Genomic DNA, 71,730 nt, shown 5'->3' on the forward strand with positions numbered 1-71,730 from the left:
CAAGAGGCTTTTTAGTTCCTCTTCGCTTTCTGCCATAAGGGTGGTGTCATCTGCATATCTGAGGTTATTGATATTTCTCCCGGCAATCTTGATTCCAGCTTGTGCTTCTTCCAGCCCAGCGTTTCTCATGATGTACTCTCCATGTAAGTTAAATAAGCATGGTGACAATACATAGCCTTGGCATACTCCTTTTCATATTTGGAACCAGTCTGTTGGTCCATGTCCAGTTCTAACTGTTGCTTCCTGACCTGCATACAGGTTTCTCAAGAGGCAGGTCAGGTGGTCTGGTATTCCCATCTCTTTCAGAATTTTCCACAATTTATTGTGATCCACACAGTCAAAGGCTTTGGTATAGTCAATAAAGCAGAAATAGATGTTTTTCTGGAACTCTCTTGCTTTTATGATGATCCAGCGGATATTGGCAATTTGATCTCTGGTTCCTCTGCCTTTTCTAAAACCAGCTTGAACATCTGGAAGTTCATGGTTCACGTATTGCTGAAGCCTGGCTTGTAGAATTATGAGCATTACTTTACTAGCGTGTGAGATGAGTGCAATTGTGTGGTAGTTTGAGCATTCTTTGGTATTGCCTTTCTTAGGGATTGGAATGAAAACTGACCTTTTCCAGTCCTGTGGCCACTGCTGAGTTTTCCAAATTTGCTGGCATATTGAGTGCAGCAGTCATCTTTCACAGCGTCATCTTTCAGGATTTGAAATAGCTCAACTGGAATTCCATCACCTCCACTAACTTTGTTCGTAGTGATGCTTTCTAAGGCCCACTTGACTTCACACTCTAGAATGTCTGGCTCTAGGTGAGTGATCACACCATCGTGATTATCTGGGTTGTGAAGATCATTTTTGCACAGTTCTGTGTATTCTTGCCACCTCTTCTTAATATCTTCTGCTTCTGTTAGGTCCATACCATTTCTGTCCTTTATTGTGACCATCTTTGCATGAAATGTTCCCTTGGTATCTCTAACTTTCTTGAAGAGATCTCTAGTCTTCCCCATTCTGTTGTTTTCCTCTATTTCTTTCCATTGATTGCTGAGGAAGGCTTTCTTATCTCTCCTGGCTATTCTTTGGAACTCTGCATTCAAATGGGAATATCTTCCCTTTTCTCCTTTGCTTTTTCCTTCTCTTTTTTTCGCAGCTGTTTGTAAAGCCTCCTCAGACAACCATTTTGCCTTTTTGCATTACTTTTCATAGGATATCCCCCTATGAATTGATAACTGGAAGGCACATGCATTGGGACTTCCCTGTAGCTCAAACAGTAGAGAACCTGCCTGCAATGCAGGACACCTGGGTTTGATCCCTGGGTCGGGAATATCCTCTGGAGAAGGGAATGGCAATCCACTCCGGTATTCTTGCCTGGAGTCCCATGGACAGAGGAGCCTGGCGGGTTACAGTCCATCGATCCTAAAAAGTTGAATATGACTGAGTGACTAACACACACAGGCATATGCATTTGAAATGTCACCTCCAATTCTAGACTCATCCCTGCCATATGCAGATATGGCAAAATATTGTGAGGGACTCTTGTGCTATATACCCAGTCCTGTCACCAACAGATTAAGGCCACACTCCCACAACATCTTTCTAAACAATTTCTTCATTATTTTCAATCAGAGGATTTTATCTACTGAAAGAGATATCAGAGAGAAATTGTTCTTGAACCTCATAGGAAGGGACCTTATCAAAATACTGTTAACAACAAATATAGCAGCAAAACTATAGGAAATCAATTACTGGGTTCACAATTCACAACTAAAGCTATTTAGAATTCCATGTAATTAGAGGGCTATTTCAGTACAAGATCTCAAACCGAGGATTCTCAGAGATCCTTCAGAAATCACTGATCTTCAGAAGTAGATAGCTAGCCTAAGACTTTTGGAACAAACAGATGATCACAGATAGTGGACAGCCTCTAGCCAACATGTTGGACCAAAACTTCTGTCCAATTCTTTTTTTTTTTAATCTGCTTGCTTTTAATTCTTATTATTTTCTATAGATCGCTTATTGTCATTCACCTATAAAGAGCCTTTTTCTCTTTTCTTCCTGACATTATAATTGTTAGGTCAGAAGAGACTCATTCTAAAATGATAAATAGGTCAGGTGATACATGTCAATTCATTCAATGGAAGGAATTCTTTCTCAATGCTTGCATATATCAAATTGTCACATTGTAAACTTTAAATATCTTACAATTTTATTTGTCAATTATATCTCAATGAAGTTAAAAAGAAAAGGAAATACTCATTCAACTGCCATTTTCAGATGATCCCAAGAGGGAGCCACAAGCTGTTCTCAGTCTTACTGCTGAATATACCAACAATCACCAGATTCCCATGATAAAGCCCTCTGAGCAATTCCAATTTCATCAAATAAGGCCACAGATGATCACAGTCAATGGCATTTCTACCTGCACCCACTTGAACAATTGATTCCAAAGAAGTCAACCAGTGACTCTGCTAGTGTCCTTCACACAACTGAAGGGACCAAGCATGCACTCTCTCCCAGAAAAAGACCCTGAGTTAATAAAATCTATTATTCAGACCCTAGATAATTCTAAATTTGAACTCAACAGTCTTTGGCAGGGTGGTGAGCCAAATCTGAAAGAGACTAGTAGAAATCCAAACATGTTATGTAAGGCCTTGGTTCCAACCTCATGTCATAAACAGCACTTTCCTCCTGGATCTCCGCATACCTCTCCTGGATACTACTTCCTCTGTGATCAGGATGCCTGGTCTTGTTTGCCTCAGACTAACACCTCGTGATCAGTAGGAATAGTATTCCAAGACTTGTCTGTAATTCTATAAATCACCAAGACTGGAAATTCCAACTTAGATATGAAGCCAAGATGACACCATTCTGGATTATTAATACTTGGGTGAGTTACTGGCTCATTTTTATTTGAATAATCAGAACAGTGTTCCCATCAGTGGGAATCAAACAAACAGAAAAACTTTAAGAAACCTACTACTGGGGGAAGGGATAAATTAGGAGGTTGGGATTAAAAAATCCGCACTACTATACATAAATAAAATAGGTAATCAACCAGGACCTATCGTATAGCCTGGAAACTATATTCAATACTCTGTAAGCCACCTCATGCAAAGAGCTGACTCATTGGAAAAGACCCTGATGCTGGGAGGGATTGGAGGCAGGAGGAGGAGGGGACGACAGAGGATGAGATGGCTGGATGGCATCACCGACTTGATGGGCATGAGTTTGAGTAAACTCTGGGAGCTGGTGATGGACAGGGAGGCCTGGCGTGCTGCGATTCATGGGGTCGCAAGGGGTCAGACACGACTGAGTGACTGAACTGAACTGAACTGAATAACCTATATGGGGAAAGAATCTGAAAAACAACAGATATATGTGTAGGTATAACTGAATAACTTTGCTATACACCTAAAACTTTCACAACATTATAAACTAACTACACTTTAATATAAAATCTTTAAAAATAATAAGCCTATTACTAACTCTAGCAGCTGCTGTTAATGACACTAACCTTTGCCCTAGATGGATTAAAGGTCAGTCTCAACTCACTGGCATGAGGAGAGACGGACAATCACATTGCTTAAGATTTCTTGTTGGCTAGTCATGGTGATGCCTGGGCCAGTGCTAATACTTCCTGTTGTACTTGTCAGTGAAATAGGAGAATTTAACAGGCCTTCCATTGACTTTAAAGAAAACCTATTTGGATGTCTAAGATTGAGCTTCATGACCTATGGAGTATATCTCTTGGCCTGGGTTGGACAGCTGGACTTTCTAGTTTTGAAGCACCTCAGAGAGACTATTAATTTCCTTTGTTTTAGTGATAGTGATCATTATGCTGGTCTGCTGTAGAGTCTTAAATGCTTATGTGCAGCCCCTCTCTCATCAGATGGTCACCATGATGATCATCTACAAAAACAGAAAGATCAAGAAGATCTTGCAATACAGTTGACTATGAAGATAACAGAACTGATCCTGAGCAATGAAGATCTGGAATTCTTGTTTTTCACAAGTTGACCAACCTCTTGGAAGTGAGAGAATGAACATAAAGAGGGACTGAGAGACCAAAATACATGAACAGACAACAGCCAGACTATATTTGACATAAACTTCCGATCCACAATCAGCAGCAATAAATCCAGGAAACCTACTCTACATTGTAAACCAGTCCAGGAAGCCAAACAATAATATTCCATCTAGGGCAAAGGTAGTGTCATTAACAGCAGCTGCTAGAGTTAGCAAAACAGGTGGTCTATTGGCCTCAAAGAGCTGTGACTAGATACTAAATCAAGCTTCCTAATTTTTGTCTCTGCTTCCCCATATTAGGACTTGCTGGAAAAAACCAAATATGCATTTCTAACTGTAGGTTGTCCTACTTCTAGTTAGCCCACTTCCAGCTCCATGCCAGCAGCCTCCAATTAGGGCACATCTGAAAACTTCTTTTTTCCACCATAAAGGTTTCCCACTTCCCTGCTTTTGAGTCTTTGACAAATAAAAGGGATAGTGGCTGATTTCTGACTACAGTAAACTGAATAAATTGGCTCTTCTTGTTCCCATCTGAGCGGTTTTGTTCATTTCCAGATGATCTTTAAAATTGCAAAGAAGTGGGTATGTAGAGGGTGAGGGTTTTGTTTTATAAGGAAGGTTTGTAAAATCTCGAGGACAGCCCCCCCAAACACACACACACACACACTCATTAATATTCCAGAGTTCCTTGTCAAATGCAGAAAGTAAGGAAGCAGAGAATAATTAGAAGAAAAAAAGACGGAAAAGTGGAGGCAGGCAAAGAGGTGACCAGTGATTGGAAAGAGAGGGCAGTGAGGAGAAAAGAAGGAAGAAAGACCCAAAGATTTATTTGAAGTCAGTGCTGCCCCTGACCTCACCCACCCTGGTTCCCTCTACAATCCAGATGCCCAATTTCCCTCAGAGGGAAATTGGCTATCCTCACCAAGATAACATCTTTTAACTCATTTTCTTCCATCCAGAAATTTCACATGCGATTCTAAGACTGAGATGAAAGATGAGTTTTTTTGTTTGCTGGTTTGGCTTGTTTGCTTTTAACTGCGCTGGATCTGCATTACTGTGTGCAGGCTCTCTCGTTGCAGCCCACGGGCTTCTCTTGTGGCAGCACAAGAACTTCTCGTTGTGGCGCACAAGCTTCTCTAGTTGTGGAGCACTGCTTCTAGAGCATGTGGGCTCAGGAGATGAAAGACCAACTTTTAGCGATTAATTATGTGGCGAATGGAAAGGATGGGGTGGAGGCTAAGCTGAGATAATGAGCAGCACTTCTCCCAGCTCTAGCTCTTCCTGCTACAGAGCTCCATCCGGCTGCAGGATCCTCTTCCCAGAAACTCCGTATTTAGGCCGTGCATGCTGTTCAATCGCTCAGTCGACTCTGACTCCTTGAGACTCCACAGACTGTCTGAAGCTGACCTACGAGTGGTGACGGATCGTAAGCAGAACTGGGCAAGAGGCTGCAGGGAAGGAGGCAGAGTCAGGATCTCCAGCTGAAGCTTCCTTCGTCTGGGGACTCTTCCTTTCCCATCCCTCCCTTTGTCTTCAGACACTGAAAGTGTTTAAACATAAATGTTTAAGAACTGATTCTCAAACAATCAGGTGAGAAGAGGTTTGTTAGGTCTGAGGATATTTAGGGGCACGGGAGGGGCACGGATGCAACTTTCTCAAAGCTATGCTCTATCTCCAGGTCTCAGCCTCCCTCCCTGGGCTTCCTCCCCTGCTCATTTCTTCTACATCTCTGTGCAGAAGCTCCCTGCTTCATCTATTCTTTTATCTTCCTCCATAAGAATCCAAAACCATTTAGAAACCATACTGAGCATATACTTTAAGCCTTATTTCCAAACATAGAATACAGTTTTTATCTTCTTATTAAAGAACCTCATTTGACGAGGGTGGATATAGGTGGACTTTTTTGGGACAGAGGAATGAAGTTCCTGACATCCTGAAATCTCTCCAAGCAGACTGTTGAAAAGCCTGAGTGTGGAATGCAAACTAGTACAGCCGCTATGGAAAACAGTGTGGAGATTTCTGAAAATCTGGAAATAGAACTGCCATATGACCCAGCAATACCACTTCTGGGCATACACACTGAGGAAACCAGATCTGAAAGAGACACATGCACCCCAATGTTCATCGCAGCACTGTTTATAATAGCCAGGACATGGAAGCAACCTAGATGCCCATCAGCAGATGAATGGATAAGGAAGCTGTGGTACATATACACCATGGAATATTACTCAGCCGTTAAAAAGAATTCATTTGAACCAGTCCTAATGAGATGGATGAAACTGGAGCCCCTTATACAGAGTGAAGTAAGCCAGAAAGATAAAGAACATTACAGCATACTAACACATATATATTGAATTTAGAAAGATGGTAACGATAACCCTATACGCAAAACAGAAAAAGAAACACAGAAATACAGAACAGACTTTTGGACTCTGTAGGAGAAGGTGACAGTGGGATGTTTCAAAAGAACAGCATCTATACTATCTATGGTGAAACAGGTCACCAGCCCAGGTGGGATGCATGAGACAAGTGCTCGGGCCTGGTGCACTGGGAAGACCCAGAGGAATCGGGTGGAGAGGGAGGTGGGAGGGGGGATCGGGATGGGGAATACGTGTAAATCTATGGCTGATTCATATCAATGTATGACAAAACCCACTGAAATGTTGTGAAGTAATTAGCCTCCAACTAATAAAAACAAAAAATAAAAAAAAAAATTTTTTTTTAAATTAAAAAAAAAAAAAAGAAAAGCCTGAGTGTGAAGGGGATGGTGTTGGGAAGGACATCAAGCTGTAGGCAAATGAGAAAAAAGAGGATGGTGTCTTGAGTCCCAGAAGATATGAACATAACTGACACACTCAAGCCCTTGGGATTCCAAGCTTGGGGATCCTGTCACCAAGCATGACTGAGCTATCCATCTCCCTGGTCTGCATTCTCCTGAGGGGTGATGAGAGGACCAACTTGAGTGGTCAAGGAAGGCTCCAAGACTACATCACTACTAGTTGATCCTAGGCCTGGATGGGAAAGTGAAAGGAAGGGCACATTTGTCCCCTTCACAGAATGCTTGGAAATTAACCCCTGAAATTCCCTTAAATTCAGAGGCAGCCCAGGAAGGTTAGAACTATTTTACCACACCACTGGGCTCCAGGCCCCAAGGAACCCTTAGAGAGGCTGTGGCCAGGCTCACCTACACCTCCCACACTCTTCTCTCAGGTAGGGCACTTGACCCTCTCCCAAGTTATACAGTTTTCCTGGCTCCTCTTCAGGAGTGGGGCTCTGGATTCTGGGTCCTCTGAAGCCAGCTCCATGGAAACAGAGGTCACTGTGGATAGAGGAAATTTGGGAATCCCCTAGGAGTCAAAGAGCCCAAGTGGCCCATCAAGCCTGTCACAAAGCTATGCTTTTATCAACCTTTACTGAGCAGCCCCTTCCCCAGGGAAACATTGTTCAGTCTTCTCCTGATTTCCACCTCCTGCTGACACCCCAACACTTTACCTCTCAAGACAAATCAGCTGCAAACAGGTAAAAAGCTTTTGAGGCTGTGCAGGTCCCTCTTGATGATCCCCATGTTACAAGACTTCCCATGTCTCTTCCTGTCCATCCCACCCTCATACACCCAGCAGCAAAAACCAGGAAAGAAAGGGGTTCCCAGAATTCCCTGGTGGACCAATGGTTAGGACTCTGTCCTTTCACTGCCAAGAGTCAAGGTTCCATTCTTGGTCTAGGAAGTAAGATCCCACAAGACACGAGGTGCAGTCAAAAGATAAAAGGGGGAAGGGGTTCCAACACCTGAGCACAGGCTGCACTTTCCCAGAGGGTGGCTCTGACTCCCTTGTGACCCGCCAGGTGCAGTCCATGGTCTGGACTTAGGTGCTCACAGGGCTGGGCCTCCGTCTCCTGCTTTCCACCTCCCAGCCTCTCCACTTTATCACTGTTTCCTCAGCCCAAGGACACACACATTCTCCACATGTCCTTTCCCACTCCAGTTCCCAGCCCTGGTCTTTCTTAAAGCAAGGTCAAACATTGCCTAGGGTGCCTGAGGAAAGAAAGACTTGGGTGTCTGCAGTTTCTGATTGGAGGAGCCTTAGTTAACTAATTAGTGTGGGTTGTTCAGTGGTCTCTCCATTTCAATCATTTTAGGAGACCACCCCCGCCCCTGACCCTTCCTCCTGCTTCGAGCAAGCCCCAACGCCCTCACCCCTCACATCAGGGATAGCCACTTGTGCCAGCTCTTCTCACCAGAAGAAGGCTCATTACAGGGGCATTAATTGTTGACCAAGACGCCTGTGTGAAAGAAAACAGCTGGTAAGAGAGGAGGGCATGGCACCTGAAGGATCTAGGAACATAGGATCTGCAGTCTCCCCCAGAGCCATACACTTGTCTTCTTCCTAAGAGGGGCTGAGCAACTAAATCACGGACTTTTATTTAAGACTCAAGTGCTGAGAATTCTCCCCAACAGAAGCAGCCTCTAGAGTTGTAATACAAACTAGACCTTGAGAAGAATTCCAACAGAGGTGAGGGTAGAGTTATCAGAAAGCAACAGGAAGAATGGGGTGGATTGAGGGGGAATCAGGGAAGGTTCCAGGGCAGAGAGTTCCCTGGGGCACACTTTTAAGCATAAATAGGGTTCCCACCCCATCATGAAGAGTAGAGGAAGGGCAATTCAGAAAGAGATACTAGACACATTCGGCAAAGCACCATGTGTTAAGAAAAGGGCAAATTTCTCCATGTGGCCAAGAGGAGGCAGGAGATGGATGGCACAGAAATAAAATGCAGGCCAGGGCAGAAGTCTGTTGACGCCATGGAAAACACTTCAACTCGTAAAAGATATAGACAGTTACCTTGAACTCAAGGAAGAACTGAACACGAGCAATACACACCTGAGTAGACTGAGGGCCAGAGCTGTCCCAAGGTCGGACGGATGCATCTTGGCAGCTGGAGCGTCAGCTCAGCCCCAGTCTCAGGCTCCCAGCGCAGGGCCCTCACTACACTGAGCGGCCTGGTGTGCTGCTGGGGAGGAACCCGTTCTCGGAATGGACTCCAAAAGACCTGCAATTTCTCATTGTGAAATAATCCCCTTCTTCTAGCCTTCCAGCTCTTCCTGCTGTGCCCTGTGGTGGGAGATATTGTTCAGGTGGGGGCTCTTGTCAAGAGACAAACCACGTGGATGGGGAAGTCATGCCGGCATCTAAGGTGAAGAAAGTCAGCTTTATCGAGTTTAGGGGATAAGTCTCACCTTTACTTAAGTGGGGTCTATCATGGGGTCACTAAGTTCACTGTCTTGACCTGTTGGCTGACCTGCTTTGAACTCTGAACTAAACAGTCCTGATGCCTTCCCTCGTTGCAATCGGATCCAGCCTGTTTTCATTCCCTGACCTGAGTGTTTCACTTCTCCAGAAGGGCTAATTCTTAATCTCCCTTGTTTTCCCGGTTCTGCCCCAAATTCAACTGTTTTTATGTTTTATGTAATTCTATTTCTCATAAGGAAGCTAGAAAGGGAGACATCAGCAGGGCTCTGGGTATTTTCTATGAATAGGAGACGGTATCTCCCACTTGGCATACACGTGTATGAGGAAAATATGTGATCACGGAACTCCAACTCCCTCTACCAGCTGGGCCAGCAGAATCCCCTCGCTGGACCCTGCGGTGACTGGCTAGGTCGTGTGATCTCTCTGGTCCTTAGTATTATTTTCTGAGAAATGGAAGTGTGTAGAAAGATGATCTCTAATATTTCCCTCAGTTAAAAATTGTTTTGTTTCTTTGTAAGTATTTCTTATTTTTAAAATCTGCTTATATTTCCCAGGAAGAAAGACAATGTAAGATCTCAATATCAAATCTATTTTCTTAAGACTTTTATGTTTTTCACAGCACCAAAGTTGCTTTTATGAATCTATTCGCCAATTGCATTCAGTTCTACTTGGTTTGCTCTCTGGTAAAGAATCCGCCTGCCAAGTCAGGAGATGCAGGTTTGATCCCTGGTCAGGAAGATACCCTGGAGAAAGAAATGGCAACCGCCTCCAATATTCCCACAAGGGAAATCCCATGGACAGAGTAGCCTGGCGAGCTACTGTCTGTGGGGTCACAAAAGTGTTGGACATGACTTAGCAACTAAACAACTGATTGTGGAACGAATGATTCACACACATTAGTCCAGAAATACAGATATACACAGACAGAGGGGAAAGTTCTCACCTACACCGCCGCCCCCCATCCTTACCCTACTGAATACCCATCACAGATCAGTAAGAAATGGATTGTGTATTTTCACACAATACACAAATTCCTATCTTTCTATGAAAAAATTAAATGCCTTCAGTATATTCAGAGATATAAGGGGAGTACAGAGAAAGCATTCTCCTGTGCTTGCCAATTAATTCCCAAATGTCTTCAGCTCAAAGCAATCCTCATGCCACTGTGACACTTTCTGGAACTCTTTAGGCATACACAATTATTTAAAGAAAAATCTGACCCAGTTTTCTCATTTAGGAATGAGAGTCCCTAATGTAGAGGACCAGAAACTAGAAGGAAACTTGCGGTGGTAGATTGAAACTTGAACAATGACTAGTCATAATTTTCAATGCTGATATAAAATAGAGATGTAAATCTGTGTGTGAATTTACATTCATAAAGTCTCTCTATCTGTTCATTCAAAGATTCTGGGAATAGCAACACCCCAAGAGTGACAAGCATGCTTAGCTTTTAGCAAGAACTTGGCTTTTAAATACCGTGTACTATCCTTAAAAGAACCTTGGAGAAAGGGCTTCCTGAAGAAATGGCTGGCCCCAGGGCTAGGACAGAGAGCACAAAAGAGGAGACTAGAATATTTTGTGCCAAAAAGCAAGGAAGTACCCAAAGAATGATGGGGACATGTCAAAAGGACACAGAAGTCAGTTTAAGGGGCTCCAAATGGCCAAATCTGTGACAATTTTAGCATCAAGATAAATAATGAAAATAATTTTTAATATAAACTACTAAGAAAGTGAGAAACCATGAGGCTACACTTGTACAATAAATAAATGAATAAGTTGAAAGTTTGATGAAGAACAGGATATTGACATAGTTTCAAAGTACTGTCTCCCCCAATACTTATTAATCACAAAAGGGAAAATAGTCACTATATCTAGAAGCCTGGAAGACACTACCTTAATAAATGCTCAAAGTGAATCACATATTTAACAAGGCAAATGTCTAAACGTCATGTGCCACCTAATAAGGTATAATAATATACAATACTAATAACAAGGCAACAATTCCCTGACACTTCTATCAAAGACACACACATTGAATTTAGTCATGAGGATACACTAGACAAACCCTCATAGAGAGGTACAGCTTCAAAATAACTATCAAAATCATCAGAGTCAAGAAAAGACTGAGGCATCGCTCCAAGTTGAATAAAAATAGACACAACAAATAAAAGCAGCAAATTATTCTCAATGGAAATTTTTTGCTCTGAAGGACACTATTGAGGAAATTGGCAAAATGTGACTGTGCCTCTGAAGATTAGAGGTAGTCATGAATCAAGGATCATTTCCTGATTTTGATGGCTATTTGATGATTGTGATGAAGTAGGAGAATGCCCTTGTTTATACAAAATACACATTGTTATATTTGGCAAGTGAAAGGGAGAGGAAGGAGGTGAGGTGAAGGTGAAGTGAAAGTCGCTCAGTCATGTCTGACTCTATCAGACTGTGTAGCCCATGGAATTCTCCAGGCCAGAATACTGGAATGGGTAGCCTTTCCCTTCTCCAGGGGATCTTCCCAACCCAGGAGTCAAACCCAGGTCTCCTGCATTGTGGGTGAGTTCTTTACCAGCTAAGCCACAAGAGAAGTCCAAGAAGACTGGAGTGGGTAGCCTATCCCTTCTCCAGGGGATCTTCCCAACCCAGGAATCGAACTGGCTTCTCCTACACTGTAGGTGAATTCCTTACCAACTGAGCTATGAGGGAAACCCAGGAAGGAGGTGGTGGGCATCCATCTTCATTTGTCTCAATTAGTTCAAGAAAAAACAGCTCATGGAACTTTCCTTTCAACTTTTGTGTAAATTCAAATTTTTTTCAAAATTTAAAAGGAAAAAATATATCACAGTGGAAAAGTCCTGACAGATTTTACAGACTTTGCTCTGGGTGTTTTCAAATTATGCTACTTCACAGGAAGTGATTGCAATAAGCAGGCCAGGGTGAAAACAAGAGAAAGTGAATTTAATGCATGGAAAGCATAAAAATATGACTACAACAATAACAAAAACTCATCTATGCATCACAAACTGCTTGGATTATTTATAAGATTTTGAGCAATGAGAATCTCAGAGTTCAAGTTTTCAGCACAGAGAGGTGAGGAGATAAAGAACATTTGCATGACAGGGAACCAGATGATCACTAAAGTGAAAGGAGGACCTGGGTTACTCTTGTGCAAACAGACCTCCCTAACTCTATTTGCTCTGTGTACTGAGCCTGCCTTTATGTATTTGAGTCTTTCCATGTGTTTCCCCCAAGCTGAGTTATAAAATTTAAGGCCATTCTTCAGCCAGTGATACTTTTCATTTAAGAAGTCCAGATCCAGTGGCAGAGCTGTGCCCTGCACAGGAACCTGGAATTAGATTTGCTACAAGAGAAGCAGCTGTGGTGTGTCCCTGGGGACATGTGGATTGGCAATTGATGAAACAAAGAGGCTCATTGCATAAGTGGGCCCTGTGCCAGTCTGTGGGTTTCTTCAGGTCTTAGACTCAGAACCCTCGTGCTTCTGCTGGCCCCACCCACAGGGACTGCTCTATATCTCCAATCCCAAGGATGGGGGTAGACCAGCTGCCCCTGAGCCCCAGGACTACCAGCTGGATCAGTTTATGTAGGAGTCACAGCAGAGATACTGGGTAAGACAAGGAGCCCTAGAGCTGAAGTTAGTGCCCAGGACACAGAACAGACTTTGGGGAGCAGAGGGAAAAGGAGCTAGAACCACAGTGACAGCCGGGGGCCTGCTGGGTGAGCAAGGAGGGAGTGTGTTATTAGTTGCCGGGATGCAGAAGATCCCCCTCTTTTCACAGGAAGTATGGTTCCTGTACAGTAGGATTCCTGGCTGGCTTTCTCTTTTTTTTTTAATTTACTTTTATTGGAGTATAGTTGCTTTATAATGTTGTACTAGTTTCCACTGTACAGCAAAATGAATCAGCCATACATATACATATATTTTGTATATGTACAAAATGATGCTGAAATTGAAGCTCCAATATTTTGGCCACCTGATGCAAAGAACTGACTCATTGGAAAAGACTCTGATGCTGGGAAAGATTCAAGGCAGGAGGAGAAGGGGACCACAGAGGATGAGATGGTTGGATGGCATCACTGATTCAATGGACATGAGTTTGAGCAAGCTCTGGGAGATGGTGAAGGGAAGCCTGGAGTGCTGCAGTCCATGGAGTCACAAAGAGTTGGACATGATTGAGCAACTGAACTGAACTGACCCTCAATGCAATGCTGCAATGTTACAGGATGGTATGCAAAGGATGAAGTACTTTTCTCCACAGAATGCTTGCTCACATAGCTCATATTTGTACCATCAAAAATGTAACCTTTCCTACATTACTCGGAATGAATTGTCATAATAGCTCAAAATGCCTGTAACCTCCTGCAATCTCATAGGACATGCACTGCATTCATTATACGAACTGCCCAATGGTCAGACACAGACACAGTCTGTGGTCACCTCATCCTGTGGTCACACAATCTTCATCGTTGCACGTGATCACAGGACAATACCACATCGTTCTAGCTCACTTGCATGAGATCATCTAAACTTTGGGTCGGCACTATGGGCCATGCTCATTGGCCAAGGCCCACAGTTACAACCATGGTCCAGCCCTATCATCCACCCTGCCTATCAGCATCAGTCCTTGTGGCACAAGCCCCCAGCCTCCTTTAAGTCTGGCTCAGTTGGGTGATTCATGTTGATACATGACAGAAACCAACACAATATTGTAAATCAATTATCCTTCAATTAAAAAAAAATTTTTTTTTAATGAAGCTCCCTGCATGCATGCTAAGTCACTTCAGTTCTGCCCAACTTTTTATGACCCTATGGACTGTAGCCCACCAGGCTCCTCTGTCCTTGGGATTTTCCATCAAGAATACTGGACTCGGCTGCCATGCCTTCCTCTCGGGGATTGAACCCACATTTCTTACAGTCTCCTGCACTGGCAGGCAAGTTCTTTACCACGAGCACTGCCTGGTGAAACTCCTGGTGCATACACAATAAACTTTACAGAACTACCCACGAGGCTGTGTGTCTGCTTGTACCCTTCTTTAATGTGGTTACATTCTGCTCTAGAAGCTTATCCCCTCCTTCTTGTCTGAGATTTGTGGGAAATAGAGAGATATGAGAATACTGTGGCTCATTCACATTTGGGTCAGGAAGGGGCACAGGCTCTAGAATCTGGAAATGTAGACTGACAGAAAAGGGGACAGATAATGACAGCTCCTTCTCTCCCTCCATCACAGAGCTGCACTCAGGAATCAGTGAGGAACAGGAAGGGAAAACTCTTCCCACACTGTGGTCAGGAGCAGCATTCAAGTGATTGCTTAAGAGACAGTTCTAATCTTTTGCAGGACTTCTCTCAGAATAGAACAGAGGTGGCTTGTCATCAAATTTGTACGTCTGTCCTTGAGTCTGGGGCTCCTGACTTCCTTTCTATCAGCTACTTTTCCAGGCCTAGACATATAGCAATTTCCATTCCTTCCACCCTCCATATGGTCATTCATTCTTGTTCTTGGCAATCCTACACACAGCAGCTGCACTTAAGCATCTTTTCCAGAGAAACCACTGAAGGATTTACTCCTCCGGGTAGATCTGTTGACTCAAGCTATGGCATAGAGATCCTAGGTTTGGAAATTTTCAGGGCTCAACAGAAACCACTGACTTCAGCCTGAAAAAGAGTGGCATGATATGATCTCATTCTTCCAACAGCCTAGGAGTAATAGAAGGAGGGCTTGAAATACTGCAAGGCTGGAGTCACACTGGCCATGAGACAATGAACCTTCCTTGTCTCGGCAGACTGCATGTCTCTTCCCAGTCATGGACACAGCATCTCCAACAGTTAACTCAGCTGCCCCATCACTCTCTGCCTTGTGTCATCATCCCCTCTCCCATCACTCATTCTTGATGACAGGAAGCCATGCAAAGTAACCTTCTAGGTTATTCCATCTGTATCCCAGGTCAGAAAAAAGCAATCTTTACCACCACAATGATGGCTCTTCCCAGAATCAGAACCAGAGGGGTGTATAGGAGATGATAAATGACAATTCTCATTTCAGGTAGACACTTAGGCGAGGTGTTTTATCAGACTTGTTAAAATCTTGTGGCTATAGCCAGCTCCACTCTTTGAGTGTGAGGATTCAAGCTTCCTCATTGCTGAAGATGTTTAGGCAGGTGTACTTGCTCCATAGGTATCCACTCACTTGGAATATGTAAGTGAAAAGGCATGAACCTGATTCATTTCCTGATCCAAGGCTGCTCCCCAGCCCACACCCAAATAAAAGCACCACAGGCCAAGCCAGTTCTTAAGACGTTCGTGGTGAGAGGAGGCCCTCAGAGATCTGAAGCCCAGTGGAGGGAAGCTGTGTCCCGCTGAGCCAGCATTGCAACAGGAGGACTCATTGACGAGGTGAGGCCTACGGGGGAACATGGGTGAGGAGAGAGGACAGGGAAGGGATGGGTTCTGGTCAGATAAGAGTGCCCTCAGGTGAGTGACAAGGTGGGCAAAGGAGCGACTCAGTGTGGAGCAATGAGGACACACAGCGGGGAGAGGAGAGAGATGCTGGGGGCTGAGGGCACAAAATGGGGCTTTGGAGGAGATGGGGATGGAGTCGTGGATGGGATGAAACACAGAGAAATCAATAGGGACACAGGGACTCGGGGACACAGAGGGGTTGATGTGAGGGAGAAGAGAAGGAGCGAGGAATGGGAGGCATGGGGCAGAATGAATGAAAGAGGACAAGGATACAAGGTGAGGGGGACAGGAAGTGTGGTCACAGCAGTTGTAGGCACACAGAGAGGAGAGGAGGGAAAAGACACAGGGGGAGGGAAGAAGGAAACAGCAGGGCAGGAAGATGCCGATCAGTTAGAAGAAGCAGGTGTTCAAGGTAAGACTCCTAAAACATCATGAAGCCACATCAGTACTGGCTGATCCCAGGCCCAGCTGAGAAGGTGAAAGGAAGTGTACATTGGTCCCCTTCACAGAATGCTTGGAAATTAACCCCTGAAATCCCCTTAAATTCAGAGGCAGCCCAGGAAGGTTAGAACTATTTTACCACACCACTGGGCTCCAGGCCTCAAGGAACCCTTTGAGAGGCAGTGGCCAGGCTCACCTACACCTCCCACACTCTTCTCTCAGGTAGGGCACTTGCCCCTCTCCCAAGTTATACAGTTTTCCTGGCTCCTCTTCAGGAGTGGGGCTCTGGATTCTGGGTCCTCTGAAGCCAGCTCCATGGAGACAGAGGTCACTGTGGATGGAGGAAATTTGGGAATCCCCTAGGAGTCAAAGAGCCCAAGTGGCCTGTCAAGCCTGTCACAAAGCTATGCTTTTATCAACCTTTACTGAGCAGCCCCTTCCCCAGGGAAACATTGTTCATTCTTCTCCTAATTTCCACCTCCTGCTGACACCCCAACACTTTACCTCTCAAGACAAATCAACTGCAAAAGGATAAAAAGCTTTTGAGGCTGTTCAGGTCCCTCTTGATGATCCCCATGTTACAAGACTTCCCATGTCTCTTCCTGTCCATCCCACCCTCATACACCCAGCAGCACAAACCAGGAAAGAAAGGGGTTCCCAGAATTCCCTGGTGGACCAATGGTTAGGACTCTGTCCTTTCACTGCCAAGAGTCAAGGTTCCATTCTTGGTCTAGGAAGTAAGATCCCACAAGACACGAGGTGCAGTCAAAAGATAAAAGGGGGAAGGGGTTCCAACACCTGAGCACAGGCTGCACTTTCCCAGAGGGTGGCTCTGACTCCCTTGTGACCCGCCAGGTGCAGTCCATGGTCTGGACTTAGGTGCTCACAGGTCTGGGCCTCCATCTCCCGCTTTCCACCTCCCAGCCTCTCCACGTTATCACTGTTTCCTCAGCCCAAGGACACACACATTCTCCACATGTCCTTTCTCACTCCAGTTCCCAGTACTGGGTCCTCTTAAAGTGAGGTCAGACATAGCTAGGGTACCTGAGAAAAGAAGACTTCGGTGTCTGCTGTTCCTGACTGGAGAAGACCTAATTACCTAATCAGCCTGGGTTGTTCAGTGGTCTCTGGGCTTCAAGTATTTTAGGAGACCCAACCCCTACCACCACCCCCTAGAGCAAGCCCCAGTGACCCCACCCTCACATCAGGGATAGCCACTTGTGCCAGCTCTTCTGGTAGCTTATCACAGGGGCATTAATGGTTGACCAGAAAGCCTGTGTGAAAGGTAACAGCTGGTAAGAGAGGAGGACAAGGCACCTGAAAGATCTAGGAATGTCAAATCTGCACTCTCCCCCAGAGCCAGATACCTGTCTTCTCCTGAAAAGAGCTAAGCAAGTAAATCATGAACTATGATTAAGACCCAAGTGCTGAGAATTCTCCCCAACAGACACAACCTCGAGAGTCATAATATAAACCAGACCCTGAGAAGAACTCCAGGAGAGGTGAGGGTGGAGTTATTATGAAGCAACAAGAGGAAAGGGGTGGAGTCAGGGTGAATCAGGGAAGGTTCCAGAGCAAAGATTTTCCCTGGGGAGAGTTTTAAGCATAAATAGGGTCCCCCTTCCAATTAGGGGTAGAGGATAGGCAATTCAGAGAGAAAAAGTCCAGAGACATTACACACATATGACAGAGCACTATATGTTTAGAACATTGCAAGTTTCTCTGTGGCACTGGGGATAACACAGAAATAAAATGTAGGCCATGGGAGACATCTCTTGAATACCATGCAAAACACTTCTATTTATAAAAAATATATATATAGACAGTTACCTTGAACTCATGGATGGACAAGACACAAGCAATGGAAAGAACCTTCCTGCTGGCATCCCATTGTACACCTGAGGGGAATGAGGGTCACGGTGGACCCAAGGTCAGACAGTTGCGTCTTGGCACGGAAGCAGAAGCCAGTGTGAGGTCCCCAACTCCCCAGGGCAGAGTTCTCACTACACAGTGTTGCCTGGTGTACTGTGCATGGGAAACTGACCCTGGGGATGGACCGCCAAAGGGCTACAGTTTCTCATTGTGAAATAATCCCCTTCTTCCTCGAGCCTCGGATTTCCCCCTTTACCTCTTCCTTCTGTGCCCTGTGGCGGGAGAAGGCTTTGCTGCTCACCCCGCCTGTTGAGTTAGGGGCCTGGGGACTCATACTGGGGTAACATCAGGGGCTCTTATATCAGAGCAGCTAGAGTGAGGAGCAAGGAGGCAGGGTGGGGAGACAGGGCAACCTGTTTAGGAGGAAGGCTGCTAGTCCAAACAGTACCCTCCCTCTCATTAAAAGGCATCCCATGCTGGTTCCACCAAGGAAGCAAGGTCTCAAAAAAAGTCATTTGCTTAGAAATTTCTTGAGTCACACATCTTCCATCTTCTGCTTTCTTCCTGGGGTTAATCACTAGGACAGTTCCAACCAGTACAACACTGCTTCTTTCTCCACAGGTGGGGATATAGTCAAGAGACAAGGCACATGGGTGGGGAAGTCAAGGCAGGCATCTAAGATGAAGAGAGTCAGCCTTATGGAGTTTAGGAGACAAGTCTCACATCTACTTAAGTGGAGTCTTTTAAGGAGTCATTAGGTTACGCCTCTTGACCTACTGGCTGATCTGCTTTGAGCTTTGCATTTAACGGTCTCAAGGCCTTCCCTCACTGCAATCTGATCTGGCTTGTGTTCTTGCTTCCTGACTATGAATTTCACTCTCCAGAAAGGCTAATCCTTAATCCCCCTCTGCTTTCTTGGTTCTGCTGCAACCTCAACTTTTACCAATGTGTGTGAATTTATGTATACACAGTTCCTCGATGTGGTCATTCAAAGAGTCTGATAATAGCAATATCCCAAGAGTGACAAGTATGCTTAGCTTTTAGCAAGAACTTGGCTTTTATTTAAATACCATATACTATCCTTAAAAGAGCCTTGGAGAAATGGCTCCCTGAAGAAATGGCTACCCTCAGGGCTGGGACAGAAGAGGAGACTAGAAGATCTTTAGCCAGAATGCAAGGAAATACCCAAGGAATGATGGGAACGTCAAAAGGACACAGAAGTCAGTTTAAGGGGCTTCCAATGGCAAAATCTGTGACAATTTGAGCATAAAGATAATAATGAAAATAAGAGATTATATAAACAACTAAAAAAATGAGAACCCATGAGGCTACACTGATAAACAAATGAATAAGTTGATAGCTTGATAAAGAACAGGATATTGGCATAGTTTCAAAATAGAGTAAGTCTCCTACATAAGAAGGAGTTCTACTCTGAGAGCATGTTTGTAAGTCCTCTTTTTCATTAGTCCAAAAAAGTTAGCTGAGGGAGGCAACTGACACAACCTGCTATGTAGTACTATAGTATAATAGTTTTATAATACTTCTATAATATAGTTTTATGATAGTTTTATAACACTTTTCACACAAATTAATATAAAAATTAAAAAATTTTAACCTTACAGTACAGTACCTTGAAAAGTAGAGTAGTACAGTACAACAGTTGGCATATGGGGCTGGCATCGAGTGAACAGACGAGAGTTCCTGACCAGAGGAGGGAGAGAAGGCGCGAGATGGTTCAGCTGAAGGGTCATCAGCAACAGGAGATGGAGGGCGGGCTGCAGTTTCACTCATACTTGACATCGATGGCACAGGTTCTGGTTCCTTGCTTATTCAATTCTGCCTGTTGTTCAGCCATTCAGTCGTGTCCGACTCTGTGCAACCCCATGGACCGCAGCACGCCAGGCTTCCCTGCCCTTCACCGTCTCCTGGAGCTTGCTCAAACTCATGTCCTTTGAGTTGGTGATGCCATCCAACCATCTCGTCTTCTGTCATCCTTTTCTCCTCCTGCCTTCAATCTTTCCCAGCATCAGGGTCTTTTCTAGTGAGTTAGCTTTTCGCATCAGGTGGCTGAAGTATTGCAGCTTCAGTTCTCCCTAGCCTCTTGTAAAAATGATCCAGTGATGTCTGGGTAGTAGCCTTTCTACTCTCATTTTAAATGACACAGTAGCACTGGATTGCATTCTGAACAGTTTCTGCAAGCTTTTTATGTCTTTCTATGTTCTGGTCCTGTGGCTCAAAAACTAACAGTGCCTCCTCAAGTAAAGAAAATCCCCTTGCCATTTCTTGTGTCATGAATCTCATCAGTTCTTAGTTACTTCTTCCTGTTGTATCTCTTTGTCCTTTCTCTGGGCCTCCAATTCCATTAGGTCTTCATCAGTAACCTCTTGTGTTGCACAGTTAAGGAGTTCAGTGAAACTGTCCCCTTGTGCATCTAAATCCAGCTTCTCACTGAGGGTCACTAAGTCACTGAAGACCTCTTTGGACTTCTCATCCACCTTCTCAAATCCACGAATTGTGAACAAACTGTAGGCAAAGGTGCTTCCAAATCCCGTTCTCAGTGACATTGAAACCTCATGCCAGGCAACGTCAAAAATTTTTATGGCCTTGTAGATATTATAGTCCTTCCAAAATTGGCACAAGATTGTTCATGATTTGTCACTTGCCTTTACTTCCTGATGAAAAATATGACATAAATAACATTTCCTGAAAGTCAGTATAACTCCCTAGTCTTTAGGTTGGATGAGCAATGTAGTATTCAGTGGCAGATGCACTTCTTTGATGTTGAGATGAAAGTCAGCCATGAATAGGGGGTTTCTGGGAGCACTGCTGAGCAGCAAATGAATGTTGAATGGGATATCCTTCTCCAAGCAATATTTCTCTACCTCTAGGATAAAGTGATAGAAAAACCAGTCCCAGAAAATTGTTTGCATAACCCACACTTTGGGATTACTCTCACATACAACAGAAAGAGTACCCTTGGCTATGTTCTTACGGGCTCTTGGGTTCTCTGCATGATAAACTAAGAAGGATTCAGCTTCATATACCTGGGAGCATTGCCACCAAACAACAGAGCTAGCCTATCCTTTGCTGCTTTATACCCTGGCATCCAACTTCTCCTCCTTACTGATGTAACTTTGTCTGGCATCCTCTTTCAGTACAGTCCCAGCTGTGTAGTTTGTAATGGTTGAAAACTTTCCAAAACTCAATTTTTCAGTTTATTTTTAAAAAGTGATGCACAGTTAATTAAAATAGGTGCTCCTCTCAAACAGTGTGTTTGCTCAGAAGAGGAAAGTGAGTGTTTGGATGCATTGTTGGATGCCAGCAGAGGCCCCACATCCTGCTACTTCTCTTTGTTCTGTTAAAAACCAAAATTCAACTGAGTAAATTTGAAGACTTAATTGGTTTTGTTGAATCATTGATGAAAGGGGCAGCATCTCATCTAGTAAATAAGAGAGGTGCTCCAAGGAGCCTGCAGTGGAAGGGTTTTATAGGCAGAAACTGGACGAAGCAAGAAAGTTATTAGTAAAAAAAAGAGAAAGGATTGTTTCAGTCAAGGTTCCCCTGCTGTTTGATTTCAGAGTTTCCTCATAAGAAGAACTGACTTACATAATAACCACCTCACATAGTTCTGGTGAGGGTTAAATATATGAGCTTTTCATAGAATGCAAGGTAACACTGATTATTATAATTATTATGATGATGCCAAGTGCATTTGTTTTACTGGTAGGCAGCATGTCTTTAGCTAATGCCTAAAATACCGGGAGACTGAAAACGTAGAGGTGGGTAAATGACAAGAGAAGGTTGGTAATTTTTAACAAGATGACAGCGTCGTAGATACAACACCAGTGAAAGTGGTTGCTGGGGGTCTGTGAAACGGCTGGCCGCCTGCTGCTACCTCATTATGGTCTTTACAGACCGGGACCTGGGGACTGGAGTCGACAAAGAGAGGGATGCGGGGGACCCAAGTCTCGAGTGAAACAAGGGTGCTTTATTTGGAACAGCCTGTGCGTATATACTTTGATACAAGGAAGCTTTAAGCAGCAAAAATAAAGTTGAGCAAAAACAGAACCAGGTGAATAACAGTGGTCACAGGGCCAGAAGACAATCCACATCCTGAGTAGTAGGGATGTGACTGAATAGTTTACAGTAAGGTAAAATGTCACTGAAGGGAATCCACGCATGCGCTCTGTCTCGTGACCTCAGTCCTGAGAACCGCGTGCAGCTCTGCTCATTCCTATTTTCCAGGAACTGATAATGAACAGAGGGCCCTTGAGAAACAGCACACAAAGGAAGAAAACAACATATAGGATTCCTTAAAGTTGAACATCCCCTGACACTACCTGATATTTGAAACCATAGGATCTGAAAGTGATCCCGGTGCCCTTGAGTCCACTTTCTATGCAGGCAACATAGCCATTTTGTGAGCGGATGCAAGGCAGTGTTGCATTGATGGTGGAGTTAGACAATTTTACAACAAAATATCGGGTGCTCACAGTTAGTCATTTGTGGACAGGTAAAGAAGAAAGGAAACAGAAGCCCAGGATAAGGATATTTCTGAAGGTTAAGAGCTGGGAAGTTGAGGTCAGGTGCAGGGTGCTAACAGCTGTCACATAACCTTCTCTGGAAGTGCTTTCCCGGTTCTATAAAACCTACTTAGCACCTGTTCATGAGACCAAATTCTGTGGGTAAGGAGAAAGTACAGTGGAGCTGCATCCTCCTGGGGGACCCCGTCTTCTCTGCAGGCTTCTACAAGGCAGTTCTTGGAGCTGGCCCAAGAAACATCTTTGGGATCCAGATCATTGCATGGGAACAATGAAACCTCGGTCCTGTCTCAGGCAGGGGTAAGAACCAGGGATGTCAGAAAGCCAACTTGGGGACAAAAGGCCATATTTATCAAATTTTGCCTCCTAGAACAAATCTCTAATCCATTCAGGTGAGTTAATATTCGACCCAGTTGGGCCCAAGGAAGAGGCGAATGACTCTCCATGTTTTGTCCAAGAGTAGTGTCCTTGGTCTGTGTGTCTCTGACGGGACTGAGGATTTTCAGTTCTAGTCTATCCACCCTGTCCTTCTGATCACTGTATGATCAGAACCGGAGGGGCCTCCAGGTTCACTCAGCTGGAACCCATCTCCAGGAACAAACAGTTGGAATTCCTTTGCAGTTGGAAGGAAACTTCTAGATTTTTGTAAGATTCTTCCATCTGGGTAATCTATTGTTTTATATATGTTTGTTTGTTTATATGCTATTTCTAGCTGTCCATCCATCTCAATGAACCTATTCCCCCACCCTTTAAAGCCTGTGGGCCCAAGCTCATGAATTCAGAAGAAAATGAATTAGGTTCCAAAGTCTAAAATGAAAACAGATTTCTTTAGGGGATATTCTATATGCAGATAAAAGCAAACTAGTGCAGCTGGGAGCAAGCGGAGGTTTAGGAGAGATTCCTAAATTGTGATAAAATCCCCAAAGAAGGAGAGACAGGTGCTGAAGGGCATCTGGATGCCCCCACCCCACCCCAGACACAGACAGTGTATGTGGCTTAATAAGGGAAAAACAGAAGTATATTTTTAGCTCTGTTTTCTTTTTTTCCTTTTTAATATTTATTATTTATTTGGCTACACTGGGTCTTAGCTGAGGCATGGGAGATCTTCCATCCTTGTTTTTAGCTGCAGCATGGCAGATCTTTTTTTTTTTTTTTTTTAGTTGCTGTTATGTAGGATCGTTAGCTGTAGCATGAGGGATCTACTTCCCTGACCAGGGATGGAACCCAGCCCCTGCATTGGGAGCTTGGAGTCTTAGCCACTGGACCATCAGGGAAGTCCTAGCACTGTTTTCTTATAACATGCATGCATGTGTTCTCAGTCTTATCTCCTTCCCTGCTATTTACTTTCCTTAAGAAAGTTTGGGGAAATTCCATGTCAGTCCAAGTGTTTAGGACTTTTTGCTTTTCACCGCCAAGGGTGTGGGTTCATTCCTTTGTCAGAGAACCAAGATCCCACAAATCATACAGTGCAAACAAAAAAAGGAAGAGAGAAGTTCTTGGATGCTCCAAGAAGTAAGTGGAACACATCCAAAGTTCAAAGGAAGGTACACTGACTGTAGTTACTCATAATCCAATGTCAAGGTAATTTTTTGGTGCATAAAGTTTGATGGATCTGTTGAGTACAAAATATTGCCTGTGGGGAGAGGAAGAGAATATTAATTTTTATAAAGATCAAGGGGTTGGTTTGAGACACAGGTAAAGTTAGTCTAAAGAACATTTGGAACAAATTCCACTGACAATTAAGTGCTTGGGTCTAGAAGGACCTGACGATTATGTGCTTGGGTCTAGAAGGATCTGTCTAAATGAGTCTGACAGTCCTTGACGAAATGTGAGGCCCTGCACTTTTGGCCTACGCAGATTCTGTACCATAAATATTCTGTCCTTATTTGGTTTTTTCCCACAAATATTCTGTACCACAAATATTCTTTCTCTTATTTGTCTTTTCCCAATTCCCTTTTACCTTTCTTTTTGGGAAATTTAAAATTGCAAACATTTTTGTGGAAGGTATGAGTGAGGGAGCAGATGTTAAATAGAGGTGGCCATGGTGCATGTTTGCTAGGGTTTGGTTTCTGGATGTTTCAGGGAGTCATGATTAGAACACATTCATGCTAGGTCGCTCAGTCGTGTCAGGCACTTTGCAACCCCAGGGACTGTAGCCCCTCCGGCTTCTCTACCCGTGGGATTCTCCAGGCAAGAATACTGGAATGGGTTGCCTTGCCCTCCTCCAGGGGATCTTCCCAACCCAGGAATCTAACCTGTTTCCTGAGGCTACTAATTGCAGGCAGATTCTTTACCACTGAGCTTCTGGGGAAGCCCCCAAGTTTGCAATAAGCCTGAGCAAAATTTAGCTGAGTTGTTACAGGATGAATATGCAAATTTTGTACATCAGAAATAAATATATTCCTTTACCTCCCCAGACCAGAACATAAGGACCTTCAACCTCCCAACAAACAAGTGCCTTTTTAGGGTGCCAACCCTGAGGTAGGGTCAGAGCCTTAACTAGAGGTGGAGAGGCCTGGGCTTACACCCTGAGCCTTACAGGATGATGCACACCAGTGAGACTTGGCTCAGATCACCCTGACATCTCTTTCTTTTTGCCTTGTGACACCAACTAAGCCCATACAAACTTATCTTTCCAATTCCATGCTCACTGGACTTTTGCTAGTGAAACTAGAATGGCTCTGTTATGCCTAATGAGAGCCATGGAATTTCAAACTTTTATAGCTCGCAACTCTCATTTCATAGATAAGTTTAGACCTGGAGAGGAAAATGACATCAGTCATTAAAACAGTTATTACTGAGGGTCTGCTATGAGGCAGGCAGTATGATTCAAGGTGAATACTATATGTCTAAAGCATAGAGTGTTTGGACAGAGACTGTGGCCAGGCCTGCCAGCGCACACCCCTTTCTGTGATCAGCAGTATCCCCTGTACAATACTGACTCCTACAAGGACCCACCGTTTCCTCCAAGCGAGAGAGACAACATTCCTATCCACCGCTGCCACCTAATGACTCTTTTGGGTACGACCAGCTCAGGTTCTGCTAGATTTTTGAAATCTGGGATTCTGGCCTCTGTTCACAGTGTGACCATTAAGGATACTTCCACCCTTGACAGCCTGCCATTCTACAACTGCTTTTGATGTTAAAAGGCAATATTTTGTCCATTGCAGAGCAGGGGACTTAACTGATTACAATTCAAGAAAAGTGTCTTCCCCAAAAGTAGGAAGGAAATACGCACTCAGGAGACTGAAAGCGCCGTGTAAATGTAAAGAGCTTGGCGCGTGGGGGGCGTGGCAGCCCAGCGGCTGTGCTGGGGCAGTGGCCCTGTAGGACGGCTTGTTATTCTTTTAGGCGTGACTCTCCCAGTCGTCTACCACTTTCTTGCCAACCTCCCCAAATTATTTTCGCTGATTCTATTACAAATGATAACTCTTACGTGCTTAATGGAAACCTTTTCAGGGACTATTTCAATATTGAGGAATGACCAAAGAATTTCTTAGTGTATAATCTGATAATTCTTTGGCAATATACCGAATTTGTCTATAGTCATGATAAACAGATAAAGATCAATGCCAGATGCTGATTAGAAAGGGCAGTCATTTCACTCAGCCTGTCACATGGCTTCCCATGTAAACTGCAGAACCCCAAATGCTCTTATATTTCTAGAGTCACATTGTACTCCCAGGATTGTTTAGCATCATGACAGGCTTAGTGCTACAACCGGTGGCCTCTTTAAGGGCTACAAAAACATTTAATATGAAAATATGTTTACTGACTTACACACAAGAAAAGCACAATGTAAAAATTAATAATTAATTTAATGTCCATGACACTATACCATTTATCTTTCAATTTAGGATTCATAAAGATTATAGTATATCTAAAAATAAATTTAAGGTCAAACTTTCATCCCATTATAAGAATTTTGCAGCATGTGTGATTGCTAAGAAGTCATGAAAAAGTGAAAGTGAAAGTCTCACAGTCATGTCCAACTCTTTGGGACCCCATAAACTGTAGCCTGCCGATATCCTCTGTCCATGGAATTCTCCAGGCAAGAATACTGGAATGGGTTGCCATTTCCTTCTCCAGGGGATCTTCCCAACCCAGGAATCAAACCCAGGTCTCCTACACTGCAGGCAGATTCTTTACTAACCGAGCCACCAGGGAAGCCTACTTCTTGGGGAATTAGGTCCGCTTCGCTTCCTTTCACCTCAGGGTCAAACTGCTCTCACTACTCTTCTCGCAGTCAGCTGATGGACTGACTTGTTCGGGAATCCTGTCTTCACCAGTCCTCTCTGATAGCCCTTCCCTGGGCTCAAGGTTCCCTGAAAGTCCTTCTTCTTAGCTCTCAGAGTATATCTTACTGTCTCTTCTCAGTAAATTGGCACTCCCATCCTTTCCCCATGGGTGCTGCATCCTGGATTAGCGAGGCACTGGATGTGTCTTAATGGTCTTTGTGTTCTAGGACCTAGCACAGTGCCTGGTACCCAATAGGGGCTTATGTAGTGCTTGTTATTAAATTAGTTAATAAATGAATTAAAAAATGTGAGTGGATTTTGAACTGCAACAACTGACAGAAAGGTAAATTCTTAGAGATCCTCAGGGATAGGAATCGGTGGTTGTACTTGGAAGTTGTATTCAGGAAACGTTTTTATAGATGTTACAAAGGAATCAATTGAGAAGACATACGAGACTACTGAGGAAAGGAAAAGAAAAAAACATATCTAGTGACAGAGGATACATGATTCATGATGCCCTGCCAGAGAGAAAAATCCTTGTCCTTTTAGCCTAATTTGGCAATTCTATTCTGTGCTGCTATTACATCTCCTTTTGTCCTTGGCAGGAGCCCTTGTTGAAAGAGATGATGATGGTCCTGAGCCCCCTGTTTTGGGTCTTCATGCTGGGACTGAGTCTGACCCCACTGACTCTGGCTAAGGATGACCGCAGATACAGACACTTCCTGACCCAGCACTATGATCGTAGCCCAAAGGGCCGGGATAACAAATACTGTGAAACGATGATGGAGAGACGAAACCTGACCAAACCCTGCAAAGGCATCAACACCTTTGTTCATGGCAACAAGAATGACATCAAGGACATCTGTAAAGATAAGAATGGAAAACCTTACAGAGGCAATCTCAGAATAAGCAAGTCTGCCTTCCAGGTCACCATTTGCAAGCATAAAGGAGGGTCCACCCGGCCTCCATGCTATTACAAAGCCACCAAAGCCTACAGAGTCATCGTTATCGGCTGTGAAAAGGGCTGGCCCGTCCACTTTGATGAGTCCTTTGTCCCTCCACGCAAGCAGTCCGGAGCTGGCGCTGCTCTTCCTTCATAGCATTTCCCCCTTACACCGCGGCAACATTCGTTGCTAGGAATCCTGAAAATGACCTGCTGACCTTTTCTTTTCTGCTTTAGAATATATTTCATTAATAAATATGTCTCTGAGTCTTCTCACTGATTTTTGGTCTATTGATCTTTCCCCATTTTCCCTGTTCAATTGAAAGGGTTGGATGGGAAAGCAATGCTTTTTTCCTTGTCAGTCAGTTCCTGATCAGGTGTTCAAGGAGTGGACTTTACTTTTCTGTGAAGGTAAAAATGTTAAATTCATCTTACAGAGATTGTTGGGAAAATTCCAAGGCTTAAGGCCCCTAAGCAGAATTTTTAGGAGAGGCAAATTGTTTTTGCTGTCACCTAATAAGCCAATATTACTTTTACAAACGTTAAGCCTTAGGAAGAAGAATTTAGTACTAAATACCAACAGATTAATTACACTTTCTTTCTTTCTCTCTCTCTCTGTTACACACACACACAGACACACACACACACAGGCAAACACACCCACCCACACTTTGGTAATCCTGCATAAATAAAAAAACACAATCAGGATAGCCACCTCTTACCTTAAGTAGGAAGTAATTTGATATTGTTTTGACTGGAACACTCCCAGGATATTCTCTGGTTATTTTATATAAAGATAAAAGACTGATTACTACATTATTTTCTCTTTAATGTTTTACTTTATTAACTGATATCTAGCAACGCTGAGGTCTTGGGAAGGTCATACAAAGATTTCAAGCTTTTCCTTTGTTCTTCAACTTGATATGTTTTCAAGTAAATACAAGCTTAAGTTAACAGACAGTCTCTGTAAAATATGTTAATTAACCCATGAGTTCAAAGTTACCTAATTTCATCAACAGATGCCTGGATATCTTACTTAGAAAGTAGTTAATAAACTACAGTTATGCATTGCTAGTTCTTCCATTTTATGAATAACTATCACAGTCACTATTCCCCATGGTTGCCTCCCCTGCTGCCTACATAACCTGAAATGGACCAATTTGAATAAAGTATTCAATTTATGGAGGAAGGGATGAAAGAGTAGGTTACTGGTTCATCTACTTAAAAATTGGAAACTTTGTCATTTCTCTCCAAAGTAGGAAGAAGGATTTTCCAAACCTCTTTATTGGAAAATTTGTCTTACTATAAAAATCAAAAAAATCCTTAGGAAGCAAAATATTAACAATGTTTGATAGACTATCTGATTTTTTTTTTCTGGTTCTCCGATCAGTGATGAAAGTGAAGTCGCTCAGTAGTGTCTGACTCTTTGCAACCCCATGGACTATAGTCCGCCAGGCTCCTCCTCCATCCATGGAATTTTCCAGGCAAGAATACTGGAATGGGTTGTCATTTCCCACTACCGGGGATCATCCCAACCCAAGGATCAAACTCACATTGCTTGGATCGAGCTCAGGTCTCCCACATTGCAGGCAGACTCTTTACCCTCTGAGCCACCAGGGAATCCCAATCAGTGGTAGTGTGTATTAATTGTTCAGTCATATCTGACTCTTTGCCACCCTGTGGATTATAGCTGGCCAGGCTCCTCTCTCCATGGGATTTTCCAGGCAAGACTATTGGAAAGTGATAGTCACTCACTCGTGCCCGACTCTGTGACCCCATGGACTGCAGCCCACCCGGTTCCACTGTCTATGGGATTTTCCAGGCAAGAATACTGGAATGGGTTGCCATTTCCTACTAGAGGGGATCATCCCAATCCAGGGATCAAACCCACATCTCTTGCCTCTCCTGCATTGGCGGGAGGATTCTTTACCACTAGTGTCACCTGAGAAGACTGCAATTCAGTGTAGTTGTTATTTTATCAGATTGAAGGGAACAAAGGAAACCATGAAAAATGGGAATCCAAAAATGATCATTGCTGACACCTACTAAACACTTAGGCTAGGCATCGTGATAAGCCCTTTATGTTGATTTTATCATTTCTTCTTCACAACGTTCCTTTGAGGAGAAGGACCCTATGGACCTTGCCCCTACACCATGTCCTCTGCCTGCCTTTTGTCTGTGGAAAACTTTAGTCAAAGAATAAGTTTAACGAGAGAAACGAGAAAAGTGGAAACAAAGGGAAACAGTCCAAGGAGACTAAATAATAATGTAGTCAAGGACCTTTAGTTCTTTCTCAAGGGCTATAGATAATATTCTGAGCCATAGCCTGTGAGCTGTCTTACAGATACTAAAACACCAGGTGGAGAAGTAAACATCATAATGACCAGACTGTTCCAAGGACATGAGCTGCCACAGTTCCGAGAACTGGCCACAAGGAAATGGAAACAAATAGATGATGGAACTGAAGACTAGCTGTACCTAAAACAACCAACATGTCACTAGTCAGACCACCGATGACCAATCTGAAGACGACTATCAGAGATGACTTTGCTGTTCCTGCATGTAGTCCCCCACCCCGACTTGTGTCTGTAAAATCTCTTGCCCCACTGGTTGTGGGGATACGGGAAGTCAGCCTTTGGATGGATGTCCACCACCCTCTCCCCACAGTTGCAGGCATCTGAAATAAAGCAAACTTTCCTTTCCACCAACCTGGCCTGCTTATTGCCTCTTAAGCGGTGAGCAGCTGGACTCCCCACAACTCTTTCGGTAACATTGAAATGAAAGTAAAAGTCCCTTAGTCATGTCCAACTCTTTGCGACCCCATGGACTATTCAGTCCATGGAATTCTCTAGGCCAGAATATTGGAGTGGGTAGCTTTTGCAGCCCCATGGACTTATACAGTCCATGAAATTCTCTAGGCCAGAATATTGGAGTGGGTAGCCTTTCTCCAGGGGATCTTCTCAACCCACGGATTGAATCCAGGCCTCCCGCATTACAGGCGGATTCTTTACCAGCTGAGCCACAAGGGAAGCCTGGTAGCACTTTCATTAGTTTATTCTACTTCTAAGGAAACACACTGAGAGAAGTTAAGCAATTTCCCCAAGATCATACAGTTAGTGTGCTAAAACTAGGTCTTTCGGATCTCACCATATCAAAAGAAGTTCTTACTGAGATTAAACATGTCAGCAGAGCAAGCCATTGGTGCAAGCTCTAACCTAAAAGTATGTGTTGGGGGCATTTGGGGACCATTTCATTTTCTGTTGTAGGCAGAAGCTTGAGAGGCACCCATTGATGTCGACTTTGAACTCTGTTCATAATATTTTTCCATGTCTTACTAAGTCAGTTGGTTACTGTGCCTGAGGCCACTCATGCTCTTGTATAAAAAGTAAAATCTTCTCTGTAGCTAGTCGTGTTGCTAACCCATGTTGTTCGTCACAAAGAAGCAGAATGAGAGAAAGGAGACAGAATTGTGCACAGCTAGTTTTGGGACAGACAACACAAAGTACATTGTGGGGATGAAGCTCTTGCCCAAGTGCTAAGTGTATCTTCAGAAGTTGAATCCAGTGGTCCTGGAGTGAGGAGTAAATTGAGCATCATTTCTTCCTGCCACCCTGCTTCCCACAACTCCTTCACTTCCCTCTCCTCCTAACTCCATATCGCGTATCTGAAGCAGCAGACACAGCAATGTGACTTAGAGCTTTGGGTCTTTCTGTGCACAGGCAAAATGTGGTTGTGAACTGAGAAGGTGGCATTTAAATGAATGATAGTTATGTTTAATCCTGATCATTATTGTTAAGGATAGGCTGTAGGTGGAATAAGATGCAAGTCCCTCATCAGCGTTATAATCACACACAGTGTGATCCACCATCATGAAGCAGCATCTTTGAAAACAAAGGACAGTAGTAACATACGTATCAAACTAGGAACTCAGCTGGTCCTAACCCTTAGACTGCACGTGTAGAAAATGGGCCCATCTGATGCTCCAAAAATTGTCCTTGCTGCTTTGGGTTGCTCACTTCCTGTTGAATCTGGGATGATTTTTCTTGCCCCTTGGTCTTCTCTAGGCATCTCCAAGGCAGTGATGGCTCTCCAGCGGACCCAGGTCTTTCTTCTGTTCTTGCTGCTGAGCCTGCTGGGGCTGGGGCTGGTACAGCCCTCCTATGGCCAGGATCGCATGTACCAACGATTCCTGCGGCAACATGTGGACCCTGATGAGACAGCAGGCAGTGACGGCTACTGCAACCTGATGATGCAAAGACGGAAGATGACTTCACATCAGTGCAAGCGCTTCAACACTTTCATTCATGAAGATCTTTGGAACATCCGCAGTATCTGCACCGCCAACATTCAGTGCAAGAACGGCCAGATGAACTGCCATGAGGGTGTAGTGAGGGTCACAGACTGCAGGGAGACAGGGAGTTCCAGGGCTCCCAACTGCAGATACCGGGCCAAGGCCAGCACCACAAGTCAGCATTTGAAGTTTGACTCCTTTGCTCCAGGCTATTCTCAGAGTAAACCCAAGTGTTCCAGATGAAAAGATACAGGACTGGTTCTTTTAGTAAGGCCATCTAATCCCCTCCCCCCAACTACTGCCAATCAGTTGGAGCACTGTACCTCCCACTGACTGTTATTCCTTCCATCTTTCCTTCACTGCTGCAGACTTCTTGGCTCTAAGGAAAGGGGAAAGACACACACTCTCTGCTCTGCACATCCATAAACTGATCCCCACTACGACCAGTGACAGGAGTGTTGGATCTAAATAGGGTGAGTTATGGTTAGAAGGGCTGGTGCTGAGGATGTTTAGAGGGAAAGGCCCAGGAATGCTGGAAGAGGAAATTAAGATGGTGGGATTAAGAATAGACAGTGACCCAACTTGTGAGAACTAATGACCTGGATTCAATCTTGCTGATACAGTTTTTATAGCCTCTCCCCACTCTTCCTAAGTGTAATATCACCATCCCTTGGTATCCATGGAGTATTGGTCCAGGATCCTCCATGCCCAGGATACCAAAATGCAAGCATGCTCAAGTGCCTTGTATAAAATGGCACAGTGTTTGCATCTAAACTATATACTTTTCTCTACATCACTTTTAATACCTAAACAAGGTAAATTTTATGTAAATAGCTGTAGATACAATGTAAGTGCTATGGAAATAATTGACAGCACAAAGCAAATTCAAGTGTTACTTTTTAGAACTTTCTGGGGGAAAAAAAATTTTTTTTGGAGTATTTTTAATCCATGTCTGTGGTTGGTGGAATCCCTGGGTGCAGAGCAGGTGGATTCAGAGGGTTAACTGTACACTGAAGTACCTTGAATCCTGGTCTTCTCATCTTGTTTAGGCCTTTTAAGCCAGGGATAGGGTATCACAAAAGAGAAGGTACCTACCCCTTGTGCTATATTTGGCACAGTACTTGACATTCTGAAAAATGCTGTCAATAAATGTATCTCATTAGACTCTCACAGGTCTGAGGGATGAATTATTAGGCCCGTTTTGAGGCATCATGCTCAGAGAGTTGAGAATTAGGATAGAGGTTCCACATCATTAGGCATACTCCTCATGGTAAATGAGAACAGGGAGCTAGTTTAAAGGGGAAACTTTTTCAAGCAACTCTCTGTCCTAATTTGAATAAAATAGCTCTTGTGAAGGCAGCTTCAATCTTGATATTTGAATGATTGAAACAATATTTCAAAACTGGAGCTCCTTATAACATTCTTAATGACAAATCAAGATCAATTATAATGACAATAATTAGGAAAATGTCTTCTGAGCAGTGGTGTGTGTAGTCAGAAGTGAAAATATGTTTCACAGGTTTTGGGGAAGTGTCAGAAGGAAGACAAGATTCTAGAAAGCACCATCTTGCAGAATCAGTATAGTTGCAGCCTAGGATTTCAGGGAACCAAAGCCTCCTGCTTGGAAAATATTCTTCAAGTCTCTATTCATATTCTGCATCCCCTTTAAAGGGACGTGCGTGCTCAGTTGCTTCGGTCATGTCCGAGTCTCTGTGACCCCATGGACTGTAGCCCACCAGGCTCTTCTGTCCAGGATTCTCCAGACAAGAATTCTGGAGTGGGTTGCCGTGCCCTCCTCCAGGGGATCTTCCTGACCCAGGAATCAAATCTTGGTCTCCTGTGTCTCCTGCACTGCAGGTAGATTCTTAACAGCTGAGCCACCAAGGAAGCCCCTTTCGAGCCCTTGCTCGAAGGGACAACCCTTCCCTTCTTTGAGATTGCAACCCTTTGCAATTCACAGACATAATGCTTAAAATCCCCTTTTCGTTAAGATACACACTCTTTTGAGAATTGAAGTGGATGCAAAACAGCTAGCTAGAGTGAGATTGATTCCTCAGTTCAGATGAAAGAGAGGGCAGACAGGAGGTATTTGGAAATGCCAAAATAAACTTCAATTTTTTACAACTTTGCTCTTGTCTCAGACAGGCTATAGCATATTTTCATTTCTTATAAACTTTATTATCTCATGAGACTTACCTTCCAGCCTGGAAACCAAATGGTAAAATTGGGTCCAAGTGCCTACAGTGACAGAGAGAAGAATTTTAAGGTGGAGCTCAGCTCTCGGGGCAGTGCTGAGACAATGCTTTCCTCTCTCTTTCCCGTGCCTCCGCAGGTGGTCCTGGTGACTGAGATGGCATCCACTCTAAAGGTCCTAGGCTCTCTGTGGGCTCTGCTGTTCCCTCTATCTGGGCTTCTTGTACACAGCCAGAACCTTTCCTGGAGGGAATTTATGAAACAGCACCACCTGAGCACAAACTGGGAATTCAGCAAGTACAAATGCAACGATCTGATGAGGGAAAGAGGCATTCCAAAAGACAAGAAATATCACATCTTCATCTATACCTTATGGCACAAAATTGAGCGTATATGCCTGAGGAACTGGAGAGACCGCTACAGAAATGTATATATATGGGCCCCAGATCCCTTCAAGACACTCAAGTGCATCCGGAAGAACAGCAAAAGCAGTTACAAAGATTACAAGAGCTACAGCTACATTGAATTCCATTGCAGCATGAATGGGTTTGTTGATGTTGTAGAGGACATGAGGTTCCTAGAGGATATCGACAACTAGAAAGTCCAACCAGACCCACAGCTTTCAGTGTTCAGTGCTTCCAAGTGGTGGCCCCACCTACATCAAGAGCCCTTACATTTATGGGCCAATATTTCCAACTACTTAGAGTTGGTTCACATGGTTTCTTGCTCTCATAACTTCACCTGTGTTGTCTCTCTGCCTGAAATACCCTTCTGCTCTCATTTATTTGATTTCCTTCTACATGTTTGTTTGTTTGTTTTTAAAGATTCAGCACATATGGCATCTTTCTGACTAATCTGGGAAATTTTCCTGATATTGATTCTCCTTATACCTTTGCAAGCTGAATGATCTTTCCATCCCTAAATAAATTATATCATTTCAATGTGTGTGAAATTTATTTATGTGTGCAGAGTATGTGTTGTGTGATTAGTACAGGTATTCTAAGTGTGTGTTATATAGCTTTTGCTTGAATGTGATTTGTGCTTTATGTAGGTGTGTATTATATGTGTGTGTCTAAAGCATATACTAGTTTTTCTTGTGTGTGTGATGAAACTATAATTGTTTATGTGCTAAGCTGGGGAGATTTTGTAAGCATTGATGGTGGGGAAATGCTAAGATCCACCCAGATTGGTTGATGTGACCAGAGCTGATTAGGTATAAAATATGTAGCATGTTCCTGACACATGGCAGTTGCTCAGCCATCACTCTTTTCTTCCTTCCTCATCCTTTGACTTGATATTTTAACTTTGACAAAATAAACATGACAAATGCCTACCAATCCTCTCTCTTCCTGGCTTTTGTTAAGAATATCTCTAAGGAGGCTATTGCATTTCAGATGAGTTAAACTGTTACATCTCTTGATGAATAGTACATTAAATAGATGATATGAGCAAAATGAGTTTATCTGATAAACAACCATTTCACATGGCAGAGATATAGGGTAGGGCTTTGTTGTTGTTTAGTACTTAAGTCTTATCTGGCTCTTTTGAGACTCCATGGACTTAAGTCTTATCTGGCTCTTTTGAGACTCCATGGACTGTAGCCCATCAGCCTCCTCTGTCCATGGGATTTCCCAAGCAAGAATACTGAAGTGGGTTGCCATTTCCTTCTTCGGAGGTTCTTCCTAGCCCAGGGATCAGAGTTGCGTCTCCTGAATCCGCACTGGCAGGCCAGTTCTTTACCACTGAGTCACCAAGGAAGCTCCAGGGTAGGCAAAGAAGACTTTAAAAGTGGGGCTTAAGACTTACATTTTGTTGGAGGAAAGAAGAAGTAGATTGGAGAAGGAAATGTTAAAGACACAAGTAAATAGTGTTCACCGAAGTTGTTTGCTAAATTGAGGATAGAGAAACAGAGTAAGAAATGTTCATGTCATATAATTTTGCCTGGAGCAGGTATTTGAAGGAGACATACTGAACATTAAAGGACCTTGTGTTCTTCAATCTCCTGCATCACTGAGTGACTCAAGCCCTGAAACTAATAGGGACAGAGTAATGGGACAAAGTAGATGATTAAATAGTTAACTCCACTAGAGGATTGTAAGTAAAGAAAAAAGTATGGGAGATCCCTGTAAATTAATGATTACTCAAGAAAGCAGATTTGCTTAACCACAAAACGGAACAGACTTGCTTAGAAACAAAATCCACACAGCAGAGGCATGAAACATGTCTCCAAACAATAAAACAATGGTGGCATGAGACCAAGTATTCTTGCCTGGAGAGTCCCATAGACAGAGGACCCTGGCTGGCTATAGCCCAGGGAGTCTCAAAGAGTTGGACACTACTGAAGCAACTTAGTATGCACCCACGCTGATTCCGAATAAACCTATCTTTGCTGGAGAAATATCTGGCAGTCTATTTGTTTCAGGGCAACATAGTACAATAGCCTTGTGTTGTTGCTTAGACTTTCCCATATCCACTTCCCCTATTTGGATAGATGCATATTCATTTACTGTGGATGATGACTGCAATCATGAAATGAAAAGATGCTCACTCCTTGAAAGGAAAGTTATGATATAACCTAGGCAATTAAAAAGCAGAGACATCACTTTGTCAACAAAGGTCCATATAGTCAAAGCTATGGGTTTTTTTGTTGTGTTTTTTTTTTTTCCAAAGCTATGGTTTTTCCAGTAGTCATGTACAGAGGTGAGAGTCGGATCATAAAGAAGTGAGAGGGTAACAGGCAGGAAGGCCTGGGGTCTCCAAACGGAGGAAAGAGGCTGCAAGTGCCAGACATTTTTATCTCTCTTAAGCGGCAGGAGGAAACAAACCAGCGATATTTTTTCTTCTCTATACAAATTTGAAAAGAGGTTTCTCTTAAAATGCTGTGTTGCCATGACACCTGGTTCCACCTGAAGCTAACTACTCTCAAACCTTGAGTTAACCAATACATTTCTTTTTCTTATGGAAATGCTGTCTTAAGCTATGACTCTATCTTCAAGTTGGTTCCGCCAAATGGCCCAACCTACTTACTCAGGCATTGTTCCCCTAATCTATGTAAACAAAACTATTTGTTGGTAATCTGCCCTTCTACAAGATTCAAGTCAATTGTTTTATGGCCAGGGATGAATTATCTGGTGCCATTCTAAGTCTTATGACATTCCTTTCTTTTCATTAACAGATTGTGAGTGACTATATAATATTAATGTATCCTGCCTGAGGACAGTCTTTGGATTAAACCCTCTGGCTAATTCTGTTATCTTAAAACATAAATTATGGGAGTAGATCTGGTCTTTACAAGGATGTATCCTGCCTGAGGACAATCTTTGGATTAAACCTTCTGGCCAACTCTGTTATCTTAAAATGTAAATTATGGGAGTAGGTCTGGTGAGGTCTTTACAACCTCCAGACATTCTTTGGATTCATTGGAAAGCATATAACTCCATTGCTAACACTAGCAAAGGGGGTACTCTTTTGCCCCCTTCTGATGCCTATGTCAGAAGCTTTCTCTATCTCCTTTTTTACTTTAATAAAACTTTATTACACAAAAGCTCTGAGCGATACAGCCTCGTCTCTGGCTCCAGATTGAATTCATCTCCTCCAGAGGCCAAGAATCCTGGCATCTTATCATTCAGCAACAACCTTTCAGAAGGCACCCAGCTTTTGAATTGTGGTGCTGGCGAAGATTCTTGAGAGTCTCTTGCACAGCAAGGAGATCAAACCAGTCAATCCTAAAGGAAATCATCCTGAATATTCATTGGAAGGACTGTTGCTGAAGCTGAAGCTCCAATGCTTTGACCACCTAATGCGAAGAGCCAACTCATTGGAACAGACCCTAATGCTGAGAAGATCTAAGGCAAAAGGAGAAACGGGCAGGAGAGAATGAGTTGGTTAGATAGCATCACCAGCTCAATGGACATGAATATGAGCAAACTCCAAAAGATAGTTGAGGTCAAAGGAGGTCAATGGTCCTACAGTCCATTGGGTCACAAAGAGTCAGACATGACTTAGCGGTTCAACAACAACAATATTCATTTCCCTTAGGGAACTATCCTTCTTATTTTTGTGTGTGTATTGGTGGGGCTGTCCACTAAGGTTCCCGAACTCCTCTACTGAGTCAAACCATAGTAATAGGATCCAAGGTAGGCTAGCTGTACCCTCTCTTATAGGAAACCAGAATGTACCTCTTTGACACAGGAGTATTTTGAGAAGTAGCAGATAAAGGAGAAGCTTTGAAATAGAGTATAGATTACCCTATAGAAGGGAAATTGACAATTACAATGGAAATCTCCATTTGTAAGGATGCCTCCCTCTCTTTCCAGGAAGGAAAAAATGACTCTAATCATAAGACACACTTGTCAACTAAAATCTGCATAACAAGACTTACCCTTGTTTACTGTACCTTTCCTGGTCACCTCCCCATAATTTGCTGCCTCCACATTCTTCTTTCTTTGTTTTAGCTGAAGAGAGAATGTAAGCCCAAGTTCTAGCCACTTCATTGTGTTGCTCATCATTGAGCTTCTCTTATGTCTAGGTGGGGTATTCACAGTAATAAACTTCTGTCCATTCTTCTCTTGTTAATCTGTCTTTTGTTATAGAGACCCTGAGAACTGGAAAAGAAAAATGGAGAAGGTTTTTTTTTTCCCCCCTACACTGTCCTCAGAGTATAAATCTCAAGTAGTGATGCAAGGATTTTTTTTTTTAAAGGTAAAGTGGATTCATGCCCATTTGGCACTGTTCAGCCTTTGATCCAAGGTTCTTGTGTTCCAGCTTTTTCAACAAATTCTGCTGCTATATTTTATATTGCAATCTCTCCCAAATTCTTCCAATAGACCCCCACCCCATTCCTATGATCGAAACAAGAGAGAAGGGGCTAGGACACAACCTCTGAAAGAATGACATAAGCCCTAGAGGATATGACATAAACTGTTTAGCACCAAATAGGTCTATTATGGCAGAAGATTTGACTTCCAGTAGACTTTGAGCCTCATTATACACTCATTGTAATACTTTAGCATCCAAATACATACCAAAGGTGCCATGACAATTTCAAAACTAACCATATAAGGTTAAAAAAAAAAAAAAGCAGTGGTCCAATTCCTGGAAATCTCCACCTCTTCTCTGAAATGGTTGGCATAATCCTCCCAATCCTTAGCCTATGAAATTACCTAGCCGATAGGTGGTTGGTAAAAAACCAACCACCCCATGTTTTGGGGCCTTTTGCCCTCTTTTGAAATGGCCCACACTTTCTGTGGAGTTTGCTTTTCCCTTCCAAGGCTGTTCTCACCTTTTGAGACAACCTTCTGTCTATGGAATGTGTATATCTCTAATTAAACCCACTTCTTATCTAAAAAGGACCTTTCAGAAAAAGAACTGGATATATATAACACAGTGAAATCGACATCTGGTCCTGAGAATTCACTTTTCCATAACGTTGCTTTAGAAACAGTGCAAGGGATCTTTATTTCTCCTACCCATGAAGAGGTGGCACAGCTGAGTGGCTCTATCCACCCTCAACTGATAAAGAATTTCCATCAGTGTTGTCTCGTCATTCGTGCAGGCTGAAGAGAAAAAGAAAGCACTAAATGGTAAAGATCATTCAGGTTCAACAAATTCAGCGTCTTCTCTGAACCATGTGAAAGAACATGGTGTATTGTTTGAATGCTTAGCTGAAAACTGGACTGATCAGAGGAAAACACCGCCAGTTATGGCTTACTGCATAGTAGGGAGACTCTTTCTTCATCCCAAGCTTCAAGAACTTTATGTCTGTTTTCATGACTCAGTTACAGAAATTGCCATTGAAATGGTTTTTAAATTGTTCTTTGGATTAATCTTGTAGCTATATTTTCTTGATGCATAGCAACACTGCGCACAGACCATCAAGCAGGGTTAGGACTGCTGAAATCTATTCACAAAGAGATAAGGTTTAACTTCTTTTCACTAATCAATACTGAACATAAGGCTGATGAAGACTGAGATGATATACTGCTGGATTTGATGCACTAAATCTTATTCTGAGACTTTTGAAGAAAATACTTGATCAAAATATGAAGAAGAGATTGTTAAGCTATTTTCCATTTTGGTATATAACATTAATTTATTTACTGATTTGAAATAATGTGATGTATTTTATGTAAAATTAATATAAGAATGTTTATCTTGGGAAAATACCCAATTTTTTGTATATTTTTCTCAAGACTAATATTGATGTCTGGCAAAACAATCATGAAATTGGGACGAGATGACCAGGTTCTGTTACTAATTAGTGCTGTGACCATGAGCAAGTTTTTGTACCTCTCTGAGCTCAGATTTTTCATGTACAAATGAAATAATTGTTTTGAGGTGTCTAAAGATCCTTTTCAGTAAATGTGCAATTTTTCCCTCTAACCTATTGTTTGGTACCTAAATTTGTAATGTTGAGTACTGATTCCTTCTTAGATCAGATACTTTTCTTTTAGGTGTTTTAGTAGATACCTCAGTGTGGGGGAAGAGAGGAGTGAAAATTAAATTTACTTTTTTATTTATTTGATTTTCTTTACTCATTCAGGTCAGTTCTATTTTGACTAAGATATGTATTTTTAAACTATTTGTTCATATACTTTCATTGTTTCTCTCTTTTTTGAAATATATTCAGGTATACACACATTTTATACAAGTTCATGAATTTTAGGAAAGTTGTATGTAAATCTTTTTTAAAAACCCAATCATGTTGAAAACACTGAAAAAGTTAACTAAAAAAATTCTATGGTGACTTCCAATCAATGCAAAGTTTTGCCTTACAAATCTGGATGCATTAGGTTTTCCCAAAGGGGCACCCCTAATGAACAATAATTTATTTGACCATGAGTAGAGAAAGAAAGGTACTAAGATCAGAATTTTCTTTAGCTGTCAGAATTTGGCAGATTGAAAGGAAGGAAGAAGATGACAATTCTTAATTGACATTTACCCAGTGGATTCTCCTGAATTCTCAGATGCCCCCATGACTTTATAGTACTGGGTTCTCTCTTCTTCAGGATTTATCTTGGGAAGGCAAATCACACCAGCACATCTAAAGCCAGTCTCTGCCTTTCCCCTACCTCAAGCATGAGACTTCCAGCTTAATCAGAATTAACTGAAAAACGTAGTGGATGCACCATGTAAAACATTTGGTCTTAGAAGAAACACTATTATCCCTCTGTCATGAGTTTAAAAGATTTTCACTCAGGTGTTGAAGATGCAAACCACTATATTTGTGCTATTAGTGACTTGTGGGCCTTAATTTTGGCATTCAAAACAGAGCAAGAAACTTTGGTAGAAAATGGCTTGCAATATCCTCCCCTTCAGATTATAATTTTGGTCAAATGATAGACTCTTTACTACTGTCTTAGGACTGCTTGTGCACATATATAAGTATCAAAGTATTGTTTAAGAATATTTAGTTTCATTCTTTTACAAGTGGTTTACCAGTTTTCCCAGCACCACTTTCTAACACCATACACAAAAATAAACTCAAAATGGATTAAAGATCTAAATGTAAGACCAGAAACTATAAAACTCCTAGAGGAGAACATAGGCAAAACACTCTCCGACATAAATCACAGCAGGATCCTCTATGACCCACCTCCCAGAATATTGGAAATAAAAGCAAAAATAAACAAATGGGACCTACTTAAACTTAAAAGCTTTTGCACAACAAAGGAAACTATAAGTAAGGTGAAAAGACAGCCCTCAGAATGGGAGAAAATAATAGCAAACGAAACAACAAAGGATTAATCTCAAAAATATACAAGCAGCTCCTGCAGCTCAATTCCAGAAAAATAAATGGCCCAGTCAAAAAATGGGCCAAAGAACTAAACAGACATTTCTCCAAAGAAGACATACAGATGGCTAACAAACACATGAAAAAATGCTCAACATCACTCATTATCAGAGAAATGCAAATCAAAACCACAATGAGGTACCATTACACACCAGTCAGGATGGCTGCTATCCAAAAGTCTACAAGCAATAAATGCTGGAGAGGGTATGGAGAAATGGGAACCCTCTTACACTGTTGGTGGGAATGCAAACTAGTACAGCCACTATGGAAAACAGTGTGGAGATTTCTTAAAAAACTGGAAATAGAACTGCCATATGACCCAGCAATCCCACTTCTGGGCATACACACCGAGGAAACCAGATCTGAAAGAGACTCGTGCACCCCAATGTTCATCGCAGCACTGTTTATAATAGCCAGGACATGGAAGCAACCTAGATGCCCATCAGCAGACGAATGGATAAGGAAGCTGTGGTACATATACACAATGGGATATTACTCAGCCATTAAAAAGAATTCATTTGAATCAGTCCTAATGAGATGGATAAAACTGGAACCCATTATACAGAGTGAAGTAATCCAGAAAGATAAAGACCGATACAGTATACTAACGCATATATATGGAATTTAGAAAGATGGTAACGATAACCCTATATGCAAAACAGAAAAAGAGACACAGATGTACAGAACAGACTTTTGGACTCTGTGGGAGAAAGCGAGGGTGGGATGTTTTGAGGGAACAGCATCGAAACACGTATATTATCTAGGGTGAAACAGATCACCAGCCCAGGTTGGATGCATGAGACAAGTGCTCGGGCCTGGAGCACTGGGAAGACCCAGAGGGATGGGGTGGGGAGGGAGGTGGGAGGGGGGATCGGATGGGGAACACATGTAAATCCATGGCTGATTCATGTCAATGTATGGCAAAAACCACTACAATATTGTAAAGTAATTAGCCTCCAACTAATAAAAATAAATGGAAAAAAAAAAGAATATTTAGTAAATGTCTTAAATGTCTTGATACTGTTCCCTCAAATACCATGAAGCTATTTTTAATATGTAGAATTATTCATAAATGCAGCCATTGATCACCTCAGATTTTCAAACAGACTGAACTTGGGACTTTACCATTAGGAACTTTTTGTTTCTTTTTTTTTTTTGATTTCTTCTATGATTTGTTGGTTATTCAGAAGCGTGTTATTTAGCCTCCATATGTTTGAATTTTTGATAATTTTTTTCCTGTAATTGAGATCTAATCTTACTGCACTGTGGTCAGAAAAGATGACTGGAATGATTTCAATTTTTTTGAGTTTTCCAAGACCAGATTTATGGCCCAGGATGTGATCTATTCTGGAGAAGGTTCCGTGTGCACTTGAGAAAAAGGTGAAGTTGATTGTTTTGGGGTGAAATGTCCTATAGATATCAATTAGGTCTAGCTGGTCCATTGTGTCATTTAAAGTTTGTGTTTCCTTGTTAATTTTCTGTTTAGTTGATCTATCCATAGTTGTGAGTGGGGTATTAAAGTCTCCCACTATTATTGTGTTACTATTAATTTCCTCTTTCATACTCGTTAGTGTTTGCCGTACATATTGCGGTGCTCCTATGTTGGGTGCATATATATTTATAATTGTTATATCTTCTTCTTGGATTGATCCTTTGATCATTATGTAGTGTCCTTCTTTGTCTCTTTTCACAGCTTTTATTTGAAAGTCTATTTTATCTGATATGAGTATTGCGACTCCTGCTTTCTTTTGGTCTCTGTTTGCATGAAATATTTTTTTCCAGCCCTTCACTTTCAGTCTGTATGTGTCTCTTGTTTTGAGGTGGGTCTCTTGTAGACAGCATATATAGGGGTCTTGTTTTTGTATCCATTCAGCCAATCTTTGTCTTTTGGTTGGGGCATTCAACCCATTTACATTTAAGGTAGTTATTGATAGGTGTGGTCCCGTTGCCATTTACTTTGTTGTTTTGGGTTCACGTTTATACAACCTTTCTGCATTTCCTGTCTAGAGAAGATCCTTTAGCATTTGTTGAAGAGCTGGTTTGGTGGTGCTGAATTCTCTCAGCTTTTGCTTATCTGTAAAGCTTTTGAGTTCTCCTTCATATCTGAATGAGATCCTTGCTGGATACAGTAATCTAGGTTGTAGGTTATTCTCTTTCATTACTTTCAGAACGTCCTGCCATTCCCTTCTGGCCTGGAGGGTTTCTATTGATAGATCAGCTGTTATCCTTATGGGAATCCCTTTGTGTGTTATTTGTTGTTTTTCCCTTGCTGCTTTTAATATTTGTTCTTTGTGTTTGATCTTTGTTAGTTTGATTAATATGTGTCTTGGGGTGTTTCGCCTTGGGTTTATCCTGTTTGGAACTCTCTGGGTTTCTTGGACTTGGGTGGCTATTTCCTTCCCAATTTTAGAGAAATTTTCAGCTATTATCTCCTCGAGTATTTTCTCATGGCCTTTCTTTTTGTCTTCTTCTTCTGGGACTCCTATGATTCGAATGCTGGGGCGTTTCACATTGTCCCAGAGGTCCCTGAGGTTGTCCTCATTTCTTTTGATCCTTTTTTCTTTTTTCCTCTCTGCTTCATTTATTTCCACCATTTTATCTTCTACCTCACTTATCCTATCTTCTGCCTCCGTTATTCTACTCTTGGTTCCCTCCAAAGTGTTTTTGATCTCATTCATTGCATTGTTCATTTTTAATTGACTCTTTTTTATTTCTTCTAGGTCTTTATTAAACAATTCTTGTATCTTTTCGATCTTTGTTTCCAGGCTATTTATCTGTAACTCCATTTTGTTTTCAAGATTTTGGATCATTTTTATTATCATTATTCTAAATTCTTTTTCAGGTAGATTCCCTATCTCCTCCTCTTTTGTTTGACTTGGTGGGCATTTTTCATGTTCCTTTACCTGTTGGGTATTTCTTTGCCTTTTCATCTTGTTTAGATTGCTGTGTCTGGAGTGGACTTTCTGTATTCTGGAGGTCTGTGGTTCCTTTTTATTGTGGAGGATTTACCCAGTGGGTGGGGTTGGACGTTTGGCTTGTCAAGGTTTCCTGGTTAGGGAAGCTTGCGTCAGTGTTCTGGTGCGTGGAACTTGATTTCTTCTCTTTGGAGAGCAATGGAGTGCCCAGTAATGAGTTTTGAGATGGGTCTATGTGTTAGGTGTGACCTTGGGCAGCCTGTATGTTGACATTCAGGGCTATGTTCCTGTGTTGCTGGAGAATTTGCGTGGTATGTCTTGCTCTAAAACTTACTGGCTCTTGGGTGGTGGTTGGTTTCAGTGTAGGTATGGAGGCTTTTGGACGGTCACTTATTACTTAAAGTTCCATGTAGTCAGGAGTTTTCTGGTGTTCTCAGGTTTTGGGCTTAAGTTTCCTGCCTCTGGATTTTAGTTTTATTCTTCCTGTAGTCTCAGGACTTCTCCAACTATACAGCACTGATAATTAAACTTCTAGGTTAATGGCGAAAAGATTCTCCCCCGTTAGGGACACCCAGAGAGGTTCACAGAGTTACATGAACAGGAGAAAAGGGAGGAGGGAGATAGAGATGAGTAGGAGGAGAAAAAGGGGGACTCAAGAGGAGAGAGACAGATCTACGCAGCTGTCTGTTCCCAGAGTGTTCTCGTATCTCAGACACCTACAAGGATTCACAGAATTGGATTGGGAAGAGAAGGGGAAAGGAGGAAATAGAGGTGTTCTGAGGTAGAAAACAGAGAGTCAAGATTGGGAGAGAATAATCTTCGGTTTAAAGATAGGGCTTCTCTTTTTTTTTGTAAGGTTATAGTGTAGTGAAGATGAAAATGAAGAGTAGTAGAGGAGTACTAGAGGACTTTAAAAGAAATAAGAGAAAAAGAAAAATAGAAAATAGAAGAGAAAAAGGAAAGAAAAAAAAAGAAGAAAAAAGAAAAAAAAAAGAAAAAAAAAAAAGAAGAAAGAAAGAAAAAAAAATTTTTTTTCCCCTAATTAAAAAAATCGTAAAAATCTATGAAAATGAAAGTTGAGGAGTAATGGGGGAGTAAGGGAATTTTAAAGGAAAATAAAAGAGAAAAAATAAAAAAGAAAAAATATAAAAAGAAAAAAAAATTTTTTTTTTCTCCTTACTTAGAAAAAATAAAAAAATTTAAAAAAAAAAGTAAAAATATGTCTAGGAATTTCTCTGGAGCTGTTGCGGTCAGTGTGGGTTCGGCTCAGTTTCAGATAGCTCCTCGTTCCAGCTTACACTTCTCAATATCTACAGGGCCCTTCCGGTGAAGTCGGTGTTTTCTACGGGGATTTTAATCTGTTGCACCAGTCCCTTCTGAAGCGGTTCCCTTTGTTTATTTGGCTTCTGTTTGCCGGTCTCTTCAGAGCCTCATTTCCGCCCTGACACTGGCGGGCGGAGGTGGACTCTTATTCAGGTAGCTAGTTCCGTTGCGCTGCTGGGAGGGGCTGACGCTGCGGGGATGGGCTGGCGCTGCGGGGCGGGGCTGACGCTGCGGGGAGGGGCTGGCCCTGCGGGGGCGGGTTGGCGCTGCCGGGAGGGGCTGACGCTACTTTCTCCGTCTGCGCTGCTCAGGCTCCCGGCTGTTCTATATTGAGCGCGCCCCGCGCTGCGCGAGGTTCCAGCCCTCGGGTGTTACACAAAAGCGCGGAAGGAAAAGCTGCGCCTGCTCTCTGTGCCTTCCCCGTCAGAGCGGTCCAGGCAGCCAGGGGCTTGATGGGCACGCTATCCCCAGGTGTGGCGCGCCCACTCCCTTCCACGGACCCAGTTTCAGTTTCCTCTGGCGCCAGTCGGGTGCGCGCGCCTTCCGCCCTCTGCGTCCCCAGCCCCCGCCTGCGCCGGTCGGGTGCCTGCGCCCTGTGTCTCACCGCGACCTTCCCCTCCCTCCTGCCTCCTGCCTCCGGCGGGGCTGGGCCGGTCCGCAGCCTGCGAGCTCTTCTCGGGACTTTCTCTGTCCCTTTGTTCTGCGAACGGCCGGCAGTGTGTTCCGGCCGGTTAATTTTCTCTCTTTTGGTCTCCCACAGTTCAAGTTGGCACCTCACAGAAGCTCCCTCCGATTGTCCTCAGGGCACTCAGGCCCGGACCCTAGCCCAAGCAAGGCCGCCTAAGACTCCCTTCCCGGGACGGGTCTCCGTCCTTAGCTCTTTTGTCTCACTTTTTATCTTTTATATTTTGTCCTACCTCCTTGCGAAGACAATGGTCTGCTTTTCTGGGCGCCTGATGACCTCAGCTAGCGATCAGAAGTTGTTTTGTGAAGTTTGCTCTGCATTCAGTTATTCTTTTGATGAATTTGTAGGAGAGAAAGTGGTCTCCCCGTCCTACTCCTCCGCCATCTTGGCTCCTCTCCAACTTTTTGTTTCATTTAGCAAAATTTTGATCTGTTGAACTGCTCTCCTGGTCTCAAAGAATCATAAGACCACTATTTAATAACTGAAATAAAAAGACAGACTACTGATCTTATATAAGGCCAAGTCATTTGAAGTATTGCAGATGTGCTCTGTAATGTACATGTTGTAGAGACATCGCATTTTTAAGAAAGAAAACCAAACATTATCTTGGCCTTTATCTCTAAATAGATATCGAAATAAGTGTGGTAAATACTGTAAACTTAGCTGCTCATTTTCCCATATATGTTCAGATTCACACCTGAGAGTAGATCCAACTCATTGGACAATAAGTGCCTATCTGCAGCTTTATTAAATAAAGAGGGACGTAGAATGCTTTTGCAGAGAAGGCAACGGCACCCCACTCCAGTACTCTTGCCTGGAAAATCCCATAGACAGAGGAGCCTGGTGGGCTGCAGTCCATAGGGTCGAAAAGAGTCGGACACCACTGAGTGACTTCACTTTCACTTTCTTATCTATCACTTTGTCTCTCACTGAATTCTTTCTGCCCTGAGGCATAGAGAACCTGAGCTTCAGTAAGTCCTGAGATCAGGTGTGTGATCTCAATTAAAAGACAGTGAGTTTGAATCCCAGTCTGAGTTGTGTGGTTTCACTACCACTTAAAAATTCCCCCTTCAAATTGCTTTGTGTTGCTTGCAATTAAAAATACCCAAATGGATAAACTTTATCTGCAAAGTTTGTGATCCTCACAATCACCAGCATGATCATAACATCTAGATTCAGAGATCTGCTATGCATACTAAGTACCTATCCTACCGGAAACATTAACTGCTTTTATGCAGCACTGTGTCAAAACCAAGTTAGTATGCATGATGTACTGTGATGCCAACTGTGCCAAAACATCATAGTTTGGAGCAGAAAAAGGTTCATTGCAGAGCCAAGCAAGAAGAACGGGTGGTTCATGCTCAAAAGACCTGAAATCACTGATAGTTTTCAGGGAAGAGTTTTTAAAGGCAAAATTTGGGGTGAGGGCTGCACAGTGTATTACTTTCTTCTGATTGGTTGGTGGTGAGGCAATATGATGATAACCCAGGACTCTTGTGCTCACTTGAAGTTACCATCCTCCACCTGGGTGGGGGCCTTATTTCCTGTAAAAGAACTCAAAAATATATTGTTACTATACCCCTTGAAGAGGAACTAGGACTCTGCTTTGTCTCTGCACTATTTTTGTTTCCTGACCACTTTTCCTTCATTTCTGCATTTCCCCACTTCTCTAGTTAGTAACTGTCTGCATCAGCTCTTTGGAAAAGGGGAAGGCCTACAAACAGGAAACAGAAAGACTTCTGTACCTGGAGGGTCCTGTAGGATTCTGCTCAGTTTCAAGCACATAATCTTCATAATCTACCCTCCCCACCTCACTAGGCTCATCTCCTAAAATCTCACTTTGTTCTCTTAATAGTAGTCACTTACAGTTCCAGAAATATGAAATACACCTTTCAGCCACTGAAACTTCTTTCTTACTTGTTGCCGCTTGCTGACAATCTGCCCTTTGTTTACATCCCAGTTCAGTCCCATGGCCACTAAGAAGCTGCTAGCCTTCTACTCATGATGATCCCTTCCTCCTAACTCATTTGTACCATACATTTGGGACTTAGTGTATGTTGCCTTGTGAGTTTCCCTAGTGGTTCAGATGGTAAAGAATCTGCCCGCAATGCGGGAGACCCATGTTCAATCCTTGGGTGGGGAAGATCCCCTGAAGAAGGGAATGGTTACCCACTTCAGTATTCTTGCCTGGAGAATTCCATGGATAGAGGATCCTGGCAGGCTATACAGTCCATGGAGTCCCAAAGAGTTGTCATTAACACTTTCACATATGCTACTTTGTTTGGTTTAAATGTTTCTCATATTCACTCACTCTTTCTCACTTTCACTTATCCAACAGCTTTGTAGAATGTCTACTATGTGATAAATGCTGTGTTAAGCAATCATGATAGAAGGATGAAAAAGCCAGTTTCCTGCAGGGAGTCAATTTCCCTAAAACAGTTTCTTCTAACCTGGGGACTTCAAGAAGTCCATAAGCCCACTGAAATTATAAATTCTTGATATGTTTCCATTTGGGGATAGCAAGTCAAATGGCTTTCCTCAAATTCTCAGAGTTTACAGTCATCGGTCTAGTGGCTGTGGTATAAATACCACACATATGTACATAACTATCAAAAATACCATTCTTGCTGTTGTTCACTCTCTAAGTCCAATCCAACTCTTTGCAATCCGAGGGACTGCAGCACAACAAGTTTCCCCATCCTTCACTATCTCCCCGAGTTTGCTCAAACTCATGTCCATTGAGTCTGTGATGCCATCCATTTCATCCTCTGTTGTCCCCTTCTCCTTCTGCCTTCAATGTTTCCCAGCATCGGGGTCTTTTCCAATGAGTCAGCTCTTCACGGTGGCCAAAGTATTGGAGCTTCAGCTTCAGCATCAGTCCTTCCAATGAATATTTAGGGTTGATTTCCTTTAGGATTGACTGGTTTGATCTCCTTACAGTCCAAGGACTCTCAAGAGTCTTCTCCAGCACCACAATTTGAAAGCATCAATTCTTCAGCATTCAGCTTTCTCTATGATCCAACTCACATAGTCATACATGACTACTGGACCTTTGTTGGCAAGATGATGTCTCTGCTTTCTAGTATGATGTCTAGGTTTGTCATAGCTTTTCTTCTAAGGAGCAAGCATCTTTTAATTTTGTGGCTGCAGGCAGCATCCACAGTGATCTGGGAGCCCAAGAAAATGAAATCTGTCACTGTTTCCACTTTCTCCCCTTCTATTTGCTATGAAGTGATAAGACCAGAAGCCATGATCTTCGTTTTTTGAATGTTGAGGTTTGTTTTTTTTCTGGCTGTCTTTGGCTGACTGTTTAACTGGGTACTAAGTGCTGGTCTCTTTTATTCCTTTCTACCCATCTAGGGAGTTGGTGATGGACAGGGAGGCCTGACCTGCTGCGATTCATGGGGTCGCAAAGAGTCGGACAAGACTGAGCAACTGAACTGAACCCATCTACAATCTCTGCTTCTTACTATTTGTGCTGCGTTTATGTAGCATTCTGACCTGAGCAGGCAAAATGAACTCCATTTCTCAGGTCATGGGTTTTATTGCTAGGATACCAGTCTTCTGTAAACAGACAGTGTTATATCAAATGGCCTGAGGCACATGCAGTGTGATTTCTGCCAAAGCCAATCCTCTGCAAAGCATTGGACCCTCTTAAAGACTGCCAGGCCTACTTTGTTAATTATTGAAGCTCTTCTTCCACTTTTCCCCCAAAGAATCTGAACCCCAGATTCTTTGTTTTTCTTTGTAGATTTCTGGTAACCCACACTGTTTCTTCTGCCACCTTGAACTTGGCTCTGACCGGGAAATGACTTCCAGATTTGCCAATCATGTGAATGTTGAGTTTAGCAAACCTACAACTTCTGCCTCCAAAGCTGCGATAAGATCCATCTGCTTTCTCCAGCTATGCTCAGCAAGTTCCTCATCCCAAAGCAGCTGTCAGAGACTTCCGCCTGAGTGCCAAACACATGATCACTGAATGTTGAGTTTTAAGCCAGCTTTTTCACTCTCCTCTTTCACCTTCATCAAGAGGCTCTTTAGTTCCTCTTCACTTTCTGCCATTAAAGTGGTATCATTTGCATATCTGAGGTTGTTGATATTTCTCCCAGCAATATTGATTCCCTGCTTGTGAGTCATCCAGCTGGGCATTTCACCTGATGAAATGGCAACCCACTCCAGTATTCTTGCCTGGAGAATCCGATGGACAGCTGAGCCTGTCGGGCTACAGTTCACGGGGTCATAAAGAGTCAGACACGGCCTTTCGTCCTCACACACCTGGTGAGGGCAGGAGGCCCTGGCTCGAGTCAGTAATAAATTCCCCTATTGCGAAAAAAAAAAAGAGTCGGACACAACTGTGCGACTTCACTCACTTCACTCTTCATTTAAATTAAACAAGCAAGGTGACAATATACTGCTTTGACATAATCCTTTCCCAGTTTTGAAACAGTCTATTGTCCCATGTCCAGTTCTAACTGTTGCTTCTTGACCTGCATATAGGTTTCTCAGGACAGGTAAGCTGGTCTGGTATTCTCATCTCCTTAAGAATATTCCAGTTTGTCACGATTCACATAGTCAAAGGCTTTAGCATAGTCAGTGAAGTAGAAGTATATATTTTTTTAATTCCCTTGCTTTTTCTATGATCCAACAGATGTTGGGGATTTGATCTTGTACATCTGGAAGTTCACAGTTCATGTATTGCTGAAGCCTAGCTTGAAGAATTTTGAGCATAATCTTGGTAGCATGTGAAATGAGTGCAATTGTATGGTAATTTTAGCATTCTTTGGAATTGGAATGAAAACTTTCCAGTCCTATGGCCACTGCTGCCTTTTCCAAATTTACTGGCATACTGAGTGCAGCACTTTCACAGCACCATCTCTTAGGATTTGAAATAGCTCAGCTGGAATTCCATCACCTCCACTAGCTTTGTTCATAGTAATGCTTTCTAGGGTCCACTTGACTTCACACTCCAGGATGTCTGGCTCTAGGTGAATGACCACATCATCATGGTTATCTGGGTCATTAAGACATTTTTTGTATAGTTCTGTGTATTCTTGCCACCTCTTCTTAATATCTTCTGCTTTTCCTAGGCTCTTGCCATTTCTGTCCTTTATTGTGCCTATCCTTGCATGAAATATTGCCTTGATATCTCTCATTTTCTTGAAGAGATCTCTAGTCTTTCCCATTCTATTGTTTTCCTCTATTTCTTTGCATTGTTCACTTAAGAAGGCTTTCTTATCTCTACTTGCTATTCTCTGGAACTTCATTCAGTTGGGTATATCTTTCCCTTTCTCCTTTGCCTTTTGCTTCTCTTCTTTTCTCAGCTATTTGTAAGTCCTCCTCAGACAACCTTTTTGCATTTTTTTTTCCCTTGAGGATGATTTCAGCCACCATCTGATATACAATGGTATGAACCTCCATGCATAGTTCTTCAGGCACTCTGTCTACCAGATCTAGTTCCTTGAATCTCTTCATCACATCCCTTGTATAATCATAAGGGATTTGATTGAGATCGTACATGAATGACATAGTCGGTTTCCCTACTTTCTTCCATTTGAGCATAAAGTTTGCAATAAGGAGCTGATGATCTGAGCCACCATCAGCTCCAGTTTTTGTTTTTGCTGACTGTATAGAGCTTCTCCATCTTTGGCTATAAATAATATAATCAATCTGATTTCGGTATTGACGACCTGGTGATGTCTATATGTAGAGTTGTCTCTTGGGTTGTTGGAAGAGGGTCTTTGCTCTGACCAGTACATTCTCTTGGCAAAACTCTGTCAGCCTTTGCCCTGCTTCATTTTGTACTCCAAGGCCACACTTACATGATACTCCAGGTACCTCTTTACTTCCTACTTCTGCATTCCGGTCCCCTATGATGAAAATCAAAACTCATTCTACCAGCTGGAATTGATGGTTCCAAAGTAATTTATATTTAGAGATGCTCTGACAAAATTTCAGATTTTGTTATCCAGATTTTATTACCCCTATAGCCCTGGGGCTTCCTTGGTAGCACTAGCAGTAAAGAATCCACCTACCAGAGCAAGAAACATAATGAGACTCAGGTTTGATCCCTGGGTAGAGCAGACTCCCTGGAGAATGGAATGGCAACCCACTCCAGTGTTCTTGCCTGGAGAATTCCATGGACAGAGGAGCCTGGCGGGCTATAGTCCATGGGGTCACAAAGAGTTGGACACAACTCAGCAACTAACACACATACACATTGTAGAGGCCATATTTTAGGAATCAGCAATACCTAGAACAAGGATATTATTCAAAGATAGATATTTTCATAAGATATTACACACAACAGATTTATAATAACTCCACAAATACTCTCACACAAAGTTTATTTCTGCTCCAAGACAGTACTCTAATTCACATCAGCAGTAGCTGATAGAGAGGATAGTAAGAAAAGGGAGAGATGGTTTGCTGTGCTATCTTTGCCCTTTGTTTGTATTCTGAGACAATTTCTATCCCTTCTTGTTTTTGTGAACTTACTGCATTTTATAATCCTTAAATCCTTCCAACAAACATTGAAGAATCTTGGTTTTATCATCTTACGACAACCATCAAAGCTTCTAAAGTTCCATGCCAGATATGTGAAGTATGCATTCTTAGGAGTAGCTGGAAGTCAATTTACTTCATAGAGAAATTCTAACTTATTCAGAAGTAAGGAGAGAAAGCTATTAAGTAAATGTGTGGTTAGTAAAAACCACCCTGCTTTGAAGAGCTAGAACAAAGAGTGGAAGAGCAAGACAGCAGATCTGATGTTTTCTAACTGAATTTATCCTTCAATTATACTTTGATATAACTGTAATATAATTTAACAGTTAGAATCCAGTGAGTGCTAACAGGGTCTGAACAAATTAGGGCTGGACGAGTTCTGTGCCTGCATAGAGGGAAGTTCAGAGAAGTGGATATTTGAACACAGTCTAGAAAGATGGATAAGCAACCAAGCAGACTAGGTTGAAAGGGAAAATCCAGGCAAAAGAAATAATGCTTGTAAAAGTGTGAATGCTATTTTTTAAAGTTAAAACTGTGGTTATCATAAAAGTTTTTTTTTTTTAAAAACCCAAGTCATCAAACAAACTCATAAATAATCCCATTTTATTTAGTTCATCTTGAGGATGAGGAAATGTTTCTCCTAATAAGGATATTAGTAACATGCTGAAAACAGTTCAAATGTGATTTTGGTTTACAGAAATGTATATTCTCTGCTGGACAAAATTCATTTGTATCACTATGAACAGGAAAGATATGCATGTTATTAGTTTTATAGAAGCACATTTCTACTCTGCAAGTCAAATATATACACCTTCACAGTGTCTGTTCATCCACAGTGGGTCTGCTAGACAAATCCTGGTACTAAATGAAAAGACTTTCAGATATGCAGATGACACCACGCTTATGGAAAAAAGTGAAGAACTAAAGAGCCTCTGGATGAAAGTGAAAGAGGAGAGTGAAAACGTTGGCTTAAAGCTCAACATTCAGAAAACTAAGATCATGACATCCGGTCTCATCACTTCATGGGAAATAGATGGGGAGACAGTGGAAACAGTGTCAGACTTTATTTTTGGGGGCTCCCAAATCACTGCAGATGATGATTGCAGCCATGAGATTAAAAGACACTTACTCCTTGGAAGGAAAATTATGACCAACCTAGACAGACAGCACATTAAAAAGCAAAGACATTACTTTGTCAACAAAGGTCCGTCTAGTCAAGGCTATGATTTTTCCAGTGGTCATGTATGCATGTGAGAGTTGGACTATACAGAAAACTGAGCGTAGAAGAATTGATGCTTTTGAACTGTGGTGTTGGAGAAGACTCTTGAGAGTCCCTTGGACTGCAAGGAGATCCAACCAGTCCATCCTCAAGGAGATCAGTCCTGGGTGTTCATTGGAAGGACTGATGCTGAAGCTGAAACTCCAATACTTTGGCCACCTGATGTGAAGAGCTGACTCATTTGAGAAGACCCTGATGCTGGGAAAGATTGAGGGCAGGAGGAGAAGGGGACGACAGAGGATGAGGTGGTTGGATGGCATCACCGACTCGATGGACATGGGTTTGGGTAGACTCGGGCAGTTGGTGATGGATAGGAAGGCCTGGCATGCTGCGATTCGTGGGGTCGCAAAGAGTCGGACACAACTGAGCGACTGAACTGAACTGAAATTTCTTTTGTCCATTTCCAAATTTTAGATTATTTTCCTTTCTGAAGACTCAGAAGCTTATGAGTTGTTCAGGAAATGTATAGAGGTCCTTATGACTGATGTGAAGAGGAAAGGAGTCACAAGAAACAGTCTGATCTAGCAACTGGACAAAGAAGAAACAGTATTACGTGCCCAAATTGACCAAAGGGCTAAAGCTTGGAGGCCATTTTGAGTGTCAGGCCTTCAGTTCCACAGAAACAATAAAACTAAACCTCAGAAAGAAACTTGGAACTCATCATTCATATATATAAAAATGTATCTTTCTTGTTCTTTTATTTTTCCTGATGTATTGTTTCTTTGTATTAACAAACCATTATCTATTTATCAATAGTTTGTTCATGGATATTTGGAACATTCCCAAATTTCCACTCTAACAAGCAGTGTTGCAATAATATCTTTGTACATTTATCTGTGCACACATCTGCAAAAATTTTTACCAAGATCTATTTTTACTTTTATCAAATTTTGCCATATTTTCTCCAAACTTGTCAACTGAAAGAAAAAAAAAAAAAAAGCAGCATAAGAATTGTGAGTTTAAGTTGTATTCATGATTTTACTTAGTACTAAAACCTAGGAGACAGCTATTCAGTTAGCTCTGAGTAACTGCTCCAAAGAGGTAGCGGAGGAGCCAATTTATACATGATTTTTATAGCTAGGGAATATAAACATCAAGCATACACCTTGGTTAAAAAAAAGTATGGCTAATCACAAAGGACAGACATCTCAAGTTAGTGACTTTAGTGATTTCTATGTATGGGAAACTGCAAGAATCTGGAGTCATTGAAATTATTCCTGAGATACGCATGTAACCATCCAAAGGCCTGTTTATTCAGAGCACAGAGTGTCTTATCTTGTTTATCATCCTCAGTTCCCCACAGGGTGCCCTGTCAGTGAGCAATTGTAGTGGATTGCTACTTAATCCTCATATAACTGGGTGATGTTGTTTAGTCTCTAAGTTGTGTCCAACTCTTTGCAACCCCATAGACTGAAGCCTGCCAGCTCCTCTGTCCATGAGATTCTCCAGGCAAGAATACTGGAGTGGGTTGCCATTTTGTTCTTTGTTCTTCTTTGTGCACAAATTGATTGTAACAGATTGTATTTTTCAAAGATGTCCGTATCAACATATCCCATTATACATACACTTATAGTGTGATATTGACTCTTCTCTATCAAAATCTCCCCTTTCCTTGAGTATGGGTTAGTCTTAGAAAACCCCTCCTAATGAATAGAATGGGGTGAAAGTAATACTGTATGATTTCCAAAGCCAGGCCATGGACTTCCTTGATGGCCCAGTGGTGGAGAATCCATCAGCCGATGCAGGGGACATGGGTTCCATCCCTCGTCCAGCAAGGTTCCACATGCTTTGGGGCAGCTAAGCCAATGGGCCACAAGTACTGAGCCCAGCAGCAGCTACTGAAACTGGTGGGCCCTAGAGCCCATGTTCTGCAACAAGAGAAGCAACTGCAATGAGGAGCTCTCACACCACAACTAGAAGTAGCCCCCACTTCCCACAACTAGAGAAAGCTCACACGCAGCAACAAAGACAGTGAAGTCAAAAATAAATAAATAAAACTAAAAATAGAGCTACCATGTGATCCTGCAATTCCTCTCCTGAGCACATATTCAGAGGAAAAATTGATCCAAAAGTATACATGCACCTCAGTGTTCATTTCAGCACTGTTTACAATAACCTAGACATGTAAGCAACTTATTAATAAATACTCATCGATGACCAATGGATAAAGAAGATGTGGTACATACATATATACAGTGGAATATTACTCAGTCATTAAAAAATAATGAAATAATGCCATTTGCAGCAACATGGATGGACCTAGAGAGTGTCATACTGAGTGAAGTCAGACAGAGAAGGAAAAATATTATATGACATCCCTTATATGTGAGATCTAAAAAGAAATGATACAAATGAATTTACTTACAAAGCAAAAAGAGACTCACAGACTTAGAGAAGAACTTATGTTTGTTGGGGGGAAAGGATAGTTAGGAAGTTTGGGCAGGTCATGAACACACTGCTATATTTAAAATGGATAACCAACAAGGACCTACTGTATAGCACATGGAACTCTGCACAGTGTTATATGGCAGCCTGGATGGGAGGGGCTGGGGGAGAATGGATACATGTATACGTATGGCTGAGCCCCTTCACTGTTCCCCTGAAAATATCACAGCATTGTTAATCGGCTATACCCCAATACAAAATAAAAAGTTCAAAAATAAATAAAAAGCCAGGTCATAAAAGGTGAGACAACTTCTGCCTGGTTTTCCCTCTCTGTTGTGGGACATCCACACTTAGACCCAATCATCAGATTGTGAGTAAGATGATACCACATAGAGGCCTCATATAAGTGTTCTAGCCAGCAGATCCAGCTAAGGTATCAGGCAACATGAACTGTTCAAAAGCATGTGGGTGAATGAGACTTCAGATAATTCCAGCTCTGAACCTCAGAGTCTTCCAGCTGCAGCCTCAGACATTGGAACAGAGACAAGCTGCGCCCTCTGTATCTGAACTCTTGGATCACTGGGAGCATAAGAAATGATTGTCTTGTGCCACCAAGTTTGGGGGTAATTTGTTACACAGCTGTAACTGAAACATTGATTATATAATTTGACTCTCTCACCAGAAACTATGGTATGTGTGTTTTGATGTCCCAATGTCCTGTCTCTGGCAAAACATGAGAGTATCATGCTCCTGCATTTTTGCCAATCTGATGGGTATGAAATAGCGCAACACTGTCATGAAGGCTAAAAAATATGTTGCTTGCATCTTTAGATTCTCAGATGCTAGTACAACACCTGACATGAGTGGGTTTCCAAAAAAAAAAAAAAACTCTGAAAGCATAACCAAAACTAATCATGAAGGACAAAATTAGACAAATTCAAACTTAAAGACATTTTGTAAAGTAGTAAGCACATATGCATCAAAGCATCACAATTATGAAAGGCAAAGACTGAATTAAAGGAAACACATATTAAAAGAGACTACACAGACCTGACTAGATCCATGGTATGAGCCTAGATAGGATCCTGAAAGAAAAAAACTTTTTCCCTTTGTTGTAAAATATGCTAGTGCGGCAATTGATGAAAGTTGAATAGTCTGAGTATTAGATAATAGTAGAGTTTCAATTCAAATTTTCTGATTTTGATAAGTATACTTCCTAATCCCTCGTGAAAAGAATGATCTTATTTTTAGGAAGTGTATAGTGAAGTACCTAGGAAAGGGGCAACATGTGTATCATATACTCTCAAACATTCAGAAAAAAAATTATATAGCTGTATATAAATATATGACTAATAAAACAAATAGGGAAAAAATTATAGTTTAGAAAATATAGACAAATGATATACAGGAATTCTTCGTATCATTTTGCAACTGTTCAGTACCTCTAAAATTATTTCAAAATAAAAATTAAAAAAAAATTTTCAGTACAGTCATTTACTACCTGTGCAAATTACTTACCTTTGCAAACAAACAACAACACCTCATTTACTAAGATAAGATATTATATTTACTCACTTTCATTTATAGAATCTGCCAAACTCTACTTTGGCTGGCACCCTGCAAATCACCAGCTATAGAAAAGTGAAAAAGACCTGGTCACTAGTATCTTTAAGCTGAGTGGAAAAAACAACCAAGAAAACTGAAATATTCAACAAAGAGTGATTAGTGTTAGCTCTCAGTGAGGTTTATATAAACGCACATGAAAAAGAGGCTTTAAAAATTCCTAATACATCATAAAATAGGTCCATCTCCTCTTTGGATGATTATAAGCTTAAAGAAAAGTTTTTTTAGCTCTTTGAAAAAGACATCCTCAAATAGCTCACATTCTAGCCAGCTCTCAACTTCCTGTCTTTCCGACTGGGATAATGACTTACAACAACAGTCTGGCACCCCTGGTGTCGTCTCCCTGTGTTCAAATTTCCTCTTTTTATAAGAACAGCAGTCACATTGGATTAGGGTCCACTGACCTCCGTATTCTTGCCTGGAGAATCCCACGGACAGAGGAGCCTGGTGGGTACAGTCCATGGGGTCTCAAAGAGTCAGACACAACTGAGTGACTGAACAACAACAGCCTCAAATGCAGTCATATTCTGAGATGCAGTTCACATTTCTGACAAGTCAGGGCTTGAACATATAAATCTGGGGAGAACACAATTCAGCCTATAACAGCAATTATAAAGAGATGTTTCATCAGAGCTCCCAAGGATCTATGCAATAGTGTTAGGCATCCTTATATGTAGGTTTTTAAATGCAGTTTGACAACTTTTCTAAAGTGAGGATACAATGCACAAAGTTAACTTGTTCCCTGCTCTTATGACAATTTTTATGTGGTCACTACCTGTGCTTTGGGGGATTTCACAGACAGAAGCTTATAAAGAAACATAATAAGGAAAGAATTGATTTTTTAAAGCATCTCCCATTATTTTGGCTAACTGAAGGAATTGCAGGAGTACGTGTGTGTGTGTGTGTGTGTGTGTGTGTGTGTGTGTGTGTGTGCATGCTCAGTAGTAATGCAATGACAGGCTTTCTAGGGTGGCTCAGCAGTAAAGAATCTGCCTGCAATGCAGGAGACACAGGTTCAATCTCTGGAACTGGAAGATTTCCATGGAAAAGGAAATGGTGACCCACTCCAGCATTCTTGACTGGGAAATCCCACGGGCAGAAGAGCTTGGTGGGTTACAGTCCATGGGGTCACAAAGAGTCAGACACAATTTAGCGACTAAACAACAACACACAATGACAGAGTTGGTCAAACTGGTTGGCAGTAGGATCTTTCTCTAGTTCTATGACCTTGTCTAGAGCCAAATACAAGTGTACACAGAGGATCATATGAAATGATTATATGCTGACAGAAGCCAAGTCTAGTCTTTGCAATGATGTAAACAAGGGTTGTCAAGAAGCAGTCTCATAACCAAGTGCACTGGCAACTTGTGAAAGCCACCAGAAGCTCAGGCAGAGAAAGCCGTGACTCCACAGCTCTCAGTGAAGGAGGGGGACTAGGGGATTTCCTCCTTGAGGAGACTCCAGTAGCAGAAAGAGCAATGACAGGGAGGTCAGGACACCCAGGGTCTGGTCTCAGTCAGACACTAACTAGTAGCCACCAGGAGTAGGTCCCTTAACCTCTCTAAGACTCAGGGTGCCCTCCTGTAAAAAGCGGGGATTTCATTTGGTCAGGGATGGCCAACAGGTAGCACATAGACCCTCACCTCCCTCGAGCCTTCAGTAGAGACCACTGCTCCATCACATCACTGTTTATGCATTCTTCTACAACATTCTAGGGAGGCATTTCCACTTAGAGTTGGTCAACAAGCTGAAATCAACTTATCTTTCCCCTATTAGATGATCTCTGAAGTCCTTTCTAGCTCCTAAGTGGAGTGTTCTAACTTTGCAAGTAACAGAGGACCACCTTTTTGACTTAGCAGTGGCTCCGTCAAAAAAAAGGAAATGGAAATTTAGGGTCATAATTTCATACACTCACCTCCCCCCATCCCAAGATGGAGCAGGGTCTCCCCCTGGGTCACACAGTCTTTCCTCCTGTGTCAGAGATCTTTGTATGTGAGCTTCACCCTCTGTCAGCTCACCCAGCATGACAGTATCCCAGACTATAGATCCTTACTAGCTATAATCACCCACAACGTAAAACTATATTGGACATCAAGAAACCTATAAGGAGAGGAATTATCTTAGGGCAGTGAAAATCAAAAGTTAGAAGAGGTGGTATTTAAGGATTCTCAGCACAGATAACCACATTCACACTTCTCACCCCTGGCAAGAGAGCAATCACACAAACAGTACCCAAATGGGGGCAGCATCAGGAATTCAGGTGGTTGCAAATGTGTTTTATTGAAAGAAGCAGTGATTTGGTTAACACAGGTCCCATCTCACAATCCACTTCTCACCCCCCCCCCCAAAACACACAGGGGAAAGACTCAAGCCAGGGGCGCATGTGTGGGTTGGATAGGAGCCCTAACTTGCTTGAGTTATTGCCCTCAGGTCAGGGAATCATGTGGTTATACGTGTGTGCGTGTTTGTGTGTGTGTGTGTGTGTGTGTGTGTTGGATAAGAAACCTAACTTGAGTTATTGCCCTCAAGCCAGAGAAGCCTGTGCTTGTGTGGAGCTGGCAGTGAGGGTAGTGGGGTGGCAGGTAAGAACACCGAACCATCAAAGTGGACTGGCACATACGGCTTTCCCTCACAAGCCACGGTGATGTATTTCTGCTTCTGGCTAGTCTTGTAGGCACAGTTGGGGTACTTAGAGCTGCCAGTCTCGCGGCAGTCTGTGATGTTCATGGTGGAGTTGCTCTGGTAGCAGTTGGGCTGCCCATTCTTGCAGGTGATGTTTTTCTGGGAGCACACGGCCTTGACATTGTCCAGGGACTCGTGCACAAAGGTGTTCACCGGCTTGCATCGTCCATGTGTCATCCTCCGGCGCTTCATCATCTGATTGCAGTAGTTGGCGTTGCCGCTGGAGGAGCTGCCAGCGTCCATGTGCTGCCTCCGGAACTTGGCGGCTGCAGATTCCTTGCCCAGGGAAGGCTGGACCCGCACCAGCAGCAGCAGCACCAGGACCAGCACTGACAACAGGACCAAGGACTTCAGAGCCATGATGACCGCACTCCTCTGGAGAAAGCTGCCAGGAAAAAAGGGCAGAGGAGGGAAAGCATCGCCTTAGAAAGAGAACCCCAGCTCCCACCTGTAGCCTCCCGGACTTACAGTCAACCAGAAAGATGTCCCTCTTCCTAAGAGCTTTTCTAGGTAAGGAGACACTCACATATACTCTTCCCACAAATATTTGACTCCCACTCCCTACAGAGGGGTGGTCCTCCCCTCTGGGTGGTGACCCCAGAAATGACCTAAAATCCTAGCAGTCTTGTCTTTGAATACAGAAAGTCTTTTGATATGAAATACATTTGAAAGATAAAATACCTTTGTACCCAGCATTCACGCAACAAGTTAGATGTTCCTTTTGAATAAATCATTAAATAAATAAGCCAGATTTTGAGTAAGACACATTGTATCCTAAAATTGTTGTTGTTGTTCAATTGCTCAGTTGTGTCTGACTCTTTGTGACACCATGGACTGCAGGCTTCCCTGAGATAACCGCCAGCATTCATCCAGGATCACAGCTGACAGAGCCCTGTTGTCCTCCAGCACAAGGGAAACTCAGCCCCTGTCCTGTGTCTGACACCACACCATAAAGGATGCCATTGGGTTCCTAAGAGAGAATCGAGCCTCCCCTAACCTGGAGGCTTCACCTTCTCCAGCCCCGTGGGCTCTCTGCAGCCTGCATGCTCCATTCCTGACCCCAGCTCTGCTCCCTGCCCATGTCTGCCCAACCCAGTTCTTAGGCTAGTCTCACTCACCCTGGATCTCCCTTCTCAAACCCTCAAGCAGAATCAGCTCCTAAGACCACTTCTTGGGCTGCTTACCTGGGTCTCTAGCTTGGTCTCTGAGAAAGAAGGCAGTTTTTGCAATCACTCTATCCCAGGGATGTGGAATTTATACAGATGAAAGGGGGCTTGGCTTCCAAGAAGAGCAGGGTGGGTGGAGCATCTTGGTCTCAGTCCACAAGAAAACAAGGTCATGTTAGAAAGGGGTGGGGAATTGCCCAGGGCGCCCTCTTTGGGGGCTACTGGGGAGAGGAAGCCTTTGCCAATGAGAACCTTTCTTTCTATTAATATAAGCAGCAGGGAAAACCACTATAACACTGATATTCAAACCCCAGTCAAGTCCTTGCTCTGCAGTAAATAGCACTTTGAGATTAGCTAAAGACACATAACATATGATCATGAGAACAGCTGCTTTGGACAAAATTCCACATCTCTCATCAGCACCTCTGGGGTGGAAGGCTGCATGGAGTGGGGAGAGGTGTCCAGCTGCCCCTAGTTGGAAAAGTTCCCAGATGTGGAGAAGGGTGTATTGTTCAGTCACTCAGTCATGTCTGACTCTTTGTGACCCCATGGACTGCAGCATACCAAGTTTTCCTGTCTTCACCATCTCCTGGAGTTTGCTCAAACTCATGTCTGTTGAGTTGGTGATGCCATCCAACCATCTTATCCTCTGTCATCCCCTTCTCCCCCTGCCTTCAATCTTTCCCAGATTCAGGGTCTTTTCCGATGAATCAGCTCTTCATATCAGGTGGCCAAAATATTGGAGTTTCAGCTTCAGCTCAGTCCTTCCAATGAATATTCAGGACTGATTTCCTTTAGGATTGACTGGTTGGATCTCCTTGCAATCCAAGAGACTCTCAAGATTCTTTGCCAACGTCACAGTTCAAAAGCATCAGTTCTTTGATACTCTGCCTTCTTTATGGTCCAACCCTCACATCCATACATGACTACTGGAAAAACCATATCTTTGACTATATGGACCTTTGTGAGCAAAGTAACATCTCTGCTTTTTAATATGCTATCTAGGTTTGTCATAGCTTTTCTTCCAAGGAGCAAGCGTCTTTTATTTTCATGGCTGCAGTCACCATCTGCAGTGATTTTAGAGCCCAAAAAAACAAAGTCTGTCACTGTTTCCACTTTTTTCCCATATATTTGCCATGAAGTGATGAGACTGGATGCCATGATCTTAGTTTTTTGAATATTGAGTTTTAAGCCAACTTTTTCACTCTCCTCTTATTTCTCCTGGCAGTCTTGGTTCCACATGAACATGGAGAAGAAAGAAGCTTCTGTATGACCTCACCCAGTTCTGACAACTTCAGCACACCTGGACTGTTGAAGTAGAGTATGTGTCCATTCTTATCTGATGAGCAAAACTCAGCTGCTCTGTACATTAGTGCCAAATCAAATCTCAGAGACAGAGTTTTGGGTGAAGTAGAAAAGGATGGCTTTATTGTTTTTCCAGGCAAAGAGGGACATAGCAGGTTCATGTTCTCAAAACCGAATGTACCAACAAGGTGAAGATAGTGACATGTTTTATAGTAAAAGAGGTCATGATCAGCTCATGGACATCCTTCCAATGGGTCGGTGAGTGACGTAAGTAGGACTCAACATCATCAACCTTCAGGACCAACTGACTGCTCTGGGGTCTACATACTTGTGGGCAGCAAACATACCATCGTTTCTTAACTTATCTCACCTGGAGGAGGTTTTAGAATCTGGAGAATAGCTTAAAGATATTGTTGTGTGTTCATGGGATTCTCAAGGCAAGAATACTGAAATGGTTTGCCATTCCCTTCTCCAGTGGACCACATTCTGTCAGACCTCTCCACCATGACCCATCCATCTTGGGTGGCCCCACATGGCATGGCCTAGTTTCATTGAGTTAGACAAGGCTGTGGTCCATGAGAAGGGAATGGCAAACCACTTCAGTATTCTTGCCTTGAGAACCCCATGAACAGTATGAAAAGGCAAAATGATAGGATACTGAAAGAGGAACTCCCCAGGTTGGTAGGTGCCCAATATGCTACTGGAGGTCAGTGGAGAAATAACTCCAGAAAGAATGAAGGGATGGAGCCAAAGCAAAAACAACATCCAGCTGTAGATGTGACTGGTGACAGAAGCAAGGTCCGATGCTGTAAAGAGCAATATTGCATAAGAACCTGGAATGTTAGGTCCATGAATCAAGGCTAATTGGAAGTGGTCAAACAGGAGATGGCAAGAATGAACGCTGACACTCTAGGAATCAGCAAACTAAAATGGACTGAAATGGGTGAATTTAACTCAGATGACCATTTTATCTACTACTGTGGGCAGGAATTCCTTAGAAGAAATGGAGTAGCTGTCATGGTCAACAAAAGAGTCCAAAATGCACTACTTGGATGTGATCTCAAAAATGACAGAATGATCTCTGTTCGTTTCTAAGGCAAACCGTTCAATATCACGGTAATACAAGCCTATGCCCCAACCAGTAATGCTGAAGAAGCTGAAGTTGAACGGTTCTATGAAGACCTACAAGACCTTTTAGAACTAATACCCAAAACATATGCCCTTTTCATTATAGGGGACTGGAATGCAAAAGTAGGAAGTCAAGAAACACCTGGAGTCACAGGCAAATTTGGTCCTGGAGTATGGAATGAAGCAGGGCAAAGGCTGACAGAGTTTTGCCAAGAGAATGCACTGGTCATAGCAAACACCCTCTTCCAACAACACAAGAGAAGATTCTACCATGGACATTGTGAGGCGAGCAGAAGTAATGCAGCTTAGATTAGGAATAGACCTTCCTACTTGGTACCACTGTTTGCCAATTAGGACCAATTAGCTTTCACTTAATACTGACCGCTGTTTGCCAGTTAGGAAATTAGGAACGGGGTGGAAACCCCCAGGAAAATCCCGCGTGCGAAAGTTTTGACCAATGAAATTGCTTTGCAAACGTGTAACCAATCCGCTTCTCACCCTATAAATTTGTGTAACAGCTTGGGCTCGGGGCTCTCTGACCCGCACCACTGCGTTGGTTGCGGGCGGAGAGTCCTGGCTCGAGTCAGTAATAAACTTCCCTTCCTGCGAGTTGCATTGTCTTGGAAGCCTTCTCTCTTCCCGCTCGGGGATTCGGACATCGGGCATAACAGACATCACCCGATGGCCAACACCAAAATCAGATTGATTATATTCTTTGCAGCCAAAGATGGAGAAGCTCTATACAGTCAGCAAAAACAAGACCAGGAGCTGACTGTGGCTCAGATCATGAACTCCTTATTGCCAAATTCAGACTTAAATTGAAGAGAGTAGGGAAAACCACTAGACCATTCAGGTATGACCTAAATCAAATCCCTTATGACTATATGGTGGAAGTCAGAAATAGATTTAAAGGACTAGATCTGATAGACAGAGTGCCTGATGAACTGTGGATGGAGGTTCGTGACATTGTACAGGAGACAGGGATCAAAACCATCCCCATGGAAAAGAAATGTAAAAAAGCAAAATGGCTGCCTGAGGAGGCCTTATAAATAGCTGTGAAAAGAAGAGAAGCGAAAAGCAAAGGAGAAAAGGGAAGATATTCCCATTTGAATGCAGAATTCCAAAGAATAGCAAGGAGAGAAAAGAAAGCCTTCCTCAGTGATCAATGCAAAGAAATAGAGGGAAACAACAGAATGGGAAAGACTAGAGATCTCTTCAAGAAAAATTGGAGATACCAGGGGAACATTTCATGCAAAGATGGGCTCAATAAAGGACAGAAATGGTACGGGCCTAAGAGAAGCAGAAAATATTAAGAAGAGGTGGCAAGAATTCACAGAAGAACTGTACAAAAAAGATCTTCATGACCCAGATAATCATGATGGTGTGATCACTCACCTAGAGCCAGACATCCTGGAATGTGAAGTCAATTGGACCTTAGAAAGCATCACTACAAACAAAGCTAGTGGAGGTGATGGAATTCCAGTTGAGTCATTTCAAATCCTGAAAGATGATGCTGTGAAAGTGCTGCACTCAACATGCCAGCAAATTTGGAAGACTCAGCAGTGGACACAGGACTGGAAAAGGTAAATTTCCATTGCAATCCCAAAGAAAGGCAATGCCAAAGAATGATCAAACTACTGCACAGTAGCACTCATTTCACATGCTAGTAAAGTAATGCTCAAAATTCTCCAAGCCAGGCTTCAGCAATATGTGAACTGTGAACTTCCAGATGTTCAAGCTGGTTTTAGAAAAGGCAGAGGAACCAGAGATCAAATTGCCAACATCCACTGGATCATCATAAAAGCAAGAGAATTCCAGAAAAATATCTATTTCTGCTTTATTGGCTATGCCAAAGCCTTTGACTGTGTGGATCAAAATAAACTGTGGAAAATTCTGAAAGAGATGGGAATACCAGACCATCTGACCTGCCTCTTGAGAAACCTATATGCAGGTCAGGAAGCAACAGTTAGAACTGGACATGGAACAACAGACTGGTTCCAAATAGGAAAAGGAGTACGTCAAGGCTGTATATTGTCACCCTGCTTATTTAACTTATGTGCAGAGTACATCATGAGAAATGCTGGGCTGGAAGAAGCACAGCTGGAATAAGATTGCCAGGAGAAGAAATATCAATAACCTCAGATATGCAGATGACACCACCCTTATGGCAGAGAGTGAAGAGGAACTAACAAGCCTCTTGATGAAAGTGAAAGAGGAGAGTGAAAAAGTTGGCTTAAAGCTTAACATTCAGGAAACTAAGATCATGGCACCTGGTCCCATCACCTCATGGTAAATAGATGGGGAGACAGTGGAAACAGTGTCAGACTTTATTTTTGGGGGATCCAAAATCCCTGCAGATGGTGACTGCAGCCATGAAATTTAAAGACGCTTACTCCTTGGAAGGAAAGTTATGACCAACCTAGATAGCGTATTAGAAAGCAGAGACATTACTTTGCCAACAAAGGTCCGTTTGGTCAAGGCTATGGTTTTTCCAGTGGTCATGTATGGATGTGAGAGTTGGACTGTGAAGAAAACTGAGTGCTGAAAAATTGATGCTTTTGAACTGTGGTGTTGGAGAAGACTCTTGAGAGTCCCTTGGACTGCAAGGAGATCCAACCAGTCCATCCTAAAGGAGATCAGTCCTGGGTGTTCATTAGAAGGACTGAGCTGAAGCTGAAGCTCCAATACTTTGGCCACCTCATGCGAAGAGTTGACTCATTGGAAAAGACCCTGATGCTGGGAGGGATTGGGGCCAGGAGGAGAAGGGGACAACAGAGAATGAGATGGCTGGATGGCATCACCAACTCGATGGGCATGAGTTTGAGTAAACTCCGGGAGTTGGTGATGGACAGGGAGGCCTGGCGTGCTGAGATTCACAGGGTCGCAAAGGGTCGGACACGACTGAGCGACTGAACTGAGCTGAACTGACTGTTGTGTGTATCCATTGATGGGAAAACAGAACCTTGCCCCAAGGCTGCTCTTGACTGTAAGTGTCTCCCTGGTCTCTCATCCCCTCCCTTCCCTAATTAACAACTGCTTGAATCTGCCCATTGGAACTCAGGGAAGGTCATGGAGGTTGAAAGAAGGCTGTTTCCTATAATCAAAGAAGTGGAGGTTGCAAAAGCCTTGTGCCCAGCAGCCCCGCAGGGCCCTGCACGGTACCAATCGGTGGATTTGGCCAACATTCCACATCTCTCACCAGTACCTCTGTGGGGAGAGCGAGGAGAGGTGTCCAGCGGCCCCCAGCTGGAAGGATACCCAGACATGGAGAATAAGAAAAGAGTACCTGAATACAGAAGAGAAAAAGAAAGCCTCTATGTGAGCTCACCCAGTTCTGACCACGTCTATGCTCCTGGACTATTGAAGGAGGGTATGTGGCCAATCTTATTTACAGTGACCCCTCCTTACATAGGCCAGAGTGGAGGAGAGGAACTTGAGATAAGACAAAATGCAAAATTCCGTTTAGAGAAGAAATTTGTTGTTGTTCAGTCGCTAAGTTTTGTCTGACTCTGCAACCCCATGGACTGCGGCACACCAGATTCCTCTGTCCTTCATTGTCTCCTGGAGTTCTTGAAAATTCATGTCCACTGAGTCAGTGATGCTGTCCAACTATCTCATCCTCTGCAGTGCCTTCTCCTCCTGCCCTCAATCTTTCCCAGCTTCAGGCTCTTTTCCAATGAGTCAGCTCTTCACACCAGGTGGCCAAAGTTTTGGAGCTTCAGCTTCAGCATTAGTCCTTCAAATGAATATTCAAAGTTGATTTCTTTTAGGATTGACTGTTGATCTCCTTGTAGTCCAAGGGACTCTCAAGAGGCTTCTCCAGCACTACAATTTGAAAGCATCAGTTCTTCAGTGCTCAGCCTTCTTTAGGGTCCAACTCTCACATTCATACATGACTACTGGAAAAACTGTAGCTTTGACTACACACACCTTTGTCACCAAAGTGATGTGTCTGCTTTCTAACATGCTATCTAGGTTTGTCATAGCTTTCCTTCCAAACAGCAAGCGTCTTAATTTCATGGCTGTAGTCACTGTCTGCAGTGATTTTGGAGCCCAAGAAAATAAAGTCTGTCACTGTTTCCATTGTTTCCCCAACTGTTTGCCATGAAATGATGGGACCAGGTGCCATGATTATCACTTTTTGAATGCTGAGTTTTAAGCCAGTCTTTTGACTATCCTCTTTCACCCACATCAAGAGGCTCTTTACTCTTCACTTTCTGCCATTAAAATGGTATCATCTGTGTATCCGAGGTTGTTGATATTTCCCCCAGCAATATTGATTCCAGCTTCACCCAGCCAAGCATTTTGCTTGATGTACTCTGCATGTAAGTTAAATAAGCAGAGTGACAATAAACAGCCTTGATGTACTCCTTTCCCAATTTTGAACCAGTCTGTTGTTCCATGTCCAGTTCTAACTGTTGCTGCTGGAGCTGCATACAGATTTCTCAGGAGGCAAGTAAGGTGGTCTGGTATTCCCATCTCTTTAACAATATTCCCCAGGTGGTTGTGATCCAGAGTCAAGGGCTATAGGGTAGTCAATGAAGTAGAAGTAGATGTCTTTTTTCTGGAATTCCCTTGTTTTCTCTACGATCCAACAGATATTGACAATTTGATCTCTGGTTCCTCTACCTTTTCTAAATACAGCTAGTATATCTGGAAGTTCTCAGTTCACATACTGCTGAAGGTTAGCTTGAAGGATTTTGAGCGTTACCTTGCTAGCATGTGAAATGAGTGCAATTGTGTAGTAGTTTGAACGTTCTTTAACTTTGCCTTTCTTTGGGATTGGAATGAAAAATGACCTTTTCCAGTCCTGTGCCCACTGCTGACTTTTCCAAATTTGCTGGCATATTGAGTGCAGCACTTTAACAGCATCATCTTTTAGGATTTGAAGTGGCTCAGCTGGAATTCCTTCACTTCCACAAGTTTTGTTCATAGTAATGCTTCCTAAGGTCCACTTAATGTCACATTCCAGGATGTCTGGCTCTAGGTGAGTGAGCACATCATTGTGATTATCTGGGTCAATAAAACCATTTTTGTTTGTTCTTCTGTGTATTCTTGCCACGTCTTTATTTCTTCTGCTTCTGTTAGATCATTACTGTTTCTGTCCTCTATCATGCCTACCCATGCATGAAATGTTCCCTTGATATCTCCAGTTTTCTTGAAGAGATCTCTAATCTTTCTAATTCTATTGTTTCCCTCTATTTCTTTGCACTGATCATTTAAGGCCTTCTTACCTCTCCTTGCTCTTCCCTGGAACTCTGCATCCAGTTGGTTTCTCTTTCCTTTTCTCCCTTGCCTTTCACTTCTTTCTTTCCTCGGTTATTTGTTAAGCCTCCGCAGACAACCACTTTGCCTTCTTGCTTTTCTTTTTCTTTGGGATGGTTTTGGTCACCACCTCCTGTACATTGCTACAAACCTCCATCCCTAGTTCTTCAGGCACTCTGTCTACCAGATCTAATCCTTTGAATCTATTTGTCACCTTCACTGTATAATCATAAGGGATTTGACTTAGGGATTTCCTGGTAGCTCAGCTGGTAAAGAATCCCCCAAAATGCAGGAGACCCTGGTTTGATTCTTGGGTTGGGAAGATCCACTGGAGAAGGGAATATGCTACCCACTCCCGTATCCTTGGGCTTCCCTGCTGGCTCAGGTGGTAAAGAATCTACCTGCCAGTGCAGGAGACACAGGAGACCTGGGCTCAATCCTTGGGTTGGGAAGATCCTCTGGAGAAGGGAATAGCAACCCACTCCAGTATTCTGGCCTGGAGAATTCCATGGACTGTGTAGTCCATGGGGTTGCAAAGAGTGGGAAATGACTAGCAAATTTCACTTCACATAGCTGAATGACCTAGTGGTTTTCCCTACTTTCTTCAATTTAAACATGAATTTTGCAATATGGACCTCATGTTCTGAGAAGAAATAGAAAACCTCATATTTCTTAGCAGTAGAATTTCCTCCCAGAAAAGATTCCTGTGTTTTCTGGAACACAATTTTATTTCAATTTATAATGCTCTTAAAGTATAGGCAGGTTACACTATTGCATCATTTTTAGGTGTCCAGCAGAGTGATTCAGCCATATGTGTATAATGTGTAATGGAGGACAATTGTAGTTCTTCTGGAGTGAGAATTATCAAAATATCTCTCCAAGCTCTAGGTTTACACTGTCTCAGTCCAAATTCTGTTTTAGCATGTTAAACACTGAGCAAGTTTCCTCACCTCTAAAATGAGGGTGATAATACCATGTTCCTCTTAGGTTTGTTATTAAGACAAAATAGGGTAAGATGCAAAGGACTTAAAGTAGTGCTTCGTAAGTGAGTGATTGGTCACATGGGGTGGGGTTAAGATCTCCCACAGAAAGCCTGTTTAAATAATACTGGCTAAACTTTCTTGGTGATTTAGTGGTTAAAACCCACCTGCCAGTGGACAGAACATGGTCTGGGAATATCCCCCATGTGGCGGAGCAACTGAGCCATGGACCACAGCTATTGAAGCCTATGCACCCAGAGCCTGTGTTCTGCAACAAGAGAAACCACTGCAATGAGAAGCCCATGCACCACAACGAAGCATAGCCCCTGCTTGCCAAAACTACAGAGCCCATGCAGGGTAAAGAAGACCCAGAGCAGCCAAAAGTAAAATAAATTAAATAATATAAAAATGAATTAAATAGTACTGGGTAATCTTGGAATTGC

The 71,730-nt window shown here is 42.7% G+C and overlaps 4 protein-coding genes across 5 annotated transcripts; 3 read left to right on the forward strand and 1 right to left on the reverse strand.

Moving 5' to 3' along the window:
* Positions 1-15,589: 15,589 nt before the first annotated feature.
* LOC122705500 (angiogenin-1-like) lies at positions 15,590-28,039 on the forward strand. The gene is made up of 2 exons (XM_043920904.1): positions 15,590-15,673; positions 27,437-28,039. The coding sequence occupies exon 2, from the start codon at positions 27,455-27,457 to the stop codon at positions 27,929-27,931; it is 477 nt and encodes a 158-aa protein (XP_043776839.1). The 5' UTR covers positions 15,590-15,673; positions 27,437-27,454; the 3' UTR covers positions 27,932-28,039.
* Positions 28,040-31,422: 3,383 nt separating this feature from the next.
* On the forward strand, positions 31,423-32,308 carry LOC122705687 (ribonuclease 4-like). The gene has a single exon (XM_043921101.1). It carries the CDS (start codon positions 31,739-31,741, stop codon positions 32,306-32,308), a length of 570 nt encoding a protein of 189 aa, XP_043777036.1. The 5' UTR covers positions 31,423-31,738.
* Positions 32,309-34,338: 2,030 nt separating this feature from the next.
* On the forward strand, positions 34,339-34,856 carry LOC122704730 (epididymal secretory protein E3-beta-like). Its single transcript, XM_043919649.1, has one exon. The coding sequence runs from the start codon at positions 34,365-34,367 to the stop codon at positions 34,854-34,856; it is 492 nt and encodes a 163-aa protein (XP_043775584.1). The 5' UTR covers positions 34,339-34,364.
* Positions 34,857-61,016: 26,160 nt separating this feature from the next.
* LOC122705516 (brain ribonuclease) lies at positions 61,017-62,722 on the reverse strand. 2 transcript variants are annotated; one of them, XM_043920937.1, is made up of 2 exons: positions 62,628-62,722; positions 61,017-61,828 (listed from the first exon to the last, which is right to left on the reverse strand). In XM_043920937.1, exon 2 carries the CDS (start codon positions 61,801-61,803, stop codon positions 61,267-61,269), a length of 537 nt encoding a protein of 178 aa, XP_043776872.1. In that variant the 5' UTR covers positions 61,804-61,828; positions 62,628-62,722; the 3' UTR covers positions 61,017-61,266. The 2 variants fall into 2 exon arrangements, with proteins under 2 accessions (XP_043776872.1, XP_043776873.1); XM_043920938.1 differs by having other exon boundaries at positions 62,562-62,656.
* Positions 62,723-71,730: the final 9,008 nt, after the last annotated feature.

The sequence above is a fragment of the Cervus elaphus genome, chromosome 12, assembly GCF_910594005.1.
Source record: "Cervus elaphus chromosome 12, mCerEla1.1, whole genome shotgun sequence".
Lineage (NCBI taxonomy): Eukaryota > Metazoa > Chordata > Mammalia > Artiodactyla > Cervidae > Cervus > Cervus elaphus.

Bases quoted from the DNA above. Each gene is read 5' to 3' on its own strand.
- LOC122705516 (XM_043920937.1), bottom strand. From the start codon at position 61,803: ATGGCTCTGAAGTCCTTGGTCCTGTTGTCAGTGCTGGTCCTGGTGCTG.
- LOC122705687 (XM_043921101.1), top strand. From the start codon at position 31,739: ATGGGCCCATCTGATGCTCCAAAAATTGTCCTTGCTGCTTTGGGTTGC.
- LOC122704730 (XM_043919649.1), top strand. From the start codon at position 34,365: ATGCTTTCCTCTCTCTTTCCCGTGCCTCCGCAGGTGGTCCTGGTGACT.
- LOC122705500 (XM_043920904.1), top strand. From the start codon at position 27,455: ATGATGATGGTCCTGAGCCCCCTGTTTTGGGTCTTCATGCTGGGACTG.